We start from the raw sequence: 72,089 nt of genomic DNA, 5'->3' as shown, positions 1-72,089 counted from the left end.
GTGTTATCTCAATTACATTGAGAAAGTACTTAAAAAAATATAATAAGCATGAAGATAGTCGAGAAAAAAGACACCAAAGAATTTAAATATGCACTTAGGTCATTTTTTTTTAACTTACTTCTAATAAAACTTAATTGTGCTTGGTAATATTAAGAATTAAGTTATTTATTTATTTAATATTTTATTCTATTAAGTATTAAAAAGCAAAGAAAAATTAACATGTTTCTTTTAACATTTAGAAAAAGCTAAATATTTTGATTTTTTCTATTCAATAAAAAAAAAGTAATAAGTCAACAAAAAGTAAAAAAAAAAAAAACAAACAAATAATCTAAAATTTAAAAGTAAGTTGTTTTTAGCAAAAAGCTAAAAATAAAAAATAATAAAATAAAATAAAATAAAATAAAAACACCACCTCGAGAAAAGATTATTGAAAGACATAAATATTGAGTTCTTATATACCTAAGATACACTCTAAATTATTGACTGCATTATAGAAAATATCCAACTACACTTGAAAGACTTTTAGTGATGCAAATTGGAAATTTGATACAAAGGACCACAAATCCACCAATGGATATGTAAGGAGGTGTTGCATTACAAAATCCTTAAAATAAATATGTATTGCCAAACTCACAATGGAATATGAATCTAGAGGTATAGACAAAGCAAAAGAAGAAACATGATGGTTTCACGATTATTTATAAGACAAATTACATACCGACTAGAACCAAGTCTTTGTAATTGAAATTAATTTGAAACATCAAACATGTGGTAACAAGGAATGACAATGGGACAAGTTTGGGATGGAGCACCCCTATCCCAATCTTATCCCAATTATATAATTATTTCTCATCTCTATCCCAAACCTAAGGTGAGTAAATGAACCGTCATTCCCATTTATAAAAAAAGATAGTAATTGTGTCACCACCTTGTCCCTTCTAATTATACCTTTAACTCTCATGGGTCAAGTTCCTTATGCAACATTAATTCCTAAAGCCCTTATGCTAGTCTCGTCATTGCCATTATTCCTCTCATTAACATCGTTTGCATTGGTGTCACTTCCAAAGTAGTTGTTTCCCGCTTCATCAAACTCACCAGCTTTGTTATCAAATTTGTCACATTCAAAAACTAAGGCTCCAGCATTGGTGAAGGCACTTGAGATATTTTCTACACTTATGCATTCATCTAAATAGCCTCGGATGCCTTCAAAGTTGTTGTTGCCAACTCCAATATTGTCAAAATCTCTAGTGCCATGAAATTCACCATTTTTTGTTGTCTCCAATACCATAGAAAGGTGCTAATTGCAGAAAGCATAAGAGTTAATCCTAACAAGGACTAGGGCAAGTGTTTGAAGGTGAAAGAATTTTTGGGGATTTTCTAATATATTCGAGGGGTAGGGACAAGGTAGCGCAAGGCGAAGTCCATAACCACCTCGAACTCAACTCCAAGTTTTGAAATTCTCCTCAAACTCATTCACTTTCCCATACTCATCACAATAGGGTTGAGGCCATATGCCACCATTAATTTTATCGATGATGAATCTCCAATAATGGTTAAATTGATCATTAGAACTAGGATTTTACTCAGATTAAGCAAGAAACGTCTAAGGAAATGGTGATTGGTAAGTAATAATCAATAAGTGAGTGTTTGATAAATCAATTTAATGACTTAATATGATTTAATAATCTAATTTAAGTTATTAAGTAGAATAAGTATTATCAATAACATAACTTAATAGACTTTTTTGGCAAAATAGTCATTTTATAAAAACAAATGTAAGGTTTAACCATTTTACAAAACTTCTGTTCAAACTAGGCCCTTTATTACCATGTAAGAGCAATGTCATATATATTCAAAAATTTAAGTTGAAGCCTCAATTGCTAACTCAGACTTCATTTTTAAACTAAATCCGTAATTAGTAATTGAAACTTCATTTTTGAACTAAAGTCTCAATTGTCAACTAAGACTTCATTTTTAAAATAAATTTGTAATTAACAATTGATGCTTCATTTTTAAATTGAAACCTCAATTGTCAATTAAGACTTTATTTTAACAATATTAAATTACAAATTATTATTGAAATTTAAAATATAGACTTTAATATTAAAAATTTTATATATTTAAACTTAAACTTAAATATCTAGCATTACTTCAATAAAGATAAATTGATAAATATAATAATAAAATGAATATTTTATTTATCAGTAAATTAATAATCTTAAAATAATAAAGTTATATGACATATAAATAAGATATAAAATTATATAATTTATTAATTTAAAATATTTAATTTGTTGTATTTTTAAGATTTTTTTTTTTTGTATTTTGACAAATTTATCTTTATTAAAATAATAGTATACTCTTAAATTTTCATATACAGATTTTTTTTATTATTTTAAATCATATTGTGGACCCCACATTTTCGGCTCATGCATTTCCCACTTGATGGCGAGCTCGATTTTTATTTCGAAAAATTGATTTTTATTTGATTAAGAAAATGACTTGGAGTCGCCACTTATTTTTGTTTTATTTTTAAAGGGTAAACAAAATAAGAAAGAAAAACCCTAAGTGTGACTCCTTGTTTTGAAAAATATGGTCTGTGAAAAACCGGATCGGGTTCGGGGGTTAGGTTACTTATCGGGAAGGTACGGTACAAACCGTAGCACCCCTTTAAGTCCCTAAAGTCGGGTCTCTACTAATAAAATGAAACAATCATGGCAATTGACGAGGTAATCAATGAATACTCAGAGTGATCATGTACACATGAGAATCTAAACATGCATACCGAAAATGACCAGAGCGGAATAGATACGTACCTGGGTGACGAGCCACAATGTGTTTATCAAAAAGTGAGGTTAGTGCACAATTAAAGAATAATTTCAAGCATGTCATAGGGCAGAATAGAAACAATCATGCATGGCAACTAAATCAATCAATTATAAAGTCACATATGTCAGGTTCCCACCAAAAACCCATTTATTTTGCATGAATTAATATCACAGATTCCATTATTCCGGAATTATGAAAAAAACATTCATGCCTATTAAAATCAAGAGGAGCGAAAGATTGCGGGTGGAAATGGATCTGGCGAATCGCGAGTGTCTAACGAGCCAAGCTATCCGGGGAATCTGAATTGTCGACTGGATGCTCTCCGGGTAAATGCTATCAGAGGATCCGGACATGTCTGAACGGGGAAGTTGAATCGCCTTCCTCTCCCATCCAGCGTCAGACGTCGGATGTGAGATATCCAGAGAAGGTGGAACGTCGGCGGACAGAATTCCGGATGTGAGACATCCGGAGAAGGTGGGATGTCGGCCGACAGAATTTCGGATGTGAGACATCCGGAGAAGGGGGGACATCGGCAGGACAGAATTCCGGATGTGAGACATCCGGAGAAGGTGGGACGTCGACCGGACAGAATTCCGGATGTGAGACATCCGGAGAAGGTAGGACATCGGCCAGACATAATTCACATCCGGAGAAGGTGGGATGTCGGCCGGACAGAATTCCGGATGTGAGACATCCGGAGAAGGTGGGACATCGGCCGAACATAATTCCAGATGTGAGGTATCCGGAGAAGGTTGAACGTCGGTCGGACAGAATTCCTCCCTGGGTGGAATGATAAATAAATAAAAAAGAAATGCAGGCACGGCCCCACAAATCAAAAACATGTTATGAATCTTCTCTCAAAATTTCCCAGAACAGATAGAATGAGTAAGTATACTCCAAGCATCGAGGATAACCCGCAAACAATCAAGAAACAGAGAAGAGCAGTTTAAAATAGTCGGTGTAAACAAGTTGAAAGCCGAGTTAGAAATCAAGCACAACATGGAGGCAAACGAACCTAGATTCCATAAGAACATAATAAAATCCCCAATGCTCGCATCCAAACACCAAAAATAGAATCTTATCGATATCCAAAAATAAAATAGAGAAGATAATGAACAGGGTCTATACCTGAAAAGCTTCCTCGCAGATGGAAGCTCACCTGACTTCGAGCCCTGTTTTATGATCCCTCCTTGAAGATGCCCAGATCAAGACCTTTTTTCCAAAGGCTACTCTTCGAACTCTCATCTCCTCTCCTCGTAAACCCTTCCTCTCCTTTTGGTCCAAACTCCTCCCCTTCTCTTTTTTCCTCTTTGCAAGTCACTCTTCTGCCCTCCTATTCACCGGTCAGCCAACATGGCTTTTCCAACCACCCCCTTCAGCTGCACGCCTCAATGCAGCTGGCCCCCTGCTCTCAGTTGGGGGTCCCCTACCTCTACAGTCTGCAGCTTTCCAAATCCCCTTTACAGGTGTCGAATTCTGATAGCTCCTCAAAGCACTAACCTGATTCTCTGTTAGCCTCTCCAAAGACGCCACATGGTCTCCCGGGATCGTGCCACCTGGCCAAATAACCTGCATGAAAGGTGAGAAAGAAAGTGCCCCAAAATGGGGGTCTACACATATATTTATAATTTTGCGTAAAAGAATTATTATTTGTATACACACAACATATATGTCTTGAAGATATATTTCAAAATTAGTTAATGAAATTAATTAAAAAAAATGTACGACAAAATGTTATTTTTAGTAGTTTCATCAAAGTCACAAAAAATATCCATTAAACATTTATATAGTAGAAAAAAAAAGTATATAATCCAACATGCCTCCACAAGAGAGAACTTGTGTATAATTGATACTCTCCTTTTTGGTCCCCTCTCTATTTAATTTTATATCTTATTTCTATGTCATATAACTTTATTATTTTAAATTTATTAATTTATTGATAAATAAAATATTAATTTATTATTATATTTATCAATTTATCTTTATTGAAGTAATATTAGATCTTTAAGTTTAAATATATAATTTTATTATTATTAAAACATATATTTTTAATTTCAACAATAATTTGTAATTAATTTTAAAGTAAAAAAATAGTAATAATAACCGAAACCTCAATTGTCAATTGAGATTTCAATTAAAAAAATGAAACCTTAGTTGACAATTGAGATTTCTATTGAAAAATAAAACCTCACTTATCAATTAAGGCTTCATTTAACAAATGAAGCCATAATTGACAATTGTGACTTCAACTTAAATTTAGAAAGAAAAAAAAAACTATGTTTTATGATATTACTCTTGCATGACAATAAAGGGATTAGTTTAAATATAAGTTTTATAAAAGTGTTAAATCTTATATTTTTTTTCTATAAAAGGGCTATTTTGAAAACCCCAACTTAATATCCTAACTTAAAGTAAAAAGTAGCTTTAAATATTAAATCAAAATAATTTATTTATTCTTTTCCCCAAATATCTTTTACTTCATAGCTTTAAATATTAAATCAAAATAATTTATTTATTCCTTTTCCCAAATATCTTTTACGTCATATGTCCATACTTAAACAAACATCACTTTACATCTAAACTCATTTTCTATTCTATATATATTTTTATCTTATACATCTATAATATATATTTCACAAATAAATTTATTACTTAAAATTAGTCAAAGTAAATATGAATTAAAATTAATGAAGGTAAATATATTACTTTAATGATTTATAATAAATTTTAAATAAATTTTATCTAACAACTTTAATACTTAAAGTAAACTTTAGGAAAAAAGTTCAATAAAAATTAAGAAATTAAGTTTAAATTAATAACTCAAAAATACTTTAATTTAAATCATTAAGTAAAAAGTATTAACCTACATCTCACACTCAAAGCTTGGCATAGGCAGAAATGATTTGAGTCCATTGCTAATTTCTAAATGGCACTGTTTTCTACTCTCTTTTAAGTCTTACCCCCTTCTTTTTGCTTATTTCGCGCCAGAATGTTAATAAAATCCGTAAAATAAAATGAAGAAACCGCCAAATTGAATGAGATTAAAGCTTTCGCGCCAAACACCCAAATCCCTCAACATATATTGATCTATCTGACACAAAGACCTCAAATCTTTTCTGTTTTTTCTCTCCAATTTCTCACTTTCTTAATCAATCTTTTGGTTTCAATCGTACTCCAGTGTTTGGTTTTTTCCTTGATTACAAGATGGATTGCAATGCATCCGAAGACGATGGCAACATCCGAAAGATTAGATCTGTTTCAGGGTCCGATTCGCTCGAATCCGATAGCCTTCAAGCGTTTCGGCAATGCAACAACGACCCAGATGCCGCCCTAAATTTCGACCGTGATGCCCCTCCGGTAACGGTTAAACGGACCATTACAAGTACTGGAGCCAGGATTCTTACTCAGATTAAGCAAGAGAAGTCTGACGAAGTGGAAGGAGCGGAGTTCCTTCATGGGTTGAAAACGAAGATCAAAGTAAAAGAAGAACCCGATTTGAATGTTGACGGGATTTTTGAAAAGGAGGTGGGTTCAAACCCGCCCCAGGTGGATCGGCCTTGGGCGTTGGTGCCTCATAAGGAAATCATGAAAATGTCCTTCGATGAGTTCCTTCGAGCTACGGGTGCCCACGTTGAACGAAAGGACCTTGAACGATCAGAAGAGGCTCAAGGGCATCATGGGTTGAAGGACAAGATCAAAGTAAAGGAAGAACTTGATGTGGGGTTACTCGGTTCAGATAGCATTCGATCATTGGTCAAAAGACCGCCTGATGGATTTCTCGAATCCTATGATGATTTTGTCAAGCCAAAACGTACCAAAGATGAACATCGCAAAGAAAACTCACAATGGCATCCTGGGTTAAAGGAGAAGATCCAAATAAAGGAAGAACTTGATGCGACGTTACTGGGTTCGGATTCTGCCAGAAATGTGAACTCAGGAATGCGGGGTGATAGCTTTGTCCAATCAAGGAACGGAAAAGTTATATCTGATGGCAACGGCCGCAATACTCAAAGTGTTCCTTATCACAATCCTCAGAAACCCTTTAATGTGAAGAAAGAGACAGCTCAATTTCTTCCTTATGGCAATCCTCAGAAAAACTTCAATGTGAAGCAAGGGAAAATTGAGGATAGACCAGTTACTTCTGTTTTGGTGGAGGATGGGGATTTTCCAGAAGAACCAGATTGGTTTTTGGTGGGGAGGACCCCCATTATAGGTCTTTCCACCACCAAAGGGAGGAAATTGGTAGACAATGAGATAGTCCATTTTTCTTTTCCTTCTGCTGATTTGAGAAATAAATGTAACTCAAAATGGGTTGCGAAGGCTGCTTCTGCAGCGTCTGCTATAGTTCGCTTCTCAACCAAACGTTCTGGAGAGGTTTTCTCTTATTCCATTTTCTGTGCCACTTCATTTTTTCTTGTTCATTCTTGAATACATTTTATATCCTCTTGGAGATTGCAGTTTACTTATGTTTTTGCTTTGCCGTGCTTTCAGTGTTCAGTCAAATATATCCTGGGTTTTTACTACATCCATTTGTTTGAAATTCTAGTGTAATGCTCCTAATGCTTAATTTCATTTCCAGGTTGGTAGGCTGCCAATGGAGTGGACAAAGTGCATTATTCCACTGGTAAATTCTTCAAAGGTTAAGGTACTTGGTCGATGTGTAGCTGCACCAATAATTCTTCGATTGATGCAAGAAATAGTGTTGTATGTTAGGTAAATTTTAAATTTGGCTATCTGAATATTTTGTTTTTGAAATTTACATACATTTTTTTTTTCTCTAAGTGGATTTGATTGTTTGATTCAACTAGCTTTTGCTAAAATTTTGTGGGTGTCTTCTTCTGTTTGGCAGCTTTTATATTCACCAGTCAGTCTTCACTGAGGGGAATAAGTCTTCATGGAGGCTAGATGCGGCCCCAAACATTGACTCCACAGTTTACCCTCTCCCAACTCTGTTCAAACTGCTGAAAATTAAACCATTTCAGGAGGTACACTCATGATCTGTCTTTCTATTGGTCCTGCGGAAGTTTAAAATAAGTCTTATTGTTGTTGGTTTCTAATGTTAAATGTATATTGTCTATGTTCTGCTTTAAACAGGCTGAATTCACCCCAGAGGAACTTGATTCAAGGAAACGTAAACTAAATCTAGAGGTACACATGGTTGTTTTCATGTTCATTTTCTGTTGTGTGATCCCAGCTCCCAAAGTCGTAGGTCATGAGCTGCTGCTACCTTATAGTTTCTGTTAGTGATCTTTGAGTGATGGTGTATTCATGCGTGTTTTACAAGAAAATTTTCTTCTGATGAGCAAAACAGGGTGATACAGATGAAGCTCCATCAATGTTGCCTATAGTGAAACAAAAAAAGGGGTGCCAACAGTATCCTGAACAAAACCATGATGAACAGGCTATCTCAGAATCATCTCTAAATAAGCTTGTTGGGGCTGCAGATCAATATAACTTGGAGGTATAACTGAGTAAATGCTTATAATTTGATTTTAGGAATTTGAATGAGTTTGGTCCTTAATATCCATATCTAATTCTCTCATCTCTCTCTCAATTACATAGGAGATGGAGTCCCCAAGTACACTCATGTGTGATTTAAGGCCCTATCAGAAACAAGCTCTCTACTGGATGTCTGAGTTGGAGAAGGGAAGTGATGCTGAGCAAGAACCAAAAACTCTTCATCCATGCTGGGCTGCCTATCAAATATGTGATGAGTATGCTTTCATTTCCTTTTTTTTTTTGTCTTTATTATTTTGGCAATTTAGAGTATGGCACATTGGTTTTGGTGAAATAGCCTTAACCATGCTACATGGCAGGAGGGCTTCTGCAATCTATGTGAACATCTTCTCAGGAGAAGCAACTACACAACTACCCACAGCAATACATATGGCAAGAGGAGGAGTATGTCTGTCCTGTGCCCCTTTATTTTCATTTCAGTTTGACTTGCATTCTGAGATGATTTGATTGTAATTGCTTCACCATCTTTTTGGAATAACAGTACCATGTGGTCATTCTATGACACCTCTTTGGTACCATACTGCAATTAAATATAAGACCATTAAGTTTGAAGAAGGTACTTGACAGTTTCAATGGAATTAGTATCAGCAAATGATATATATATATATATATATATATATATATATATATATATATATATATATATATATATATATATTGTTTTTTTGTTACTTTATTGCTTACTATTTGGTAACTTTGGACATGGACTTCTATGATTGGTTGCATTTGAGAGCTATGGTACCCATCTGGTACCAGTGTGTTTTCCTATAGCATATGCTCTCCTAACTTGGTAATTGTATATGTAGATTTTAGCAGATGCAATGGGGCTAGGGAAGACTGTGATGACAATTGCCCTAATACTGGCAAGGCCAGGCAGGAGAAGCTCTGGTGTCCATAAACTCCTCACTGAAGCTGCAGATGATACTGAAGAAGCAGAGAAAAATACTGACTCTCACACAAAGGCCCCATTAAAAGTAAAAGGTGGAACTCTTATTGTTTGTCCCATGGCCTTGTTAAGTCAGTGGAAGGTGAGATCCTGTTTTTGTGAAGGGAAGAAAAATAGTGAAATTCTGACACTCTTAGATTCAAAATTATGAAATGCTACTATGCTTCTTTTCTTGAAAAAATATTTTATTAAGTTCAATAATACCTCAGGATGAGCTGGAAACACATTCAAAGCCAGAAAGTATTTCTATTTTTATCCATTATGGTGGAGACAGAACCAATGACCCCAAGGTGATATCAGAACATGATGTGGTCTTGACAACATATGGTGTCTTAACTTCAGCTTATAAGAATGTAAGAATTACTGTTTTTCATGATGACCATTTACTCCCATTCTTGCATCAACAAAATCCATTTATACCAATTCTTGTTTGCCTTTTTTTGCACCTAGATTGTTTGTTTATGTTCTCTATTTAATTTTTACTTTCCTTTTTACTCTTTCTAATTCAACCATGCAAAGTTTGGTACAGGATGAAAATAGCAGCATTTTCCACAGAGTTGAGTGGTATAGGGTGGTGTTAGATGAAGCCCACACTATTAAATCCTCAAAGACCCTCAGTGCTCAGGCTGCTTTTGCATTACCTTCGCATTGCAGGTGGTGCCTGACGGGTACTCCCCTTCAGGTTTGTCTTGTTCTTTCTCTTGTGTGTGGGTACTGGGTCACCATCACAGTTATGAGGACACATGGGATTGTTGAATCAAATAGTGTCTTCCATACTATATTATGCTTTTCACAGTTACTTATTAACTATTGCATTAGGATTCACTAAGCAATGCCCTTAGTTAGTCCAAAGTTGAGGAAAGAGTAGGTCTTATTGGTTGATTGTTTCATATTTATTTAGGAAAAAATTGTTTGTTCTCTATTGCTGCAGAATAATTTGGAAGATCTCTACAGCCTCCTATGCTTCTTGCATGTTGAGCCATGGTGTAACTGGGCTTGGTAAGACATTTTTTAGTGTGCAAAACAGTAGTGATTTTGAGTTGAACTTCTGGGTGTTTTGCTCATATCCTGATTTGTTATTTTATCTTGCAGGATTGAAGTATTAATATAATTTTACCTTTGTTCAGGTGGTACAAATTGATCCAAAAGCCTTATGAGTGTGGTGATCAGAGAGGGTTGAGGTTAATTAAAGCTATTCTGAGACCGCTAATGCTGAGGAGAACAAAGGACACAAAGGATAAAGAAGGAAGGTGATAATTTGCAGTTCCTTCATATCCTTTTCTTTATTTGTGCAATTATTCATTTAGTTTTCGTTGAGCAAGATCCTTTTTTTAAAAAAAAAAAATTGTATTTTGATTTTTTTTTTGCTCTTGATGTAATTTTAGGCCCATACTCGTTCTTCCTCCAACTGACATTCAAGTCATCGAGTGTGAACAATCAGAAGCTGAACATGATTTTTATGATGCCCTTTTCAAGAGATCTAAAGTGAGTTAAAGAGGATCGATTTATTATCACCTTCTCCCTAGGGCTGAGAATGAACCTGCATTTTGATGACAGTTTTGTTCTCAAAAATCTAAACATTCCCAGTTCTTTTAAAATCCATACAAAGTATAGGTCTTTTTCTTCATAGTGAAATTTATATATTGGCATGCAATTCAAACAGGTTCGGTTTGATCAATTTGTTGAACAAGGCAGAGTTCTTCACAACTATGCATCTATCCTTGAGCTACTACTTCGACTGAGGCAGTGCTGCAACCACCCATTTCTTGTTATGAGGTGGGGATGGAGTCCCTAGCTAATTATAGACATAATACTCCTTTTATTTTCCTTTGTTTTTTTAATGTGTTCAGCTTTGAGAATGTGCAGCCGAGGTGATACACAACAGTATGCAGACTTGAGTAAGCTTGCAAGAAAGTTCCTTGAAAACAATCCTTGTTCTGAAACTTCAAATCACTCCATTCCTACCCGTGCATTTGTTGAAGAGGTCGTTGGGGGAATTAGACGGGGTGAAAATACAGAGTGCCCTATATGCCTAGAGTCTGCAGATGACCCAGTGCTCACACCATGTGCACATCTGATGTGCAGGGAATGCCTACTTTCAAGCTGGAGGACCCCCTTGAGTGGGCTATGCCCAATATGTCGGAAACTGCTAAAAAAAACAGATCTCATAACATGCCCATCAGAAAACCGATTTAGAATTGATGTTGAGAAGAACTGGAAGGAGTCTTCAAAGATCTCTGAACTTTTGCATTGCTTGGAGCGTATTTCCCAGTCAAGAATTGGTGAGAAGAGCATTGTGTTTAGCCAATGGACTTCATTTTTAGATCTCTTGGAGATCCCATTGAGAAGGAGAGGAATTGGATTCTTAAGGTATGATGGAAAAGTGGTTCAGAAACAGAGGGAGAGGATTTTGAAGGAGTTCAGTGAGACTGAAGAGAAAATGGTAGGGCTTCAGACAATAGCAAAACTCAAAATTCTCTACTTAAAACAATTTTGGAGGTTTCGCTGCTTTGTTAAATAGTTAACTAAATCTTTTTCCCATTTCAGGTATTGCTAATGTCACTGAAAGCAGGTGGTGTCGGCTTGAATCTAACAGCAGCCTCCAATGTATTCCTAATGGTACATTCTTCCATCTTTTCTTCTGTTGGTTTTTTCCTTTTTTGTAATCAACATCCTTTCCCCTCCTTGATATCAATTTTGCTCCATTGAAAATGTAGGATCCCTGGTGGAACCCTGCAGTAGAGGAGCAAGCAATAATGCGAATTCACCGCATTGGACAAGAGCGAACAGTTCGTGTCAGAAGATTTATTGTGAAGGTCAGAGCTGTCAACTTCTTATTCTTGTTATCAGTCTTAATTTTAATGAAATTGAACTTTGATAATGGATATGGTAACATTGATGTTGAGAATTGGAGCAGGACACGGTGGAGGAACGAATGCAGCAAGTGCAAGCAAGGAAACAGCGCATGATCACCGGAGCCCTCACCGATGAGGAAGTCCGAACTGCCAGGATTGAGGAGCTCAAAATGCTGTTCAGATGATCCATCCATTCTTATATTTATGTAAACATATGGAGTAGAAGATTAGATAATATTATAGCAATTTATATTTCTATATATGTATGCATTAAAGGGGCTTCTCTATGTATAGACCCAAGAGCCCAAATTTTGTAAAAATGTTCTGCCTTGGCGCTGAAATTCCAACCTTTCAAAACAATTGAATCTGGTAAGGCTGAAAGGGTAAAAGCGTCTGCTGCGGGGTTGATTGTTTGAATTAAGAAAGATGACAAGTATTCCAAAATAATATTTTGACTACGTGGGATTGGTTGAGAAAATGTTGAATGTAGTTTGATATTTTATTCAATGAGGAGCCAAATAAGAGAAGGGTGAGATCCGAATATTCCAAGATAAGCCGCAGGACTCTTCCACAAGTTTGACCGCCGCATCTTTGTGATTGGTCGGTGGAGATTAGAGGAAAGATTATAAGGTTCACCACAAGTTTTCATTATTAAACGTGGGTTTGAGAGAAATTAAAGTAAAGGTGAGGGAATGGTCAAAATCCAGTGGAAGTGAAGTGAACAGAAAATGGGTTTGGGTGTGGGCGAAGCGTCAAAGACGCCATCTTTCTCAACTCTCAGCTCGTCTATTTGAGTTTCCCTGAATTGGTCTCCGGCTGAATACCCCTGGGTCGGCTCTGCTTCAGGTTGCATTTACTGTATTGTCCCTCTTTCCTCATTATACCCTCATTCACCAAAGCCTCCAGCTCCATGGTTTGGCTTCCTTGTTCGTTTGCCTCCTTTCATTATGGCAAAAATTTAAATCACTTCTGGAATTTGTTCTATCAGATTCATATACTCCAGTCAGCATTGTATTAAAGAAACTAATGAATTACTATTTTTGTTGCCCTATTTAAATAATGGAATTCGTAATATTGATATTTTAGAATGTAAAATAAGAAAATATGAAATAATGTTTCCTTAAACTTATTTTAAAAATTATTTCTAAATTAAAGAAAAAAAACAATTTTCTTTTTTGTTATTTTCTCAATTAGGTAAGTTGTAATTTTTAAATAATAAAAAATATTTAAATAAAACCTATTAAGGTTTTAAGAATTCTGTCTAAAAGTGATTCTATAAAATATTTTTAATATTTCTAATATTTGAAAATTTTTATTATTCAAGTATTATAAATACTAGAAATATTTTCTAAAATTACCTCAAATGGACTTTAAAATTAATTTTTAAATATTTTTAATTGAATATAAGATGAAATTTATGATTTTATTATAATATTAACATTTATATTCTACCAAAAACTATTTATTTTTAATTTTAAAATTATTTTTTTAATAAGGCTATAATTAAATTTAGTTGTATTAATATAAACTAAATTTATAAATTAAATAATAATATTTTGAAACTAATAATAATTAATAGTAATTTATTTAAAATGAATTTTAAAGAAAGGAAGTTCGATTTTTTTTTAAATGTAAATAAACCAAATTTTAGATCAATTTTGATTCAAGAATTTATTTTATTAATTAGATCAGTTTTTAAATTCTAAATTACTCTTACAATTGGTAAACTTGTTAATTTGTTATTTCTTGATATTAATTGGTTGAGTTTTTTAGTTTTAAATATTTTAAAATTTATTATACTCATTGATAAATTCAATGCATTAAATGTCATTTGATTTGATTTCAATTTATTTCTATTAAACTCATTAATAAATTGAACATGTTTTTTTTTATTTAATTAGGAATTTATTTGCTTAAAAATTTTCTTAAAATATAATTATGAGCATAAAAGAAGCCAATAAAGTTATTTGAGATATAAGTTTTGGTCAATAATTAATAATTAGATAGATTTTTTAATTCCAAATTATTTTTAAAAGTTAACAAATATTAGCATTAAATTTCATTTCATTTGGAATTTGTTTATGCAATAAAAAAAATTAAAGAACTCAGAAGAAAAGAAATTATATTTGAGGATTTTAGGTATCCAATTGTGGAAAAAGAGTGAAAGAGAAAGGAAATCACTTCATTATTTGTTTTTCTTGATGTTTTCCTTTTAAAATTTCTTTTGCAATTCTCTCTTCTTTTTTTTCTTCTCAAAAATAATTAAAAATAACTTCTAATTATTCTTTGAAAATTGTTCTTTTTCACTTTATTTTTGAAAACTATTTCCAAAAAATAATAGCTAAACAATATAATAATTTTAAAATGATTTATTATTTTTAAATCACATAATGAAATAAGTTCAAAGTTTTTTCCTTTTGTCTCGTATAATTATTTGCATACAAAGAATATGACCGAGACATAATTTTTGAAAAATTATTGAATCTTTATATAAAATATTTAAAATAAATAAAATGAGTTTAAAGTAATATATATAAATAATTTATTAATTTTAAATTTATTTTTTATTTTCTCATAATTTTTACTCTTATTTTCCTTTTCCCACATTTTCCCCAAAATTTCCGAGAATCAAATATAATCTTACATCTTTAGTCTTAAAAAATAATGATTTCAAAAAATTGAGGCATCAAACAAATTTTATTAACTCAAATTTAAAATTTTAAAAATATAAATTTAAAGATATAAAGTAAATTTATCTTCTCTATCTCTTTTGCCTATGGGAAAGGAATAATCAGAGGAAACCTACCTGAAATTAATGATTTGTATGTTATTTTGTTTGGAATCGACCGTGTTAGAACTTAGAAGAATATAGGGACAATTTGGTGAACTAACAAAAAATAATTGAAAAGGTTGAGCAATCTTTCTCAAGAAGCTGGAGATGGGGTTGTCTAAAAGGCCAGCCCTTTGACTACTATGCCCCCTTTGACCATTATTGGACCAGCTAAACGTGTAAACCACACGAACCTTTAACCTATCCTCTCTATATATACCCACCACATTTCTGTTCGCCCTAAGCCAACCTACTCTGCGGACTTCTCTCTCCTGTCCTCTTCTACGCCTCTAAAATCTTATCTCCTTCTATTCTAAGTCCATGGCCGAGACATCTCAAACCAGACCCAGCGCTGGAATCAACCGCCGTCCTCCCAGCAGGCTCCAACGCAGAGCTCCCTCCTCTTTGCAGATCAGTCCGGCAGCCGATTGGAAAGTTGCGATACCGCTATTGTCGCCGCTGGCCACATCGCCGTCCTCGCCGAAACTGATTGATCGGACGGCGGAGGTGAAGCCTAAAGAGGAGCCACGGCAGATGAAGGAGGGGGAGAAGCCAGTGTTCAAGAAGTGGCAGCATCCAGCGGCTCCGTTCTGCTATGAGCCGGCGTCGTTTGTACGGTCGTTCGTGCCGGTGTAGATCAATTGGCGCTGGTTATTATCAGATCTTATCGGTGTGGTGGTTAACAACTCTGATCAGCGGCACTCAGTTTTTACATTTTCCTACAATTGATCTTATCCTTGTGCATATAAACCTAATTTGGCACATACCTTTTTTATTCTTCCTTTCCAATTTTCATGTATGACATATTACTAACAAATTTGACAAATTCTTCATTTATTCTTCGGAATTTCATTAAACTTACCCTTCACAGCTACAAGGTGGGAGAAGCAAAATGAAATTCCAGAAAATGACAAGTTCCATTCCATCTGTGTTTCTGAATTTTAAGTGGCTGGGAAATCATTGAGATTGGAAAGGTGATTTCTCTGGTAATTGGAATAATCTGAATGTTGAGTAGGGTGAATTTTCACACAAACGTATCAATCTAATTAAGGCAATTGAGTTGTTGTGTTTACTGTCCATTTGACTATCTCGGACTCAAATTTTGTTAGCACAAATAAGAACTTTTGTTTTACAAATATTGAAGAGAAAAAGTAGAAGTCACTTGAGAATATATCTACATCTTATTCACGAAAAATAAATAAATAAATAAATGTACAAGAAAATTTTAGGTGAATTTAGGTTTATCCAATATATGAAAAAACTTTTTATACGGGTAAAAATAGGATTTGTAATATTTTCCTAATTTTTTTATTAAGTTTTTTTTTTTAAAAAAATTGATAATAAACTTTTCTAATAAAATTAGACTCAAACATCAAGATGCCAATAAAATTAATCAAATAAATATAGAAATTTTTATTAAACTTAAGATAAGATCTTTTATTTTTTAAAAGTTTAGAAGAGTAAAGTATAAATCGATAAGATCTAAATACTTGATTAAATTTTTTGATGGGTATGTTTTCGTTATTATAACATAAACAATATATTAAAGAAAAATTCTAAACCATCGAATGAGAGATTTAGGCTGTTGAAATAAATGAAATTAAGATACGATAAAAAAAAAAAGTCAAAATATACATGAGATAAAAAATTGGATACATGACATCATCTGATTGATGATTCATAGTGAGTAAGAACCAAAATATACATAATGAGAAAAAAAATTGAATTCATAACATCACCGTATGATGATTCATTTTCAGTAAGAACCTAAAAAGTAGCATTTTATACTGTAGTAAATCCCTATATTGAAAGAAGAGGCATGACCAAGTCTAATATGAAAACTCGGGCCGTAATTTCAAAATATGGAAAGGAGCATGCTAAGTCTAATCTGAAAACTTGATAAGTTGTTTTATTATAAGAAATGATTGATCGAGGAGGAATATGACGAAAGAAGGGGTATGCTAAGTCTAATCTGAAAACTTGGTAAATTGTTTTATTATGATAAATGATTGATCACGGAGGATCCATTTTCTTTCTCCTCCCCAATTATTAAAAATAAATAATACAACAGGGACTATAATCGCAGACTATACGTTCCCTGTCACTTTCAGCACCGCCCAGATGGCTATTATCTAGCAATTAGTTGATGTGATCCAATTGAATGGTCAGACCCCGACAAAGCACAAAAGGGCTCGCAACAAGAAGGGATTCAAAGTAAAAAGTACTACAAAAATAACAAGAAAATATTATGTTTATGGAAGGCATATAAGAGCTGCGATGCTTCCATTGGAAAAAAGACATAGCACACGGATTTGAATGATGAGTGGCCCTCAGTCAATCATTTGTTATTCCTTCATTTCTTTTTCCCATTGTAAGAAAGGTATTTACATAAAGCAGGCAATTGAAAATTACTCTCCTAACCTCTCGCCAGGGGAAGCCAGATGGCTCCACCTCCTATGGTTCCCACTGAAAACCAAATCCAAAGTAGTCCGAAAGAAAAGATTTTGTGATGGGTAATTCTTTAGGACCATATTGGGAACGAGAGGTGTAAGGTCGCCCAAGGAAAGCATAGGATTCGGGGACAAGGTTTGACCAGATTCCCATCCCCTCATTGTCAGCGTGTGGTGGCAGGTATTAATCAATAACGTCACTCCGTGAAAACATGGTGGGAATTCGTGGGTAGATTCTAGAGTAATTACTCTAATTTTATATGCTTCCCAGATTTTCTTCAAACTTTTCTCACATTTATTTGGATCTAGTGGAAGCTGGCAAAAAACAAAGTCTCTCCATCCACATGTATGACCCCTTCAGTGTGGCACCCAGCTGGTCCCATAACTGGCATTGTCAATCTGGCAAATTCTAGAACCATCGCTTTAGACCAAACATCTAGCACAAGCAACCAGAGTCTGAAAAGTATCTTCCTCACCCTTCTCTCTTCTGGATCCGGGAACGAAAACCTAGAATTCAAGGTCTGGTCAACTATTTACCCTCCTCATATGCCAGCTCAGTGTTGAGTACCAAATGAAGGAGGGCGTATGGAAGGGTTTAATGCGATTCGGTAGAAAAAGTATTGGTATAACAACTCCACCTACTCTGAGAGAAAGGCATCAATATTTTGCAGAAGACTGAGGATGAGTATATGTACAAAACCTGAGGATGCTCTCCAACTCAGGGTCTCTGCATCATCCAAAGGATCAACAACAGATTCTCTAATAGTTGCAAAGGGGGATCATCCTGTCCACTTTTAACACCATTGTAAATACATTAAAGCACCAGTTCAAATTTCATTCGACAACACCCATAAGATATATCATGTCTATAAAATTTATTATTTAGGGACTTACAATTTTTGTTTTTATTTTTACCTAAAATCTTTCTAAAAATAAATTTTATAAAAAAATCATATCAATAAAAACACTAATAGATAAAATTTAAAATGAGTGGTGATTAAGTATGTTTACACCAAAGGGAATAAAATTAAACCTATAAATATATAACATCATAAACTGATGAGTTGGGCATTTTTTTCCTTCATTCTCTAGAACTTTCTTGACATTAGAGACACTGGGATTTTCTAAAGATATTTTCTTTGCACCTTAGTGCAAAGATGACTTATAATTCTACTGTATCATAAACTCATGAGTTGGGCATTTTTTTCCTTCATTCTCTAGAACTTTCACTAGGATTTTCTAAAGATATAAGGTTCAAAGATGACTTATTATTCTACTGCATCTGTAGCGTCATTGACCTTAATTAGCTGCTCTATTATCCACTCAAACTTCAATTCATAATTCTCTTCGATCGACCTTTATAAGTAACAAACATATATACCTATAAAATTAGACCAGATGAATTATATTATTTCTCATTCATAGATTGGAAAATGTGATTTACGCTAATGGATGTGAAGAATTTGTAGAAGGGTTGAAGCCCTTCTAAGATAGATGGATTTGGTGTGATTAATATGAAATTCATAATTCGGAGGAGATTTGATCGTATGATCCTTAGTTGCATCCATTTATCACTCACTCATGGGATTATAGCATAGAACATGGGACACAACCTAACATTTTGCTTGGAGTGCAATGGAGATTTTCTTTTTAGCCTCCTTTAACTATGATTGCAATTTTGAACATTGAAGAAAACATCTTTGTCTATGGTAGAGAACATTTCGAAAATAAAGAGTATTACTGATAATCTTACAACTATTTCCAAACCTGTAATGAAGTGTAACCATGTACTACAACTTTTGGAGGATTAGGTCTTGACTATAATTCTTTGGTTGTTTTTATCACAATAGAGTTGATGAAGTTAGTATTAATTGAATTCACAACATGCTTTTGACACATGAACAATGCCTAAAGCAATAGAATTCAGTTGAGGAAAATGTTGTTGTCTCAACTAATCTAGCATCTACTCAAGGCAAATGCTTCAACAAAAGAGTTCAGAAGAGTGGACATATCTTTAATAAATCCTAAGGTCCAAGTCAAATCCAGATCACACAATCCATATTTGCTACCATAATTTTGATATTAAGTACCAAGGGAAAAATCATCATCCTTGTTGATACCCTTAAAGTTATCTAATTAGATAATTGTAACCACCAAATAACAATATAGTATTTGTTTTCTTAAACAACCAAAAGGATGCCATGTGTGGAAAGCCTAAAATATCATGTTCATCTAGTTGAAGTAGTGACATAGAAGTAAGTTAAGGTCATGTTTGGTTTGTTAGGTATAACATGGGTTATCCCATTATCAACCAAACATGGAACAAGATATATTATATTTCTCTTATCTTATTTCATATTATCCCTATCACTTATCTAATATTTGCACTTAACAAGAGAGTTGATAGCCTTAACGAGAGAGATAAAATATACATATCTCATAAATCATAAATCCCTTTTTTTCATCTAGTTTTTCCATCTTTTTTTTTTCTTGCTAATTACTCTTTGGAACAAAATAATAATAATAATAATTGAAAATTAATGTTCGTGCAAATATACTTCCTATTTTCTATTTTTAAAATCATAAGTAGTAATAACTTTTAAAGAAGACATAAGAACTTTTAAAGACTTATATTGAAAAATTAATGGTTTTAAAAACAATTTTAAAAAATTGAGGTATAAAAAATTTTTTACTTCCACAAATTTTAGAATTTCTAAAAATGATTTTTTAAGACATAAGCTAAAGTTATACTTTTTCTACAAGATGTTTTACTTGTATATAGAAGTTTTTAATTTTAAAAACAAAAATAGGGAATGTATCCACATGGACACAACTTTAGGTTTGAAAAAGAAAAGGAATAAAAAAATTTATATGTTGGTGATGATAAGGTTTAGTTAGTAATTTTGTTCCATTTTTTACATATTACATGTGACTTACTTCAATGGAGTCTTATCGGTCTTAAGATGACTTCAGATTTTATCAAACTTAAGTTAAATTCGAGGTAAGTAAACATTTATGAATTAGTTAAGCTTTTGGAATGACCATCGCATGGATTAAGAATGAAATAACGTAAATAGAGAGAGAAAAAGGGATTGGTATTCAAAATTATGATTAGCTCGGCCATTAGTCTTATGATATCTTGCTCTATCTATTGGAGTTTAGGAGTGTTAGGATCAAAATTATGATTAGGCTCAATTGGTACACCTTCTAGTTTGCTTCCAAGCATGTTTGTTTCTTTCAATAAATTTATAGCATACTTTCGTTGAGAGATAAAATCCCACATTTCGATTTTGTCACTTCAATTTCCAAAAAACACCTCAAGTTGTCAATATTTTTAATTTCAAATTTAGCAACCAACTTGGAAAATATCATTCTAAGGTAGAATTGTACCATCTACATACACAATGAGAATAGTAACCCTCCCATCTCTTTTTGTGTTTGTAGAACATTGTATGATCCTTGGGATTTGTTCATAGTGCAACCATGAAAGTTATGAATTTGTCACTAGGCTCTTGCAGACTACTTGAGGTTGTAGAGTCACTTCTTTAATCTACAAACATTTCCTTCTCCCATAGATGCTTCAAACCTCAATGGGCACTACATAAAAACCTTTTCTTTAAGATCTCCATGAAAAAGACATTCTTTACATCAAGTTGTTGCATCAACCATTCATAATTTGTTGCGATTGAGCACAAATATTTCCTGATAATCAATCTCATATATTTGAATGAATCCCTTTGCTACAAGCTTGACCTTGTATCCCTTTACAAGCTTGTATCTCTCTACAAGCAAAACCCTCATAAGTCACTATGCATAAGAGCAAAAGGACTGGATTTTTCATAAACTTGTAATGGAAAAAAGACATAATGATGTTTAGAAATCTCATAGGTTTCACACTGAAAATTAACGATCTTTTTATTCTTGAATAGAGTTGGAAACATTAACTTTAGGTAGGCAAAACTAGGGTGACCTAACCCACAATTTCACATTTGAATATCTTCTTCATTGGACACATAAACTTGTGGTTGCCTCCCTTAAGCCTTCTCATTTTCTTTCTTAAATTCCTCTCCTAGGATATAATAGGCATTCACCTCTATAGCATTGTCGATCCTCTTTCCCATACATTGGTCTTGGAACTCATAATATATAGGAAAAAAATTCACCACACAATTTAGATCATGGCTTAATTTACCCATAGATAGAAAGTTATATGATAGATTAGAGACATGTAATATAGAATTTAGAACCAATTTATTTGAGATTTTAACAAACCTTTCACCAGTAATGGAAGACAATGTTTCATCTATTATCATAACTTTTTGATACTGAAACATGGCATATAAGAAAGATATAAAGAGATAGGATAGACCTCTCATATGATTCATAGCCCATAAATTAATGATCTAAGGGTTGAATTTTGAGGTATGGAGAGTAAACTGAGCAATAATGAGAAAATTAGTAGTTTGGGCTAGATGTGATGAAGAGGAAGGTTGTTTTTGAGGTTGACTCATGAACCTGTAAAGTTGCTCTAGTTGTTCCTTTTAGTTCATACAATTGTGCTTCATTCCCCTTATCTAAGTATGTAAGCATCATGACCTCCCAAATTTATTATGGTGTGGTGTAGAACATGTACCCTTGACTAATGATTAGCTCCATGGAGTTAACCAACTAAGACATCATCATAAAATTCTTGGCATCCCATACTCTAAAATTGAGGTTTCAATACTTAGGCATCAATTTGGATCCATCAGGGAGTCCCATATTTCCCTTACCTTGAACAAAAGTTTCACTAATTGGGACCATTGCAAAAAATTAGCGTCGTTCAATTTTTGAGTGGTGATTTGTAGAGAATGGTTGTCATTTAAAACCATCTCCTTCTTAGTTTATTTTCCATTGTTTCCTAACGTAAGCTCAGATGTGGTTTTTTATGGGAGAACTAGTAGCAAGCTGGTTAACAAAAGTTGACTATGGTAGTTAAGAGGAAAAGAAGGCATAGAACCTTAAAAGGGCTATGATTTACATGAGAAAATTCTAAATTATTTCCATTGATTTTTTAATGGTGATGATTACATGTTTATGTAATTACAGAGTCTAATCTAAACTAAGAAAGAAAACCAAGTGCGTTTGTATAATTGGGTTCTTCCTAAGAAAGGGAAGTCAACAATCTAATTATATACATAATTCTATGGGGAAAAAAAGAAAGAGAAGTATCTAGAAAATAATATTTTGTAATTAAAAAACTCATTCATGTAATTTTGGTCCTCGACTTTTTTCAACAATTAGGTTGAAAAAGAGAAGAGAGTATCTTCGATGTAATTTGGATCATACCTTGCTATTGTTTGTATTTACTCTCTTCTCATTTTGGATTGTGTGTGTGTGTGTGTGTTTTTTTTTGTAGCTCCTATTTATGTGTTTACAATGTAGATCTTTGATATTTAATTATTCTTCTATGCATATGTATGTCTTATGTTTATTATTTATCATTTTTGTGACAAAAAGGAGTAAAAGGCATTGTTTAAATTTCTTTTACTATTTTTGTTACACTTCACATTTCATGGGCTTGTTGTTTAAGTGTGTGTCAATTACAAGGAGATGAGTTGAGTGTGTGAGGAATGGTTAAGACTAGGTTTAGTTTTAAGTTCAATGAGGTTTTTGTGAGAGTTATGGGGCCTCGTTGTAACTACATATTTTGTCACAAAATTGTTAAAAGAGGAAATTATTAATGTATTAGGTTTAGTTGGCTTACTATTAGATGTGAATTACTTCCTTAGATATTATCAACCCCTACATGACTTCAAATTTTATCAAACTTGAGCTCAAATCACTTCAAAGTCATCAAATTCAAGGTAAATATGCATTTATGATTTCGTAAAGCTTTTAGAATGACTATCACAAGGATTGAGAATGAAATAGTGTAAAAAGATAGGTTGAAAATTACATAAATGGAGAGAGAAAATTGGATTGGTGATCAAATGTCCCCTCAAGCATTCAAATATTCATTGATTTTTTTGTCTTTTCTAATATGTTTTTCACCACATTTTTAATTCCAAAAATTGTTTGGTAAGTTTTAAAACATGTTTATCTCTAAAATTCACATTTGATTCAAAATAGGATATTTGGAATATTTTAAAATTAGGAAACTCTCCATACATAAATGTTAGGGTTTTCAACTACAAATAACGTGTTTTATTGAAAAGTTGTGAACTTTTATAAGCCATAAGAGAGCATAGTTAACCATCAAAAGTTTGAACCTTTCATTTATAAAAACTTTTGAGAATATCTTCAAAGTATCCTTAGCTTTGAAAAGGTCTGGACTCAAACTTCAAATCAGATAGTATTCCTAAAGCGCACATTACAAAAGGGAATCCAAATGAGTCAAACTGAGGTTATGCCTGAAACTCTAGGGGCATTGCTCTCTAAGCTGTCATATGATTTTGTTTTATTTGATAGAAAAAGTAAAAACTGTACTAAATAACACCATTTGAGGCCATAGAAACTCGAGTGAACAATCCTTTCTACTACCCGAAACTCCTTAAGGCTTCACTTTCTCATGAGCTTGTACATTATTGAAGCCATAAAAACTCAAGTGAATAATCCTTTTAAATCAAATCAAAACGCACTGACCTAATACAAATGTTGCCAAAAAATCTAACAAGTGAGAAGCATCTTGAAGCTAACAAACATAAATGTCAAGTTGCCACTTATAGAATTAGGACCTCATTCAATACTTTTTTCCATTTACTCTCTTTTACAGTCACTGAACTCGTATATTTTGAAAAAAACTTCCAAAATCACTCAGAAGTCGAGTGTAATTTCAATTTGTATAAATTGAATGCATTTGATCAGGATTCTAAGAACTTTTTCCCTAGATCTCAGACAATTTGACCAGTAAATTTGTTCAGGCAGAAAGTCATAGCAGATTATGAGAGAAATTAAGACACACCTTCATGAACAATATGTCCTTATCATTCAAGGGCACTATGCCATCCTAGGGAAAACACTTCCATCTGTTATAGTTACCTGCACAAATGCCAAATTTGTTACCAACAAATCGTACCACATATAAAAGAGACGCACAATGCCAATTGTTAAACAGTGATATTGTCTGATTTTACAATCAACTAATCAGTAGTATGCACCAGAAGGCATTCTCAACGATTTGACAAGAAAATATATTGTAAAACAAACACCTGCATGATCAAAACCAAAAAGAATTAAGGATTTTCTTTACTAGCACCTAGCAAAATCACACTAAGCATTTTCTGGTTTAATTGTAAATCTATCCAAATCAGCCTGGTGGCCTTGCATACCTTTTCAAATAGGGACAATACCAGAACATGCATACTGGGTTCTCGATCTCCCTTCCTCAGATCATCCCTTCCTCAGATCATCCAAATCATCATCATCATCATTCTACTCATTCAGAGGTGTTTGATAATCTTATATGGCTTAGCTTTAGGTGGCTTAAGAGTTTCCACATCATTTCCAGTGTGTGTATATCTGTAAGAAGGTAAAATATTCTATGTAAGCATCATCTTCGAGTATGCTATTTCAAAAAGCATTCAGAAGGGAGAAAACATAAAGCAAGAACCAAGAAGAAACCAACTACTACAATTTTTTTTCCCATTGCAAGAAGGTTGTTGTGGTCTTCAGCTCAGGTAATCTTTCCTCCAGATTAAACAGAAATGAGAACCATGTCAGAAAAAGTAAACTCAAATCAGCTAGAACATTTTGTCACCATTAGTTTTCTACTTACATCTTCATAAAAATCAGCAAATCCATCAGATTGTAGAATTGGTAGAAAACCCTTCTTTGTTTTAATTGTTGAAGGAATTGAAGCATCAACTTTGTCTCTTTGTTGAACTTTTAATTTGTGGAGAGACTTAGATGAGCACCAATTAACAAGTTCTTTGTCATAGGAACCAGTGAGTCAGAAGCATTTTAAATTACAAATTTAGCACCATCATCACATTTAGCATGAGCATCAATTAAAAAGTTCTTTGTTGTAGGAGTCTGCAAATCAGAAGCATTTAAAAGTACAAATTTAGCAGTACCATCACATTCCATTGCAATCAAAGCACATTAGTTGCAAAGCATTAAAAGCAGATAAAAAATAAAAAAAATAAAAAAGTTCTTACATGGTAAATACAATCCATTTATTTTCAGGCTTTCTAAATTTAAAAGGAGAGCCTATTTACCAGATTTTTTTTGAAGAAATTGTGGATGTTTGTATATTGGAAAAATGATGAGCGGTAGAGATAGAGATAGAGATCAAATTAAAAGAAAATTATGAATTTATATTATAACCTTCTAAAAACTTGAAATCATCAGACATTAAAAACCGGAAAATCCATGAAATCAGATGATCCAAGATTTTATATTTGAGGAAAGAAATGCAAGTTACTGCCTAAAAGATTGGTCAAGTATGTGAGAATGCATCAAAAGCTTGTCATGTAGAGAGAAGAGAAGGTTAATTCATTTAGTATGAAAACAAAACTATTAACTGATAATTAACTGCAGTTTCACACTTCCTGAATAATACATATTATATGAAGTTATGTTATTGCCCTCTAAAGCATAAAATAATCACACAGTCTTACACTTGCAAAGAACATGAAATCAGATGATTCAAGATTTTATAGTTGGGGAAAAAAAAGCAAGTCACTGCTCAAAAGACTGTTCAACTACATGAGAATGTGTAAAAATCATAGCACATAAGGAAAATATGGTAACAAGATTAATACTTTGTATGTCAAGCAGTTGCATACGAAGATAAAATACAGGCTAGTACAAATTTTATAATTTCAATATAATGCTTCATTACCTGGCAAAATGCAGATCATGGATTCTCAGCTCATTTTTATAAAGCAATATTGAGATACACCAATATTCATATAGCAATAACTTACTGTTAAAAATAAAGAGATTGAAGGACTACTGTGACCTTCTGAAGAAGAGGGCAGTCTGGAGAAACATTGCCTGATCCATCTTATTGAGTATATATCCCTTTGGAAGAAAAGCTGAAGGATGATCTTCCCATTTCTTTTTCCTCGGAGGAATGGTGAAAATCCTACAGAAGAAAAGCAAACTTTGAGGGATATCACATCTAATGGGAGGAAATAATGATGATAAGTTAGGATAATTAGCTAGAATTATAAGAATATTCTTTGGCCTTACTTTACAAGAAGAAAAGAAACATCTACACTTCTTATACAGAAGAAAAATAGAATTCCCCATCCATTGTCAATTCAATACTATAGGCTTTCAAGTGAAACACTTAAGTTTTTTTAGAAGCAATATGCATTTCAATTTGGTAATATCAGAAGATTTGAAATTAGAGCAATGAAGAGAATCACCTTCATAGGAGGTTGTGGTTCAGATATTCATCCTTCCTTCTCCCTTCCTTCATCATAAGCTGAGAAGAAAATAAATTCATCAAAAAAATTAAGTATTGTCAAGATTTCCATCCAAATTGAGTATACTAGGGTCAGTCTACTTGTAAAACATTTACATCAATGCCAAGAGGTTTTTGATTCATCCAAGGAGATGGCTGCAACTGCAAGGAAAATAGCATATTCCTCTAAGAAAATGCAATAAAACGAAATAGTAAGCAAGTAATGCCTCTCTGGTAATGCACAGAATGCCAGCATATCTCACAAGCATTAATTACAAAACACAAACATAAACTTATTAAGTTATTCCAACATTAATATATGTCAAGATGTCAAGGTGTCACCACTATTCTAATAATAAATGCTACAACTCAAAGACATCAGTATTTTAAAATCACAATGAGCGACTAGGCAGGAGCCAGCAGTCCATGTTTAATATCCACAACTCTATCAGTTGCTGTTGCATTTTTGCCTGGACACAGAAGTTTTGATATTGTCCTGATTTTACAGGCAAGGGAGTTTGTATAGGCGTCTCCAAAGTTGTCTGTAAATTAAATGAGTTAACAAAAAGAAGGTACAAAGTGTAAATAAAATCAATAAAAAATTATAAGGCAGAAAAATAAAATCAAAATAAGAAACTGTCAATCTTTTTTGACATATTGAAGCTCGACCCAAAAGAAACAAATAATCAAAATGTTGAAGAAAAATGACAAAGACAGATGCAAATGCACCTGTACATGAGAGAGGGTGAAGGGCTTCTGAAACATTTGAGAAAGCTTCTATGGCATAATAAAAGCTCACTTGGGATTTTTGGGTTTGACAGATCTCAATGAGGCCTTATTTGACAAATGTTTGTACAGATTCACAGATGAGCAAGAAAGTTTATAGAGGGCAGCTATAGTGGGAATATTCAGGGAGGAGGGGGGTTGGGTGCTGTAAGAGGGGTAAGGAGCATTTTAGGTAGGCCTTTGGAAAGCAATAAAAAATGGTAGCCTGCTTTTTGATCTAGAGTGATGGATGTAGGAACAAATTCTGGATGAATGCGTGGTGTGAACGGTTTCATCAACTTTATTTCCTAGTCTTGTTTTTCCTAGCTTCACAAAGAATGCCAGGATAGCAAAGTTGTAGGAGGAGGTGGAGGGTACAGGTCATTGAAATACAAGACTCCAAAGAAGTTTCAAAGATTGAGAGGTTGAGTTTGTAGTTATGCAGGTTATCCAAAATGTTGTTGCTCCTCAGGTTGGTTATGCTGACTGGATGTTATGGCAGCCTTGCAAGACTACTACCTGTTTCTATGAAGTCCTATAACAGAGCTTTAGATTCAGGAGTCTTCTCTCAGTTTTCAATTAAGGGGTTGTGAGAAATTCAGGGCCCTTCCAAAGTTGGTTTCTCTGCTGGGGAAGCAGTTTGGGGCCAGATGCCCACAAACAACCAGTTTCAAAGTTGAGTGGACTCTAGTAAGTTGGCATTGCTTATATAAGCAAGGGGAGGAATCAACAGACCATACACTCTTACATTGTGGGTGGATTTTGGGACTTTTGCTCTTTCCTCTGGGGTTTTGTAGGTCCTTTCATGGTCTATAAAGGAAAGTTTGCTCACATAGTGCAACAAATTGTGGAGATTGGTTCATCTTTGCCTGCTTGGTTACACTAAAAAAGAACGCAATGGGAGGACTTTAATGGCTCTGAATGTTCAGAATTAGGAATGAAAGACCCGTTCATCAAATTATTATTTGCTTGGTCCAGGGTTTCATGGGATCATGCCAAAGTTTCAAATTTAGATTTCATGGACAAATTAGGGAGAGTTTAGGCTGTGAGATATCCTTTTGCTTCTTTTATTTTCTTTTTGACTTCTTCAGAGTGTGAGATATCTACTTCCCATGCACTTGGGTCAACCCCTTTTGATTACAGAACCAAATAGAGAAAAAAAAAAAAAAAAAAGAAAAGAAAGATTCAGAGCTAATTTTTTTTAGGAAAGTTTAAATCTTAGTTTTTTTCAATAATGTATATAATTTTTTATATGAATAATGTACATAATTTTCAAACAACAAACCACAATATCCACAATATTAAAGTTTTAACCATATAATGACTCCAAAATCTTCCTTCTAATGAAAATATAAGCTCCTAAATTGTTGTTTTAGTGTTCTCCAGCTGATGAAATTGATTTCAAGCTGTAATTTGTGGTCATCCTAATTTCAAACTGCACTCTATACCAGTCCTAGAGTTTGAGACAATATGACATGAATATCTTCTTGAAATCCAAGACCAGCAGCTCTTCATCCCTTTCTCCATCCAGCATTATTAATCAAAATGAGACTTTCACTTGTCTTGACAGTGAGTCACTGACAAAGCCTTGCGTTTTGATGTTGAGAACACCTTTTCTCCTCACCTTTTCTGGAAGGTTCGCATTGAAACTTATCTGGATTAATCCTTTTTTCATTAAATCCCAAAATATACTTCACTTCCTCTTATCTCACTTGATTCTATCAACTCCCACCCTGCATCCTCTATCCCTGGTTTAGATAACAGTGCTGATAGTCCTGACTATCTTGCAACAGCAGTGAATGTGTTTGTACCTCAATAACTAGTCATGATAAGAAAAAGGGTTCTTCATCCATATCCAACAACATACTATACTCATCAAAATCCATCATGAAGTATTAAACCAAAACGAAGCAACAATCTTCCCTTCGAAAACCTCTGTATTAATGATACCACTAATAAAAGAAATTGGTGCAACATTAAACATGATTTTTGATCCATTCATCTAACCTGTATCAAACAAAGATCCAGATATTGCAATCACTGATTCTAGCACGAAGAAAAACATTGTCAAATTATGACAATACAGAAAAAAAAAAAAAAGAAGGTACAGACGCCTAGGCACATGAGGTTGCTATGCTTGCTTTCTCTTATTCCCTGTATATCTATTTTGTTCATAAGAGGTTTCACAAAACAAAGAAACATAACAACATCTGACATTTCTTTTAACCAAAGGCTGTATTAAAACTCTCGGATCAAATATCACTAGTTTCTAATCTCGGTCACACATCTTGAACACTCAACAACTAGCAGACAAATGGACCTACAAGCATGTGCAGAAATCTAGAGAGAAACAAGAAGCCTAACTCCAATAAAGGGTAAAATAAAAATAGAAATGAAACAACTAGGCCAATCTTGGTCATTTAACAACATTCTTAACACACTTCTTTTCTTCTCATTTTCTTTCCAATTAAGGTTTCTCCCCAAAATCTATGAAAGAAAAATATCATCTCCCGCACAAGTTGGTTTCCAAGAATTGCAAACATGATGGATCCCAGTTTCATGAACCCAAGACAATTTAGATAAAAAAAAAAAAAAAGGGCGCTTTTAAGAATGTGTTGCATAGTGATGGAGGCATCCTACGTGAAAATAGCTTCTCTAAATAAGCCAGGCAAGACATATTTTTCTGTCCTTTGATATGACAAGTTCAGTTCACTTACAGGGGTTTTTGCACAGCTATAAAGGCGTCATGAAAAATCAGGCACAACAAAACGGAAAAATTATTATCAAAAGCTATAAAAATGCATGAGGTGGTTTGTTACCCCAAGAAACCTAATCTCCATCAGAATACTCAATACTTTTCACGTCTCCAATAAACAACAACACTAATTTTCAGTACGGACAAAACGGTGATGAACTCGAAGTAGAACAAATACAAAAGAGAGTACCGCTCGAGGTTCGCAGAGGATGGACTGGTCGCGGGCCTAGGACTTGCAATTTCTGCCAACATCTTGGACGACGTGGTGATACACAGCTGCCACACTTTTCGACATTAAACGTGATCAAGATTCTAGAATTTGATTAGGGGGTGGGGGACATTAGTTTAGGGGGCGATGAGACTGAGAACGACAGGAAACAAGAGCTTCGCTCTGAAATTAGGGGGATATAAATATGTTTGCGTTGGGCTTTTCCAGATACGCTCGTTGCCTCAAAAGCTAATGATGATGATGGGCCAAGGCCCACACTAATCCTTCATAATTTTTTGGTCATATTTTGATTAAAATGTCTTTATTTTTTATTTATAAAAATAATGTTTTCTTTTAAAACTTATATGTAAATATTTGAAAAATGACATTTATATATATATATATATATATATATATATATATATATATATATATATATATATATATATATATATATATATAAAAGGTTATTCTTGAAGAAAAAACATGGAAGAAGTTGGGGCTTGTTTGGTTAGTATTTTTAAAAACTGTTTAGGAAAACAGTTTTTAAGAACAATTTCAAAGAACAGTTTTTGATGTTTTTAGAAATAAAATGGTGTTTGGTAACTAAATTCTCAAAAACAATTTTTATTCTCAAAAACAAAAAAAAAAAACTTGTTTGATTGAGTTAATAAAAAAGATATAATTGAAACTCGAGACTTAATCAGAATAATTGAAAAGAAAATACAAACTTGAGACCACTACAACACAAAAATGCCAAGACCCTCATCAAATAAGAAAGTAACAACCAAAATTCACCCAAACAAATTGATAATATGTTTTCCCTTCCATGTGTATATTTAAATTATTTGGCATATAAGACCTTAATCTAAACCGTGCATACTTTCACAAACTAAATTGGGGCTTATTACATGTTAGATTAGGACATATTATATTGATAGACTCCATGAATTTAATTTTTAAAACCAAACTATTAATTAATTCCAACAAATTAAATTGAGACTCAAAAATAAAAAGAAAAACCATAAAATGGAGGTGTCTTGGTAGGGGTTGTTGGTGTTGTGCCAACTATATATAGGTCCGTCCAACTTCATTAGAGTTAGACGAACTTCTTTCCTGCACAAAAGGATGTCTGAACAGGTGGTCTGGACACGCCCCTCCAAAGCTTAAGTCAGAATCTAATAAGAGTGAATTCAACTTTTTTGAATGGCTATGTGCGTGAATACCTTTTTCATGCCTCTAAAAGGGTTTTTTATAGAATTTATAGCACCATCGTCACAACGTTGATTGTGCATTCATGCCTTTCCTACTCTGATAAATGTCGTTGTGGCGGATACTATGCCTTAATAAGATAGTCAACGTCATTTTCTTAGCGCGAATTGAACAATCATACCAAATAAGAGTTATTGATTGGTGTCATTTGTTGTTTATCGTATAAGAATTTTAGACTATGTCGTTGACTGTGCATTTACGTTAGCTAATGCCACTGATTGCATGTAACGATTGGGTGATATTGATTTTTGGGTGTAAATGTCGTCTTGATTGTCGTTCAGGCATTAGTGGTGATTAATCATCTGTCCAATGCCTAGAATTTCCGATTGGCTTGGTTTGTTCGTCTGGAAGTCCCCAATCGGCTTGGTATATCCATTCCGTTTGGCATTAGAAAAAAAAGGAAATCTATCTTTCCTTTTGTGCCAGACAAAGCTTGTCTTAGTCTACACGGATTATATGTTTATCTTGGATGGTCAAAAGGTTTTGAGCCTATGAAAGACAACGTGGAGGAAAGCTTCCCATAGGGGTTAAACCAAATATGGCGTCTCCTTCAATTCTTTTTCATAACACTATTTTTTAATTTCACAATTTTTTTCTCATTCATTAAAACCTTAAATTCACCATTTTCAATTTCACAAACTTATTACTCCATCCATCAAATCCTACCGATTTGCATTCCCAAATTCATTGTTTGATCCAACCCCAAAAAAACCCTAATCACTAGCTCTGAAGTTGTAGATATGGATGGGAAACAACAACAATAGTGATTAGGAGACAGGGTTCACCAAACTCTACGAAGATGAGAGGATTTTGAGCACATTACGCAAACATATTCCATCATCCTTGGTCGTAGTAGTAAGAAATCAATTGTAGATGTCGACCTCTCCAGCCTCGGCAGTGGCATGAACATCTCCCATAGCAACAACATGCATGTTCTCCAGACAAATTCTCATGATTTGCATCAAAATTGGATACAAGAAAATCTATTCTCTATTGACGATGAGAAGCATTGTCAGTGGTACAAGCGGTAGCGTGTGCCACTACCACGCAATGAGCTCTCCATTTGTCATCTCCACTTCTTGCTCATATTCCAAGTCAGATTTCAATGGCAAGTGGAATTAGGGGAAAGAAAAGGAATGCGGGAACAAAATGAGGGGGTAGGGTTTTAAGTGAGTATTTTGATGATGACTATGACAAAGAGGAAGACAACGACAGTGGGAAGAAGATGAAGATAGGAAATTTGAGAACATGGAGAAGAACTTTGAGAAAACACAAAGAATAGAGATGTTTTTTTTGTTCTTTAAGCAGTAACGAAAATAAGCAAAACAAGTTTTTTTGTTCTCTAAAAATAAGCATTTTGAGAACATTGGGAACATGAAAAACAAAAATCATTTCCTTTGCCAAATAAGTTTTTAGTGTTTCTATTTTCAAGAATAGAAAACAAATCTTGAAAACACCAACCAAACTGGCACTTAAAATTATAAATGTTGATATTATTTCATCCCTTTGAATCAATTAATTCTTTTTTAAATTCTAAAAAAAATTAAATATTAAAAGCCTATTTGGTTGTGATTAAAATGCTAGAAAATTATGATCAATTACAATAAAAATGGACTTCTTGTTCATCATTGCTATAAGAAACATCTCCAACACTCATTCATATGTATCAATACATTCATCCATCAATAGCATACAACTATAGACCATGGTTTTGTGATGATGATTAACATCAACCAACAAAACTAGTGGCTTTTTATAGGTATTGGTTTGATATATTGTATCAAATGCCAACACGTTTTTGAAACACACATAAATCCAATTGAGATGTAGAATCAGTCCAAAACAAGTTTATTAGTCAACTTTCTTCATTGACATTGAATTTATAATAAAAGGAAGAATTTGTTTTTGCTTTCCTACACAAGTAAGCCAAACCCGCTTCTGCATCACCATTGTTAATTTAAATTCTACGCATTGCATTAACACGACTGTATATATTTTTTGGTGTGAAACCAACATGTTGATGTCCTTCTAATTGTTGGACCATATAGTCCATAATTTGGGTAGTTTTAATACCAACTTTACACATAACATTAATTTGAGTCTTGTTTAGATTACTTATTGCCTGAGAAGATCGAAGGAATTATGTGTCGATCACATCAATCAAAGGATGATTATGGTCTCCTCTAAACTCTTTAACAATCTACTTTTCCAGTTTTCTATTAAAACCAATATGAAAAACAACTTGACATCCAACTCTAATTATTGATCGTGGCTCACATTATTAATTCTCATTTTCAAAACACTTTGTTAATCGATGTCCTTCTCTAAAACACACCCACTTTTGAGATACTATATCTTCATTTTTGTATCGTTTCAAATCGTCTTTCTGAATACTAAATCCAGTCATTTTAGCGAACATGTTGTAAAATGTTTATGTTTCATCTATACAATTGAATTCCAATTTGCACACTTTTTCAACTGAAATACCATTCAACACATTCTCAATTAAAGTCTGTGAATTGTGGTTATAACTCCCATTAGTATATGAATTCTCATGAATTTCATCTTCAAGCTTCACTATGAATTCCTTTCTCTCTTTTTTCTCCATGTCTGATAGTTCTACCTATAAATTTCAAAATCGAAGCATATTACAATTCTCAATTTTAAATTGATGAGCTTAGAATATATTGCACCATATATTTTTATTTTATCTTTTTTTTCAATGATAAAAAATAATTGTCATACAAGGAATACAAAATACTTGTTCTCTACATCCTATGAATAGTGGTCTAGAAATGGAGTAACCAATCCTAAAATGGCGATTGACCGGTTCACTCCCATATGCTTATCATCTGCATCCAGTGAGTAGTGGTCGAGAAATAGAGTAACTGATCCCAAAATGGAGGTCGACCAGTTATGGCTAGGTGGGTCGCAATTGTGGCAATGTGTACTGGCTAAGGTACAAAAGTTGACTGGCACCATTGTAATTGATTAGTATGTTTAGTATTGTTGTTGATTTGGGATCTATTAGTGGCTACCGATTGAGGAATGATTTGATCGGTTGAGAAAATTTTCCTCAACTAGTACCCACTAGTGCTTTTGGCATTATGTAAATAAAAAAATTTAAAAAAAAAGTTGAAATTGAGGGGGAAAAAAAAACATGATTATGTCAAATTTAGTCATGCTACTTTTTTTGAGCTACTGTAAAGTTTGAAAATAAAATTTATTTGTTACAATTAGTTATTTTCCCATAATGAAGGTTGGAGGTAGTAATATAGCAAATAAATAAATATGACAAATAAATAATATGCTTTTGATTAATAGGGTGACACATTCAGTTTACCTTAAGAATCAAAATTTGAACTTTGGGGTATCTTCACTGGCACAATTTGCTATGATTTTTTGCTTTCATGACGTCCACTCCAATACTTCTTCTTTCACACTCTCTATTTCCCTTAAAAAAATTGTTTTATTGAAACTCTTACCCTATGGGGTGTTGGTTGGTGGGTGAATTAATACTAGTTTTAATTTTTTGCCATATTTAGGATATAATTTGTACACGGGTACACTTGGCTGTTGATATTTTCCACTTTTAGTATATTTGGGTAGATGACATTAAATAGGACATTAATAAAATGAGGAAATTTTTATTATTTTCATTTGTAATGGTAAATTGAAAATTTCATTAAATTAAAATTATTAGCATTTGAATTTTTAGGGAAAACTTACACAATTAATAATGAATTCAACATTAAAATAAGTTCAATTGGAACCATGGGAAATTTTAAAAAAAAATTGTAATTTGTCAATTTACACCAATACCTAATTAATTAAATTAGAAGAGAAACTATATGTAAATTAATATAAATTAATCATTTGAAGATAACAATAAGTTCAATTGGAAGTATGGGGAACATTTGATAAACTGTAATTTGTCAATTTACGCCTATGCGTAATTAATTTAATTAAAAAAGAGAAACTACATGGAAATAAATATAAATTAATCATTTGAACGTATCAATAAGCTCAATTGGAACTATATGTAATTAATTAAATTTAAAATTGAAAGTATGGATAACATGTAGATACATTAAAAATTTTCAATTAACACTTATGCCTAAATAATTTAATTATAAACTAAAACTACATCCAATTTAATCGAAATTTAACAATTTACCATTTCAATTATTTAAATTGAAAGTAATACATTAAAATTTCCAATTAATCCTTATGCCTAAATAATTTAATTATAAACTAAAACTATATCCAATTTAATAAAATTTTAGCAATTTATTTGTTAGTTATTTAAATTCAAAGTATGGGCAACATGTGGATACATTAAAATTTTTCAATTAACACTTATGTCTAATTAATATAATTATAAGCTAAAACTATATCCAATTTAATTGAAACTAAACAATTTACCATTTCAATTATTTAAATTGAAAGCATAGACAAAAGGTAGATACATTAAAATTTTCCAATTAACATTTATGGCTAATTAAGTTAATTATAAACTGAAACTATATCCAATTCAATCAAAATTAAACAATTTACCATTTCAATTATTTAAATTGAAAGCATAGGCAAAGGTAAATACATTAAAATTTCTCAATTAACACCTATGCCTAATTAATTTAATTATCAACTGAAACTATATCCAATTTAATTGAAATTAAACAATCTACCATTTCAATTATTTAAATTGAAAGCATAGGCAAAAGGTAAATACATTAAATTTTCCCATTTAACACCTATGACTAATTAATTTAATTATAAACTAAGGCATCTTTAGAAGAGGAGGATGACAATCACAATATAAAGGGAGGAGGTGCCCAAAACAAAATTGCCATTGAATTACAAAAGGGCAATATGATAGGAGCAAAGGTCGTTGTGGATGATTCCTCTCATACAGTTATGAAAGAGGTTGAGCTTTCAAATAACTTGAATGCTCAAATCAACTCCATTGGTACCTGTGATTAGAGAATATGGTGTTAATGAATGATAAATGATTGACATCTCTAGAGTGGCGAATTGATAGGTTCGATGAGGATTTCAAAGCGAGTATGCAGATTCTATGAGACCGACATGAAGAAATGAGGACATTTCTCAAAGTCCAATTCCCACCTCATGACGCAACCTAACATTGACCTTTTTCTACAACTTGGAGTGAACATATACTTATCAAATTTTGGTTTTTTCTGGACAATTTGGGAATGTAATGAATATTATGTGTTTATCACTTAGTCTTCTTACTTATTTGATCACTGATAGGCCATTGACATATATGAATGACAAATTTACCTTTACATTGGGCATAACCCCCCTTTTTTTTACTATACTTGTTAGTTTTGGATGTATGCATTTCATCAAGTCTTATTTCCATTTTTGTTTGAAAAAACCTTATTACTATGACAAAGGTCTCAATCAAGTGCTTTTTTAATTTGATTGGTCTTTACCATGAATGAAGGTCATCCTTGTTGGCCTCTATTTGTTGTTACTTGGTTATATTGTAGGACTTGTGATTTTTGTTGTTATTTGTATTAACAAAAAAGGTTTTAAATAGTGAAATTGTTCAATTGGTGTGCAGAAGATTGGTGGACTCCAGTTTACTTGGGTGTGACATAAAATATATATGATGAAAACAAATCATTTTTTTTTGTCAATGTTATCCAACTTGATATTGGCTCCTTCGAACCTTTAATGTTCCCATAGGCCATTTATGCTACTCCTTTAAAGGGGTTGTAAAGGTCCAACAATACAATACTTTGATGACCATAAAAGTTCTGGATTTGCTTAAATCAAAATCTATTCCATGCTACATACCCAAAGCTAATTGTCAATTTCTGTATATTTTAATTGCCTTAAGTGTGAATAGAGCTTTATGAAGTCTACTAATTAACTGGCAGGATTCTTCTGCAATTATAATGTAATCATTTGATAATTTAGTGCTTTTAAGAGAGGAATGCTCTTGTTCGAAACAATATTATGTTTAACAATGAGAAAGCATCCATTTCATTTTGCTTTTGTAGGTACATCTATAGTTGCCCCACACTACCAATTGTGAGCAATAGGTCCCCCGATCTTAACCCCGTTCCGTTTATTCAAAATAATTATCATCCTTATCTTATTTAAAAAATTAAATAGGGTAAGGTGGATATGATAAATTATCGCATCCGTTCTCCCCGCTTAACTTTTTTTTGAATTTTTTTTAAATTACTTTTAAAATTTTAATTATATTAAAATAAATATATTTTATAAATAATTAAATTATTATATTTTTTATAACTTATTTTTGTTAAAAATATTTTATTATTATTTATAAATTAAAAATAATAAAATAAAATTTAAATTAAATTAATTTTATATATAATCGGGGGAGAGTGGGGTAATACCTGAACCCGTCTTGGATTTTTTTTTTTAAAATCAAACCTGTCCCAAATCCGTTTATTAAAATTGAATCCCGTCCCATTAGGGACGAGTATCCGAAAAAAACCCACCCTTTTGTCGTCCTTAATAAATAACTCCATTATGGCGGTGAACAACAGGTGTGGAATTGATGTTTTATCCTTACAATGGCGCAATGGCAGCGACATGAGGTTGGGGAAAATCATCGATTTCCAAATATAGTGGCAGAGGCTTTTGATTTGTGGACTCATGATTCCCTCAAGTACATTTGTGGACTCATGATTCCCTCAAGGACAAGACCGTATTAGTCTATCCTCTTGATGAGTGAGTTGCTTTTGATCATCTTCCAAAAGAGAAGATGTCTTAATGGAAAAATCTATACCCGTGAATCCAGGCTCGGTCTGGAAAGCCCAGCCCAAACCGCCCGTTCTGCTGACATTTGACATTTTCTTCTACTTAACCCTACAGGGCTGTCTTACTTTCAGGCCCATGCTACCAAAACCCATGTATACCATAATTACACCAACTTGTATGCTTATAAGTTAAAAAAATATAGGTGGGTTTGCTATAAAGTGGTTGGGAAATTGCTGACTTTAGGATCAATGTCCGAGAATATGTGGGGAAGTTGTCTCAATTCTAAAACGCCAAAGCCTAAAACAAGGTAAACACAAGGCCACCACGAAAGGGACACCCCCCACAATTTGATTATGGGCCTTTTTAAAAAGCGAGCCTAGGATGTGATTTGTTGTGGGGCCGATTTCTCCCTACATATATATCTCCACAAAAAGAAGTCACTCCAAACGCAAACGTACATGCAAATGGGCGCCAAATTTGGTAGAGTATCCAACTGATCCTCCTTGCTTTTCCTACTTTTTGACTAGTATCTCCCTCCACTCACAATTAATTACACGTTGCTCTTTTCTTCCTTCCATTGAAAACCATGCCCATTTGGCCCATTGGATGCCAAGTCTCTTCATTAAGCTACACGTGGATATTCCATCCATATTCAATACCTCAATTATTTAAAATAAAGTAAAATAAAATAAAACTCTCATGTTAGGATGTGTTCAACCGCCTATTTTTCTAATATCTAAAACCTTTTTTTTTTTTTTTTTTATAAAAAAAATGGTAATTTAATATGGTATTTGATTTGATTGAAGCTTTTAAAAAAATTAGTAATTTAACATAATATCACACCTTGATTTGACGAGACATTTTGAGTTGCCCTTTTTTTATATTTAAATTTTTCATATTTATTTGGTGAATATAAATCCAAAAGGGATATTTTGCTTATTTATGGAAAAGATATTGAGCCCAAATTTAGTTAAGATATTTTTGTCATGTTGAAAGTTATTCTTAAATTAATAATTTATTTCTCATGTTATTTTTTAAAAATAAATGTTAGATATTTTTAATGGACTTTTATATGGTATTTTAATTAATAATTAAAAATATAAAAGAATATTTAAAATTTTATATCATGTATAAAACTTTTATGAAGAATAAATCAAGTAAAAAAATTATTTTTCACATTTGAATTTCTAATTAGAATTTTATTTTTAAAAATTATTTTTGAAAATATTTTCAAATAAGCTATTCATTTTCCTTCCTTTCAAAATTATCATTAATTTGTTTAAAAAATAAGCATTAGTTTATTTTTATGCGAAAATCACATTTACTAAATTATTTAGATCTTTTTTTTCTTTGTATCTTATTCTTATGCTTGATTTAAATAAGTCTCATTTTCCCATCTCCATTGGATACTTCAAATTTAATTGGAATTTGGGTACCTTATAATTTTCCTATTTTATAATTTATGAATAAATTTGTTTTGGAAGACAAGTGAGAAGAAACAAGAAGATATAAATATGGATCCACTAATTTGAGTAATTTCAGTGCAGCAGTGCCTCTCAGCGTCATAATAGTGACAATAAGTAGAGGATGAAGGCAAATAAATGATGGGGCCAAGGCCGAGGCCAATAGCCACATAAATGCTAGGCATAGGGAACGTGGTCCTGCACTCCTTCACCTAGAGGTCCAGGCGGTCCATTTGAACCGCACACTATTATTAGTTGAGAAATGCTTCCAAAAATAAAAAATAAAAACATTGAAAACACTTTATTAAATTGGGTTTCTTAATGGAAATTCCAAATATCTGAGAAGGGCGGCACAGTTGGAACAAATTCAAGAAGGGTACTGAGCTCATTTCAGTGGACCAAAGCCATAGCCATAAAGAATGCAAAAGGCGAAAGTGGAGTGCCTTCCATTCTATCTTTTTGTCATTCTGTGCTTTGTTTTTGGATCTCTTTTTGTTTGGGGGGACTTTTCCATGTGGGTGGTCTTAGCTCTCAAGTAACCCTCTGTCTGAATAAAAACAAACTACCAACTCCCACTACCTCCAACTTTTGACAAAATCTCCCTTCATTTGGTCAGATTTCATCTATCATGATGTTTCTTATATTCAATAACAAATCCAATACGACACCCATCTTCCAAGCTTAATAAGTTTGAAAGGGCCATTAGGGATAGGCATCATCGTCTATTATCTTCCTCCTTTCACATCTCCTCAATTATTCCAAGCCATTCGCCCTATTCTTCCTTTTTTCTATGGGTTGGTTTGTGTTGAGAATCTGAGTGTGGATGGAAGGAGAAGTTACAACTCAACCATTACAACAAACCAATTCCACATCCATCTAAACCAAAACCAAAAAGATTTGCTATATGTAATAATAACAACAAAAAAAAGACCATTCCACTACCTGCAACATTCTTCTTTCTTTAGTCTATGTTCAGATTCACATACTTGACTTGGGAATCAGAGAATAGAGGGTAGGTCGCCCACTGTTTGGTTTTGAAAATGCTTGTTTTAAACGATGAAATCTTGAAACTCAGTACACACCTCCATGAATGATGCCATCTACACTCGACCAATTGAACGGGTTGGTTGGACCGGAGTTCAAGTTTATTGACACCTTGTGAAAAAAAAAAATGGAAGCCAAGCCAGCTGATGTAAGTAAATGCTTTTATGATCTAATAATTTTGTTTCTTCTAAACATAAATTTAAGAAAAGGCCATACATTCATTGGCCACCAGCGAAAAGCAATTGAATTTAAAACCTTATGATAAAAGATTATGTCACATCCTGAGTTTAATATAGAGGACCACTTAAATAGGGGGAGAATGCATCAACCACATTAAATCTCCAAGCCACTTCATTTTAGGTCATGCATTATTATGAGTTTTGAATTCTACATCCAATGAAGAATAAATGATTCACACTTCAATGAAAATATCTGCCAATTCAAAAATTTATTTTTCCTTCTTTAATGCCACATTTCAAAATAAAGTCGAAAAGAGAAAAAAGAAGCTTCGTCGTGTTTCATTTTTTCAAAACATGGAATTTCAGTCCAAGGATTGTACATATGTACGGCCAAGCTCCACCTACAACCCCCAAAAAATGAATAATTCCGTTGAAATTTATTTGAATTCAACTTCTTCGTCACTCCAACGTTTTAATGCGATCATTTTTTCAAAATCCTTTTTTTTTAGATTTTGAGGTAGATTTCAAATATGTTTGGAAAAAAGAAAATGTGAAGTTTAAGGTCAAATAGTTTTCTAACATTGGTTTTAGAAATTATTTATTATATTATTAATTTGTAATTTAATTTTAAATATGTTTGATAATAATTTTAGATAATGTTTCTATTTGTTTTAATATTTTAAATTTTTTAATTAATTCATAATCTAATTTTAAATATATTTGATAATAATTTTAAAAAAATTTTCTAATCATTTTAATATTTTAAATTTTTATCATTTAAATATTAAAAAAATTAAAAATATTTTCTATAATCATTATAAAACATATTTTTTATCATGTTATTTAGTTTCGTATGACATTTAAAAATAGTGTTTTTTCATATGATATCAAAGATAAATAAGAACATAAAATTTTAAATTAATAATTATTTTAAAAAAAATAAAAAAAGAGGAGAAAAAAAGGAAAAAAGAAAAGAAAAAATGGACTGGGAAGAAATAGTAGAGCCTTGCCCTCTATCTGGTCCCATTGCGTAGGGGCGAAATCAAGTTAAAGAACGGGGGACCAAAATGGAGTGACAATGTCCATGGATGTAGTACTTTAAGTTGCATAAGGGACCCTCTTTTGACTTTCCAGATTAATCATTGAAATCCTCTTCCACAATTTCAACTCTCAAATATTTTGCTAAATAAATAAATCTACCTAGTATATAACCATAATTTATGAATCATAAATTTATAATATACAACTAAATGGGTAGTGGGTAATTAATTTTGTAATCATATTTTTTTATCCCATAATTAATTTTTTGAGTTTGTAAAAAAAATTATTAAATTATTTTTTTAAAAAAATATTCATCAAATTAGTACATGATTTTGAAAAATAATTTAGACTAAATTATATGATATTGGACTAAATTTTGAATTACAGAAAATATGAAATAATTCGAAATGTCATAATAATAAAAAATATTTTGGTACGTCATTGATATAAGAATCGTTGAATTGCATGTCCATGTCCCCTTCTTAGTCAAATATATTTAAGGATTTTAAAATTGATGATTATTTGAATATCCCTTATTTATCTGAAATCATTAGAATAATTACAAAAGTGGTTTGGCCTGATAATGACATGTCTATATTGTCCCATGGTTTTCCAAATTAAATTAAGAATGCGTAGCCTTAGTGCATAGAGGGGCGGTAAAAAACAAATTTTAAAGTAAAAATTGTAAAAAAAAGCGCCGAAACCAAAAGCGGAAAGTCAAGGGATAATTTTGGTAAAGCTCTGAGAAATGAGTGGTAAAGACGTCATATCTGAGACACTTGAAAGCAAGTTCAAAAAGAGCCGGACTTTCGAAAATCTCTACAAAGAACGAGAGAGCTTCACAGTGAAGCTGCTCCTCCTTCACATCCTCCTCCTCCTCCTCCTCTTACTTTTCCATTGATTTCCTCCTTTTTTTTTTTTTTTTTTTTCTTTTTCCTTATACTGTCGCATCTCCTTCATCTCCCAAATCACTCGATTGCAGGCTCCACAACTCTGCAACACATGGCCACCCATCTCAGCCTTCACGCCTCCACGCCCACGCTACCTTTCTCCAGACACCATCAGTAGGCCAAGCACTATGGCGTAGGCGCTGTGTGCTGCTACCCAGACAATCTTAGTGAGTTGAGGTCCACTGGCAGCGCCGTTTGGAATCCAAGGCACTCTGCGGTTTCAGATCCCTAAAGTGTTCTTCAGCCGAAATGGTTGCGGAGCCTTGGATTGTGAAGATGGGCAACCAGGTGAGTAGCAATCTCAAGAACGCTCTTCTTCTAGAACCTTCCAAGAGGAAAACCCCCAAAAGCTCCGACAACCGAGAGGTTATTGGGATTCTCTCTTTTGAGGTTGCCAACACTATGTCTAAAACGGTTCACCTTTACAAATCTCTTACTGATCATGAGATCTCCAAGCTCAAGACTCAGATCTTGAGCTCCGAGGGCGTCAAGAAATTGGTGTCCGAGGACGAGTCCTGTCTTCTGGAGCTGGCACTGGCGGAGAGGCTCGAGGAGCTGAACCGCGTCGCTGCTGTGGTGTCTAGGATGGGGAAGAAGTGTTGCGAGCCGGCTTTGCAAGGGTTTGAGCATGTGTATGGGGATATTGTGAGTGGAATGATTGACGTGAGAGAATTAGGGTTTTTGGTCAAGGATATGGAGGGAATGGTGAGGAAGATGGAGAGGTATGTCAACGCAACGGCCAATCTTTATGGTGAGATGGAGGTTCTGAATGAGTTGGAGCAAGCCACCAAGAAGTTTCAGCAGAATCAGCACGAGGAGAGTCGTCGTGCTTATGAGCAAAAATTGATGTGGCAGAAGCAGGACGTTAGGCATCTCAAGGAGATTTCGCTCTGGAATCAGACTTATGATAAGGTTGTGGAGCTGCTGGCGAGGACGGTGTGTACCATTTACGCAAGGCTCTGCGTGGTCTTTGGGGATTCTGGTTTGAGGCGGGAAGGTGTTGGCCTGTTTGGAGGAGGTTCTGGGATTTTGAATGATGGATGCAGGCGGATTTTGGGACAGATCGATAATTTTCAGGTGGTTTCTGAACCTTCGAAACGGATTCTGGGCAAGAGTAATGGTTATCATTCGGGGGCAATTGAGCGAGCCGCAGTAGAGAAGAAGGGGACAGTGATTAGGCCTCAGATGGGATTACAACGGAGTGAATTTGGGGCAGTTAGACCCGATGATTTTAGTTTTCCATGTGGAGCTAGCCCAGGGAGGCTTTTCATGGAATGCCTTAGTTTGAGCAGTTCAGCTTCAAAAATGGATGATGATGATGTTATTGATCATACTGACAGAGGCAGCCAAGTTTCTGATTGTTGCAGTAGTGTGAATGGTGTGAGGAGAGAGCAACCAAACAATTCGGGTTGCTTCACTCGGACCCAAATTGGCATCCCATTCAGTGGAGATCAAAGCCAATCCAGATGTAGTTTGACGAATAGCTCCCGTTTCAGCCCCAAAAGCAGGTTAGCAGTAAAGGCTCCTCCTTGTACCATTGGAGGCTCTGCTCTAGCATTGCATTATGCAAATGTTATCATTGTCATCCAGAAGCTGCTTCGGTACCCGCATTTAGTTGGTGAAGAAGCTCGTGATGATTTATACCAAATGCTACCGACAAGCTTGAGAATGGCACTGAGGACTAATCTAAAGTCTTATGTAAAAAATCTTGCAATCTATGATGCTCCCCTTGCCCATGATTGGAAGGAGAGGCTGGATGGGATACTTAGATGGCTCGCCCCACTGGCGCACAATATGATCAGATGGCAGAGTGAGCGGAATTTTGAGCAACAGCAGATTGTCACACGGACGAATGTTCTTCTGCTGCAGACCTTGTATTTCGCTGACAGGCAAAAAACAGAGTCAGCTATATGTGAGCTTCTTGTGGGGTTGAATTATATATGTCGTTATGAGCATCAACAAAATGCACTATTGGACTGTGCAAGCAGTTTCGATTTTGAAGACTGCATGGAGTGGCAAATGCAATATTCAAATTCTTATCATCAGTGAAACACCGTTGGAATTGATTATCTGATGATGGTAGTCAGGCTTTTTCCTCAACTCTTGATACTTGTATGATGATACAGATTATAGTTCAATGTGAATATCAGAGGTTTGCATAATGAAGACGTCTATCAATGTTGACTAGAGTTGATTAATCTATCTATTGCGAGGTATGGTTAGTTTTGACTCCCTAATTACATGACTCTGATTATATATGAAAAACCAAAGAGCATCTTTCTTTGTAGGATGTGTATCAGTGTATATATGTTTGTGTATAGCTACAGATTTTTACTTGTGAAAATTTCTCTACATTCTCTTACAAGTCCAGTTCTTAGCCAGTTCATTGATTGTACATGGTTATGTTAAAGATCCTTCTGGTCAGTTGATTGATTTTTGGGTCAAGTTGGCCTTCAAAATTCAGTTTCAGTACAAAGCACAAATTTAGAAACCACAATTTCAAAATGTGGTTTCAGTATCTGTTCCTTTCAGTTACTGATAAGTGTAGGTGTTAGAATGCTGTCAAGTCCACCTAATAGTAAGAACGTAAGAAAAAGGTAACTGCTGATCCTCAAACTGAAGTTTCTAATTCCTTGATGCAATGCTGGTAGTGGCTATTGTATGATTATCATTTTCTGCAAATAGAAGTTGTTGCCAATCTATAACTATGTACACTAGGTGCTTTTTATGTCAGATTATTAGACATACACCAAATTGTGAAGAAAGAGGGAAGATTTATATACACTTAGGCTAAGTTTGGTTCCCGGAAAATGCTAAGGAAAGGAAAAAAAATCATGTGGAGAATTATTTTCTTTAGTTTGGGTGACATGGAAAATACGATGGAAAAAAAATATAAATCATAATATTTTCTCTCCTATTTTCCTTAAAAAATAATGAGGAAAATAAGAGAAAAAGAGAAGGAAATTTTAACGGGGGCTCGTGGACGATCTTAAAACCCTCAACACCCGTCTCTGCATCATTGGCAGCGGTCCTGCAGCCCACACCGCCGCCATCTACGCCTCCCGAGCCCAGCTCTGTCCCATCCTCTTTGAAGGCTGGATGGCCAACGACATTGCTCCAGGCGGCCAGCTCACCACCAGCTCCGACGTTGAGAACTTCCCCGGTTTTCCTGATGGTATTAACGGTAATGAAATCATGGATCGCTGCCACGCCTAGTCCCTCTGCTTCGGCACCGAGATCTTCACTGAAATTGTCACCAGGGTCGATTTTTCCTCCACTCCCTTCAAAGTCTTCACCAATTCCAAGACCATCTTGGCCGATGCTGTCATCGTCGCCACTGGCGCTGTTGCCAAGCGCTTGCCCTTCCCCGGCTCCGGCAGCAGTTTTAGTGAAAAAATTCTTCTTTTTTTTTCCCTTGAATTTTCCATGGATAACTAAACAAGAGAAAAAAATTTATATTTCTTTCCTTACCTTTTTCTTTCCTTTCATTTTTCCTCCCAATTTTTTTCTCTTACATTTTCGGGGAACCAAACATAGCCTTAAAGAAGTGCCAAGTGAGTAGAATTTATATCTGTGGACTCATGCATCCTGCTTGCATAAGGAACTTGTGGTGCTTCTGAAGTGTGGTATACCTAGCAGCCATAAAATATGCAATTTAGGGTGCCTAGTAACTCCAGTGTATTCCTTGTAAAAGGTGTTTTCTAAGAAACACAGCATCGGGTTTACTGGGACCTCCCAGGTTATGTATTTCTTGAGTGTCTGTGTTTGATCATCCTTGTCTCATGAACGTAATGTAATGTATTGAGTCAATAAAATGGTAGGAATTATTTGAAATTTTCTTTCATAGAGGATACTGAATTACCAATTGATATGTGGATATGCCCTAGAACAATGTTTCGTTTGTAAATCTCCTTGGATGTGGATAGCTCATGAGCATTATCATCATAGGAAGGTTTTCACATATTGAACTGAAAACTACACTTCAACTGCTCCTCAACATTGACAATTCACAGGCATCTTGCCCTTGCTCTTGTCTGTTGGCACATCCATCTCAGATGCAGTCGCTGGATGGTGGATCTCTTTAGCATGCTTATTATTTTTGTAGCTAGTTTCTAATTCGATTGTGGTTGATTGTACATGTAGGGCAGTAAACAATCAATTAGGGTTTCAGCTAGAAGGGAAATTCTTTTGAACAACCTTGATCTCTAACTTGTTTAAATTAAGAGGAAAATATTCTGATCCCCAGCTCAATTGATTATGCTCAATACTTATTATTAGTATTAGGATATCCAGGTGAACACACAGAACAAGTAATCCAGCATGAGAACTTATCTTTTATCGATATTTCTTGTTGAATGGGTGTGAAGAAATGAACAGTGCTACGCTTCCTCTTCAGAACTCAAAGGGACTGTCCGACATATCTGCAGTTAGCTACAATTGACACACCAATGCCCTCTAACCCTGATCTACCATTTTAATTTAAAATAATTTCTGTATGCACATCATGAGGAGTGGAATCAGAATTGCAAACTTGAGACATTGAATGATGAAAACAGGAACGCATGGAAATTTTTTTTGTTGTTTCCCTTCTTTTGATCTACGAGCACATGGTCTGCAACAGACAATGATGGGAATGGGGTAGGCTCTTACGGAGGTTTAATGAAACATTGTACCACATGACGATGAACCAAGTCAGAGCACATGCATTTGAGATTGAATAATACAGACAAGATAAGATGCCTTTCAAATTTATTGCTCATGCTAAGTGCTCTAAATTGAATCTTCAAATTACTAGTTCCTAGTCCTTTTTATTCTTTGCATGTTATTTGACATATTTGTTGTATATTGTAAGATTTGACTGCTTCATTGGGATCACTAAGTTAGAGGCTCAGGGCATACAGCGACACGACTAATAATGTTCACTGGTTTCCGATCTGTGAGTGCACATCTTTTATTTGCAGCTTTGGATAGGAATAAACCTGCTGAAACAGCACTTTGGAAACCCGCCATTATCGCTCTTGATATGAGAGTACAAGTAGATGCCATGTAAAATATTATGGCTATATTTGGGAAATGTTTTTAAAAATTATTTTTTGTTTTTAAGAAGAAAAAACACAAAAGTATGTTTGATTTTAAGTTGCCCTCAAAGTATATTTTAAGAATATATCTTAAAAAATAAGTTATTTTTAAGGAATATTTGAAAAATTTAGAAAATAAGTTAAAAATATTTAATAGATTTATGTTTAAAAACACTAGGGAGAATTGCTTTGCAAATTGTTTTTGGAAAATTATTTTAGAAAACATTCTTTAACAGATCTTATGTTTTTATTTTTGTTTTTACGCAAATGGTGTGAAAACCTTCCAGTTTAATAACCTGGATCATTAGAGCACCCTCAAGAATCATAACCCCAAGCGCTAAAGCTTCTACGACTTCCCACTAAAATCTCTGAACAAATTTTATTAATGGCTCTTGGTTTGATGAAGCCCGGCCCCATATAGTCTTTCTGGGCTTTCCCCTAAAAGCTTGTATTTTCTTGCTTGAAGGAAAAGGTTCATAACAAATGGCTTCTAGAAGTATCCACGTTTTTTGGGTGTAAATTCTTTGTATTGACATTGCATATTATATGTTTGTCAATTTACCGAATTTTGAAGCATGGTTTCATTGGCCAATAAAAAGGCAGACCACATGAGACCCTTCTGCAATTTTCAATGATGATGAAATGGGCATGGGCGCCTTTTTCAGCTTGAGGGCAGCCGAACAGCGCAATTCGACTTTCTAGCAAAAACTCTTTATCACCCATTTTTTTATTAGCATTCTAGAGGCTTCTGGGCTAAAACTTGTTGAGCAATTAATTGACCTAGACGGCTACACCTTCACCCAGCATAGAAGGGAGGTGCTGCGTGATATAATAAAGAGCCAACTCTGGTACATGTGGGCGATTAGGATTGATTAGAAAGCAGCAGAAGGGACACCGACGCAACCTCTGATTTGACCAATCACGAATGAAATGGAGCCACGCTATGAAAATCCAACTCTCTTTCCCCAGGATTGAAGTTTTCTGGGGTTGGTTGAGTGAATCTCTCCACCATGCCAGTCGGCGGTAGCCAATAATCCTGCGAGTCCACCGCACATGGACATATCCATGATAAAGGTCTTTGAAGAATGGGTGCTCCTGAAAATTGGTAAATTTGTTCGTGAATGGGAAAGCATCAAGTGCAGGGGGCCTAATTTATTTATTCAGTTCACGCCAAGAGCTTTGACTAAACTCCATGTTAGATGATGAGTTTAGATCTCCACAAGAAACTTGAGAAATTTTGGTGGTCATTCACCTCAGTCAAGGTGGGCAGCCCATTGTTTCTCACATTTTATCAACAAATCTCACCATGCAAGTGCCTGGCTCTTGGCCATTTGCTTTTTGACCATGAGTATAAACTGAAAGTCGTATTGATCCATTTCTTGGAAACTTGCATCTACTTGGCTTTGGGGTCACCATCGACTTCCTTGTCCATCTCAACAACCTGATATTATTGAAAAATTATTTGTCATTGATCTTGATTGCTGCAAGACTTTATGGAAAAGAAACAAGTATTGTGCAATAGATTGTTATACTAATAAAAGTTTTGTTATAAACATGTTAACTTTAAAGTACAAAGATAAAATCATCTACGTAAAAGCAAACGGTCTGAGAGAAATTTATTTTATTTTATTATATTATAAAAAAAATTTAAAAACCAAAATAAAATATAATTATTCAGTTTTTAAAATATATTATATTTCTTTACTTTTTGTATTTGCATTTCATTACTAGCGTCTTTATTTCATGGACTTTTTCAAATTCTTTCTTATATCTCTCTTCGTTACAAAGATTTCATAAGTTCATCTTATCTTGTAACTTTTTTCCTTCTTGACCTAGGATATTAATGTAATTATTTTTAATAATTTGTCTTGTTTTATATAAAAAAAAATTTAACGTTATAATGATATATCAATATAATAAATATTCTATATAATACTATTTATAAAAAGAAATTCGTATCAATTAGGAATTTGAGACACTTTTCAATATTGGATCAATTTCGCTTCATTTATAATAAAATACTTCATGTTTATAGGAAAAGATTTTAATACATTGGTATATGTCAACGATTTTGCTTTAAAAATACATTGATCCAAAACTACCTAATGGAATTTTTCAGTTTCAAGAACAAGCTGAAGACTTTCGGATTTGAATCGAAGTAATGATGTTTAAATTTTGATTTTAAGTCAAATAAGAGCAAGTATACTAAGAATGCTTTCAAACATGGAAAAGTGGAAATCTAGCTAGGATGTTCCAACATCCAATTGGGATGTTCAAGTGCCTTCAAGAAATGCTCCATTTTTTTTTCTTTTTTGTATAAAAAAAGAAAAATTCTATTTTCCAATTAAAATTGTTTTTATGTTTAACAATAAAAATAGTTTTTAAAAATTTTATAAAAATAAGAGTGTTTGATAAATTATTATTATTTTTTTAAAAAAATTTGGATAAGTTGTTTATAATAATATATATATATATATATATATATATATATATATATATATATATATATATATATATATATATATATATATATATATATTGATCTTATAAAAGCAATGTAAATTTAATTTATATAATATTAATCTAATTCTTATTAAAAATAAATTAGTTTTTAATTACAAATAAATTTTAAAAAAATGAATAGTTTTTAGTAAAACTTGAATAATAATATTATAATAAAATTATAATTTATAATATTTTAATACATGTTAAAAAATATAGGTTGACATTTTTGTAAAAATATAGTTGATTTCTTTTTTGTTAATAATAATAATTTAAAAAATAATAAATTTTAGTAATATTTGATTTAAAATGAACAACAAATAAAATTTAACCTTTTTAATATGTAAATGAGTCAAAAAATTTATTATATGTACATATTAATTTAATACTCAATTAGGAACACTGGAATGTTTTGATTTAATATGTAATTAATTAGCTCAATTTTTTGAATTTTAAATTATTCTTAAAAGTTAGAAGAATTTAAATTATTAGTTATGTCTTAGTTAATTTAGAATCAATTTAACTAGTGAGAAAATTCAAACAATATAGTTGCGTATAAAAGAGAAAGAATAAAGTTGTAGCTCATAATATATGAGTTTTCATTTATTATTAATTTTTTATAACTAGATTTATTTTTTGAGTTCCAACTTATTTTAGAAAAATTTAAACCTATTAATAGATTCAATACAAAGAGTCGTTTGATTTAAAGTTCATTTATTTAATAAGAAAATTTATAAAAATATAATTATGTATAGAAAAAAATAGTCATTATGAACCATTTTTGATCCATAGATTTATAGTATTAATAAGTTTATTATTTGAGTTTCAAATTATATTTAAAAATTACTAAACTCTCTAATGAATCTAATGTATTAAATCTTATTTAATTTATATTTTATTTGCTTAGAAAAAAAGAAAATATATGATTCCATGTAAAAAGGAAATAATAGAATTGTTCTAAACTAATTTTTGTTCATAAATTTATGATATTAATTGGATTACTACTTGAGTTTTAAGTTACTTTTAAAAACTATTAAACTCATTAATAAATCCAATGCATTAAATCTTGTTTTATTTTAGGTTTATATATATATGATTTTATATATAAGAGAAACAATATAGTCATTTTAAATCAATTTTCGTTCATAAATTTGTAGTATTAATTGAATCATTATTTAACTTTCAAGTTATTTTTATAAAATTATTGGACTTGTTAGTGAATCTAACATATTTAGTCTTACTTGATTTAAAGTTTATTTGTTTAGCAAAAAAAAAAGAAAGTTACTAAAATATAATTATATGCATAAGAGAAACGAGCCAATACATTCAAAATGAATTTGGGTCTATGATTTTCCAATGTTATCGAGTTCTATAACTTTCTAGTATTAATAGAATCAATTTTTGAATTTTAAAATATTTTTAAAATTAATATATTTTATGTATAAAATATAGTTTGATTTGGAATTTTACTGATTAATGAATTTTTTTATTAAGTTAAAAAGGGAATTCATAAAAAACATGTAATTTAAATGAATATTATATTTAAAGTATCAGTATTAGATGATAAAAAAAGAAAAGGAAAATAAGAATGATGTCATCTTTAATTATTTTTACTTTTTATGATTTTTTTTTAATTCCTTTATATTTTTCTTTTGTTTTTAAAAACGGGTGAGAATAATTTTTATTTATTCTCTAAAAAATATTCTCTATTTCACCTAGTTTTTTAAATTGGTGAAAACAATTTCTACTCATTTTTTAAAAACCGTTCTTTATTCTACTTTGTTTTTAAAATTAGAAATAGAGAACAATGGTTAATCAGTCTTATAAATTTTTTAAAATAGTTTTTTTTTTAATTGCAAGACCAAATAGGCTCCAAAATTTTGTTATTTATGAAAGAATTCAATAGCGAAATCACTAAAGATTGAAGATGACACAATGGACTATTAAATTTGTGGTTATCAATAAAAATTAAAAATATAACATAGTGTCTTATGTTAATTCTATGGTTATAAGAAATTAGAAAAATTGAATTGTCTTAAGTTTATGAAAGAATTCAAATTTCATGTCTTTTGAATCACTAGATGAGTAGTTCATTGTATCATACAATATAATTTTACCATACATTTTTCTTTTCGTTCATTGCCAAAAAAGGCATGTTATCATATAATGTCTTATTTTTAAAGGATGTATTTCTCATGTTATTTGAAATCCTATCACCAATAATTCAATTAGACATGTATTCAATCGAGTAGATATTGTTTGTTCTAGGCTTAGAGGATTTTCATAACTTTAAAATGCAATTATAAGGTTAAAAAGAACTTATAATTATATAGTATGATAAACTTTCTCTTATATCCGATATAGATACACAATCACCCTTCATGCATAAACCATGTTTTCATTGTATTATAAGGGATTCTAAGATCAAACAAATAAACACATCTCACACTAATATTAGAGAAATTGGTTTTGATACTATTTTTAATGATCTGCACCCGAATATTGTCTCTCTTACATGTTGTACATATACAGGGAGTTGCTCTCTTCAATAGCTTTAATGGCATCAAGAAAGCTGGTCTCAGGGCCTCCTCCTATTCCACAAAATTGGTAAGCATTGTGATGTAAAATTATGGACAGTTTGCAAGATAAAAGTCTCATCCACCCAAAGAGGGTACCTGTACTATATTTCCTGTACTAGATTAGTTTAACTTCATTTTCATACAGATATTGGGAATGTGCTAAACCGAGGGAATCTTTGTGATTTTCTTAATCATACACCGCCTTCTTTATCTATTGGTCTGTGTTGAATAAAATGCAATTGCTGAAAATACTTCAACGGTAAAGACTCTTGGCACCAAAACTATATTGTAGGCTATGACATTTGCACAACTCCTAAATCAACTGAGAATATTCAACGTACTGATTCCAAGGATTTCTGTCTTCAATCATTGATTTTAGGTTTTGTTAGGTTTTGTTGGATTAATGGTATGGAAACAAAAAAAAATAGTCCAAAATACACAACAAAGAACAAAATGAATAAGAAAGAAAAATTTATCGGCTGACCCGTGATAAAATTGTTTTTGAAATAGATCCACCCTTATCGAAGACGAATTTGTGTACAACTCGATTCTAAAAAAATTCCTCCAGAAAGATGTATAAAAGATTCTTTGGAAAACTCTCTAAAAAATTGGTATTCGTATTTAGAGAGTAAGGGGTGACCTGATTTTATAGGCTACTAATACAACCCTAACAGGAGTCTACATGTAAGCGGAATAGGACTGAAAGTGGAACAAAATTCTACTTACAAGTGAAACGAGACTCCACTAACACAATCCTAATAAGACTCTTCCTAAAAATATAAGATGGTGATGTTTGTTTTTTTACTTAATTCTAAATAGAACCTTAATGCTTAATAGTGCTAAATATTAAGTTGTTTATTTTTGTAGTATTTTATTTCTATTAAGTATTAAAAAGTAAAAAAAATCAATATGTTATTTTTTCTATTTAGAAAAAGTTACATATTTTGGTGATGTTTGTTTTTTTTGGCTTTTTGCTGAAAACCATTTAGTTTTAGAATTTAGGTTGTTTGTTTTTTTACTTTTTTATGACTTATTATAAACTTTTTACTAAATAGAAAAAGTCAAAATATGTGGCTTTTTCTAAATAGAAAAAATAACACAATGGTTTTTTTTTTTACTTTTTAATACTTAATAGAAATAAAATACTATAAAAACAAACAACCTAATATTTAATATTATTAAGTATTAAGTTTCTATTTAGAATTAAGTAAAAAAATAAACACCACCTTTGACTTTTTCTATTTAATAAAAAGTTTATAATAAGTTATGAAAAAGTAAAAAATAAACAACCTAAATTCTAAAACTAAATTGTTTTAAGCAAAAAACCAAAAAAACAAACACCACTCAAACGGAATAAAAATTAAAATTAAAAAAATTAAAAAAATATTATTTTGAATTTTGTAAAAATGAGCCGAATTCGCTAAAACACTTTTCCATATATGGTTAAGGAAGAAAGGTGAAGCCTGCCTAGCCAAATCTCCAGTTAAGTAACCTTTGCTGATCTAAGGTGAAGCCTCCATCCTTTCCTTTTGGTGGAAACCTGACCCAGGAGGACTCATAGTTGAAGGCAGATCAGTTTTGTAGTGCCAAACCGATTGGCCAGTGCGTGCCGGTGGCAGATCATATGGTTATGGAAAGGGCTACAATGATTTGTCTGTAATACCACTTTTTTCAGGTTGCTGTAAAGGTATGTTAGGCTATGATGAAACGTCACATTTAATTGTACAGGTGTAGACAATGGACATGCTTAAGTTTGACTATGTTTTGGATGCAGAAAATTTCTTTTTCCAGGTCCCCAAACATCGTTGCTCCAATTTGGCAGAATCATTAAGTTATAACGCGGGCACGTAAGTCTCTGTTTTTCTCTGGGTAGGAAGACATTTTTGAATATTTTCCAATCCTTTAGGCTTCCCTTGCTCTTTTTCAGAACCAAATGGAAGGTTTATGGAGTTCAGACTTCATAATCAACCAATTAGAAGGTTAAACAACAAAAATTTAGTGGCAAAGCCCAAGGTAAAAACCAAAGGTCCAAAACGGGGTTCCTGCCAGGCCTAATTACACACGAGTGTTTTTCTTGTCGTGGTGTTTGAAGAGATGTAGTTTGGTGGCATCAATTGGTTGAGCAATTAATTTTATGTGCAAGATAATTCGCCCATGCGGCCAGTACTACTCCCCATCGTTGAAGTCCCGTCATTTTACCCTCATCATCATTGTCATTGCATTAAATGGAAAAGGACATGACCTTTGAAAAAACATTAAAACTTTTAATGGTAAATATTTCCATATGCTGAGATGTGCGTTTGATGGATAGATGCACCTAACGCAGCACCACTAGTTCTGGGCATGGTTTGCAACCAGTTGACCAAAATCACTGTTGTGTTGGTTAGTTGCTAAATTTGGATCTAACTGATCAGACCCCCAAAATGTATATATTAGGATTAAATCCATATGGATAAGATCAGGATGTGGACAACTTTGAATACAAGTTGGGAAGTTTGACACAAAACTGGGTCCATTATTGGTGTCATGTGATGGGAAGTTTTGACATAAAAACATATGGGCAAGTGGGTTGATTTTGGCACCAATGCGTGATTTGTCAACAGAAATGGCAGCAGGGTTTCCTTTTCATTGAAGTTATTTGTCCTCAAGTTGGAGAAGCATAAGGCTAATAAGGACTTTATCTGATATTCAAATAAGGTGGCTAAGCCCATTTTTTGACAGTTTCAATTGCAGTAAAAATTTTATACAACTGGAACATCACATTCTATTGGCAGCCATCCGGTAAAGAGGTGGTGATTTGCATCAAAGAGTCAAGATCCGACTCGGAACGCAGTTAATTAAACAATGATTAGACTGGAAACACGATTCATTAACCAAAAAAAAATGGGCATAGAGAAAATTGCATGACTATTTCCAGAAGCTTGAATTTTCCTGAAGGAAACTTAAAATAGAGGACACAATTCCCCATTCCATATGAATCAACAAAGTCAAGGGGTTGTTGGGTGTAAACTTCTTCCAAAAGTCGTATATCCAATTTCGACTAGCCAATATGAAATGACGGTATGGGACTGTCCCTTAAAACCCAAACACACAACCGCCATCAAAATGAAGATGCAAACATTTAGGAGGTTAGACTTTAGGATTGACGGTTTGAGTTCTCCCACCATTTGTTAGATATATATCAATACCATGCTCTATTTATGGGTGATGGCTTTAGACTGAGTCCTCGCACCAAATGTGGGGCGGACAAGGGTAGTGTCCTGGTAACCATCAAAGACCTTATATAGAGCAGCCATGGAACTGATTGAGAAAGGTTTCGTCAATGTATAGGCTGCCAAAAAAAAAAAAAACTGTGGCAAGTCAACCAAAGTATTCCTTGAATTGTTATTACAACTCACGAGGACAATTTTCTCATCCTTAAGTGCCCACACAGTGTCTTATTAATGCTGATTCTCTCTTATGTCTTCTCCTGGCTTTCACGTGTTACGAACCCTACAAGATCTCCACCAAATCTTTTGGACATGTCTTATTTGACACTGAATTTTCGCGGTCTAGGATCTCCAATACTATCCAAGATTACGCTAATGCCCTTGACTTGTCCTTGTCTATTCAACTTTAAGCTGCATGCCTGACCTCCGAGTGTAGAGCTTTATCAGGTCCTGGAATTTTTTCACTCCATCTCCAGCCATTTTTGGCCAAGGGGGATATACTAAATGATAAATTATAAAATAATTTTTAAATAATACTAAATATGAAAGAGGTTTCATATTTTTTTTTTAATAACAAATATTAGGATATATTGTAATTTTTATTTTAAATAAATATCAAATATTGAAATACAGTATGTTTCCCTTCAATTTTTAATTTTCATGCCTATATTTGGTTCTAAGAAGGTGTAAGAAAAAAAAATATATATATTAAGAAAAATATTCTTTTTATATTTAATTTAGTAAAAATATCAAATATAATTATAATTAATTATAAATTTGTATATTTTAAAATTATTTATATGTCTTGGCATTTTCCGTTAAATTGACTAAGAACCAAATATAATCTAAACAAATAAATCATATTCTAGAAAAATGATTTCTTAAGACAAGTATATCCTATTCCAACCGAAAATGATATTCTAAAATATACATGTTTTACCATATCTATATTTTACTCCATTTTATCAACTAAACTTTAGTCTTTACTTACAAAATAATTTTTACCCCATTTTGTTACATTTTTCCTTCTATGTTTTCTTTTAATTCTTTAAAATAACCATCTTGCAATTTTCTTTCTTTATATAGTGGGAGAAGCTGATCATTAAGCTTTTTCATGACCTTTTCAGCAAGATTCAATACATCCGTACTCTATTAAATATGTGCTCATGTTTGGAAGGTCATGGATAGTCTATACAAGTTGCAACCCCACGTTCGGAATAGTTATTTATTTATTTATTATTATTATCATTATAAAAATTCTATTAAATATGTAATAGTTTCTTTCAATAAAAAAAATGACATTTTCTTGAGTTTTATATATATATTAAACTCTTTCCTAAGTGAATTTTATTTTTAGTAAGATTAATAAAAAAATTCTTATTGATTTCAAAAAAGAGTTTTTGTTTTTTTTTAAATTCCATCCAAACAAAGCCTTAAAAGATCAAGTGAAAGTTTAAGCTGTAATTTTCAAATAGCAAGTATTCTAAAAATTAAATTAAACATGAAAGTGTCAATTATTTTACTTTTGGTTTTAATCCGAAGTTGAAGTTAAAATTAGGATATTTAAAGGATAATTTTTGTATTTTAAAAATTCATTAAACATGAAAATACTCTCTCTACAATGCCATAGAATTCTTTCCAAAAAATTACTTAAATAGGTTTAGAGCTCTTATTCATCTTAAAATAGATTTTTTTAGCTTCTCAAAGACCAACTAAACTAAACTAGAGCTTTTAGGGAGAAAAAAATTCCCTACTTCTAAATGGGATATCTTTTAACCTTAAAAAGATAGAAGGTACATAAAATTTTGGATATGTAGGTTTTTAATGTACTAGTAAGGGGTAGTAAGGGATGAATAGATAATCTAATCAATTTTAGATAATTTTATAGTCTTAAATTCAAATTTTCAAAATCTTAATTTAGTTAATTCATCCAATTCAATGGTTTTTGTTTGAGGGTGACCTTAAAAGGGATTAAAAACACTTTATAATACTTGGAAGCATTTTTTCTACCAAAATCAAATCAATTGTTTTACACATTTAAAAATATAGAAAATTACTTGAAGTGATTCTTAAATAATTACTTGGTGGATGATTTTCAAAAAATCACCTTTTAATCATACAATATATTATCAAAAACGCTATCAATTTTTTTTTTTAGTTTATATACATAGAGTTATTTTCATTTACATTCCTTTTGACAATACTTAGCTACTATTAATTTAAAATTTCGTTAAATACATATTTTATTCTTATTTGTTATTTTTACTCATTTTCCTTTTGATTTAAAGTAACGGTGATTTTTGATAAAAAATTTCAAACTTATTGATAACTAAGTGTATAGCCAAAATCTCATAGGAAGTGAATGAAATTTACCTCTCTAAATGCGATCATTTTTTATGAAAACTTTAAACTTATAATAGCTAAATGTATAACCAAAATCTCAAAGGAAGTAGATAAAATTTATCTCTCCCTCTCTCTCTATATATATATAAATGCTAGGTTATTCTCTTTAAGAGTGTTTTAAATCAAGGTAATACTAACAAAAAAATGTTATGATTAAAAGAGCTTTAACTAGAATTACTCCTACATAAACTCTTAGATATACATGAAAAACCATTTCTAAATTAAACATAAAATCTAATAAAGTTTAAAATTGAAAACTAATAAGAAAATAATACTTCCAAAATCCCTCAATTTATAAGACCTTTTTTTAAAAAAATTCAATTATTAACCTTGTCTGATTAAACCAAATCCAATGTAAATACATTGATTTAAGAGTCATTGTATCCCTTCATTCTAAACATTCTTCCCACATCCCCTACCATGTCTCTAAAAGGATAAAAAAAAATCATGGTAGGATGAATTTAAGCATGTGCCTACATTAAAGAATTTCATCCAAACATTTTTAAATATTGCATTTGATCTTTAAAGTGTACTTCTCCAATGTAGAGGGCCTCCTAAAGAAAGGCTTCTCAATTATAGGTCTGCTTTGTATGAGTCTTCTAGTTGATAAAAATAATTGATCATCTGTAGACCCTAATGATCCAACAAACATTGTCAACCCAATCTAATACAATAAAACTTGTAATTTGAGACAAAGCCAAGAATGAATTGTTCCCCCACTACTCTCACTCCCCCACCCCCATCTAACCCAACCTGCTATATAAAGTTTACATATATATGACACCGCCACCGCAAATGCCAACTCATGACCGCATTGTCAATGCAAACCACCGCAATTTTCTGCCACCAATTTGAAAGCCGCCATGCTTATACTCATTACAATTGATGAAGTGCCCTTGGGACTAGTATATGTATGGTATAATTGCAGTGCTGGATCCGCACCAACATATATACGTGAACTAGAGCTGTGAAAACTCTCAAAATTGTGGGTAGTGAAGAACACAGAGTAGAGAATCCCCGTTACAGGTAGGAAAGTAGCGTATAGAGGGAAATAAGGAGTGGAGAGAAAAAGAATAGAGATAGAAAGACTGTGGGAGAGGAAGTAGTAAGAAGAATAGTAGGCGCTACAACGTAAATCTCTCTCCGCCATCCTTTGATAATATGTTGGGACCCGGGAAAGGGACGCGCATCCCACCTGCCCACGCGCACGCTACCCCACGAAACCCTAATTTCCAAGCCCCTCTCTAAAAAGGAGAGAGAAGAGACATAATCGAAAAAACAGAGGAAAGAGAAAATCCTCAGCTCCCCAAACCACAGCACAAGCGTATCACACCACAGCACACAAGAAAAGAAGGAAAGAAAGAAATAAAGCAAGAAAGAAACATGTTATATATTCCATTAAATGTTGTTGTGACGACTGCGGACCTGAGAGTAATGCTGTTGATTTTATTTGAGTCTCTCAGCTAGTGCTTTTGTGTTTATTCTCTTCTCTCTTCTTGATTCTGTCAGAGGGTTTTTGAGTTTTTCTTTTGCTTCTTTCCGGTGAGATCATTGATGGAAGTCAAGGCTCTTCTCTTTCCTTCTCTCTCTTCTTCGTCACTTGATTCCATCAGGAATTGCATCTAATTCTCTCTTCTTATACCACTTCTATCTCATCTCTCTCATTTTCATCTTTCATCCGAATCAATAGATGAAAGAGTGAGAACAACTGCTTCTACAAGGAGGAGCACTTGGTTTCTGGTTAAGCTGCTTCAATTTCTGCTGTCAGCCTCAGGAAGAAGGAGACGAGAGAAGTCATCTTCAACTGTTACAGGAAAAGCCGATCAAGTGTTGGCTCCTCTTCTTTCCCAGCCGTGTTCAGTGTTCACTGAATTTGAAACACTGGCTAATCGGTGGTGGGCCGGCCAGGTAGGGCTGCCGGGAATGGACCCGGCAGCTGTTTCACCGATGCTAAATAAACGCGATCGCGAGATATCAATCAACGATAACCCCGGCACAGGAGACGATGAAGAAGAGAAAGACAACGAAGGCGAGCCCACGGAGGGTGCAGTAGAAGTCGGCACTCGTAGACCAAGAGGTCGCCCGCCTGGATCCAAAAACAAGCCCAAACCCCCTATTTTCGTCACGCGCGACAGCCCGAACGCCCTTCGGAGCCACGTGATGGAGGTGGCCGGCGGCCACGACGTTGCCGAAAGCGTCGCCCAGTTCGCCCGTAGACGTCAACGAGGGGTCTGCGTCCTCAGCGGCAGCGGCTCCGTAGCCAACGTGACTCTGAGACAGCCCGCCGCGCCTGGCGCCGTGGTGGCACTCCATGGAAGATTCGAGATTCTGTCCCTAACAGGAGCATTCCTCCCCGGACCTGCCCCTCCCGGCTCCACTGGACTCACCGTGTACCTCGCCGGAGGTCAGGGCCAGGTTGTGGGAGGAAGTGTGGTTGGATCACTGGTAGCGGCAGGCCCGGTGATAGTGATAGCCGCCACTTTTGCGAACGCAACATACGAGAGACTGCCTCTGGAAGAAGAAGAAGAAGGTGGGCAGGCGCCGCCGCCGAGTGGTTCGCCGCCTGCAATTGGAAGCAGTGGTGGACAGCATCACTCTGGCCTGCCGGAGCTGCCCATATACAATCTGCCACCGAATCTACTCCCTAACGGCGGCCAATTGAGTCATGACCCCTACTCATGGGCTCATGCTCGGCCCCCTTACTGAGCACAAGAGCGCTGAAAGGCCATGAGAGGTTTTGCAAACCTTCCATCGATGGAAATTGGATGCGAACAAAAAAGAAACCGTGCTTCTCTATGTATATTAAACCCCTTTGTTTTTGCTTCCTTTCTGTTTGTAATAAAAAGATGGTTAGCTTCTTTTCGCTTGTTTTCTAACCTCTACTTTAATTTGATTTTTTTCCCTTTTCCTCCAATTTTGTTTTGTTTTTCTAACATTGATATTGCTCGAGAGGTTGTGGTTCAAATGATAGGATGGATGGATTAGACTTCATAGATATGGGGAAATCTGGTGGTGGGTATGGCTTCATCTTTGAGTTTTCCTCTTAAAAAATTCTGGGTTTTTTGCTGGCCACCAATTTTCATGGCTGTTTTGGGCATACGACTTTACCGCCACCAATTTTCATGGCTGTTTTGGGCATACGACTTTACCGCAACTAGAAATGAGTGTTTCCTCTTTAAAAAATTCTGGGTTTTTTGCTGGCCACCAATTTTCATGGCTGTTTTGGGCTTTTGATTTTACAGCAACTAGAAATGAGTGGACTAGATTCGAAGACATGGATTTTCCAATTTGACAATGGTTAGGGGCATGATCCTGGTTCCAAATTAGGGTTAGTGAAAAGATCCTTTCATATTTGTACAATCTTAACGAGTTTAGAAATTTAACGAGGAAGGGGCATTCCATTTGTAATTCCAGCTGACATTCAATGCCATGATATCAGTGCTTTGCATTGGCTATTCGTCTTCAAACATCCAACATGGGTGTGTGCCAAGAATAATGGGTTGCTCAATATTTTAATCAAAATTCTTTCTTTTATATTATGTGTTGTCATCCAAAAGGACTCGATGTAAAAATGTGGGCTCTATGTGTTACCAGATCAGTAAAACTAAATTTATTTAAGCACCATTCTACTTAAAGTTCCAAATTTGGAAAATTACCAGGATTACGTGGTAGCATTTGACATCATGCCTCTACATTGGAACTTCCTTTCCAATGCATCTTCTATTCTTGTTCTTATATTTTTTTTTATTAAAGCCATCCTCTTTTCTTTTTTTTTTGGTGGAGCAGATAGTTTAATTGCAACTCAAGATAAATTAAAAACCATTGCTTTTGGAGACACAAGCATATAATAAAATACTTTTCATTTTCCCACTTTCCCCCTAAGCTAGCTTATGAGTCAAATCTCAATTATTTTCCCATTGGCAGATGAAGAAAATGAAGTGTTGTAGACAGTAACTTGGCACAAAGGAGCTTAATGGATCTTGGATGGTGTATGTTTAGAGGAAAGAATGGCATCTGAAATTAAAATTTCTAATTCCTTCTTACTGTCCCATTGACCCCAGAATGGTGGAGAATGAGGAATTATATATTTTGGGGAATTTTACAGCTCCACTAGTATGTTTTAGGCAAAGCAGCATCCTCCACTAGTAGCATGGGCATTTGATCTCTTTCTCATCTTGATGATATGAACTCCAATTGCAAATTTCTTTTGTCTTCCCTCCGACATATTGTAGTTGATAGCCTCTCTCTGGATGAGATCTGTCCAATCAAGATTTTCTGAGAGGACAGCTGCGGGGGGGAAATGGAGGTCTCTCTGTCCTTCGCCCAATGAAGAGAATTAAATTTGAATCCCAGTCTACTCCTGCTTGAGTAAATATTTGGGACCGCAAGCTGAAATAAGTCACATGGAAGATCGAAGACAATTTGTTGTAGAAGTGAACTTAATACTTTCCTTCAAAAAGTTACAGATAGACCATGTATATGCCTCTTTAACTAGATATAAACTTGCATCGTCTTTAATTTGACTGGCCATATAATATTGCATTAATTTGTGACTTAGGTAACCAGTCATTAGCTCCCAACAAGGGATTAATAAACTTTAAATTTGAGTGGTTAGGGTTAGATGATATCTTTGACTTGATTGGGCATTGATAATCTAGATATGGTTAATTTTGGATCACATGTTTACCAAACTGGTCATAAGAAACTTTTCTAATTGCCAATACTTTTTATGTTTTTTTATGCCTTTTTTTTCCCACCCAAGATGGCCTACTAGAAATTACATCATGACAACTAGAACTCGGTTAATTAATCTTCCTTGTTCAATTAGCATTTGGACTAAGTCTGATGAATTGAATTAGTTTGAATATTCATTTTTCAATGATTTACCAAGTCCAACATAGGTTTGAACTAGAACATGGATAATTTACTAAATTATTAACCATGGTTTGAATAATATGCCAATGACAGTACATTTAGCAAATATAATTATGTTATTTGTATAGTTCATATATAAAGAAATATAAAAGATGAAACCAGTGAGATGATGAGTTGTGTGGAGTCAAATTATATTTGTACACTTTCCCATGATCTTAGATCGACCTTTGTGGTAAGGTTGTTCAACCCTACCTTGGGGTCACGCCCTTTTTTGCATTATATAAGGAATTATTAGGTCAGTGGATTTTGAGTATGAAAAATATAGAGGAAAGACTATTGTTATATGACGTGACAAAATGCATATAACTCAGATGTTGAAAGTGAGCCATTATAAATCTTATGTATTATTATTCTTATATCTTAAGATTTGGTCCTATTTTAATTTCACAGTTTTCTGCTTGAAAATGATCCAATTTTCAGGATGCAGGCAATGTTAGAGGAATGGTTTTTAGTGGAAGTGGACATTGATATGTAGAATCAGATTGGTAGTGGTTTTATGAGACAAAATGATGTTTCTCTTAACAGTAAATTTAGGTCCACGTCCATGAGATACCGAGACTGGAACACAAAAGACAAAACTAAAAACTTTGAATAATTGGCCTTACCCCATTCGCACTTATTTAGCCTTTCATCATTTTCGAGATAAGAAATTTCGGGAAGGATCTCAGCCTTCTTCATCCCACTAATCCTCCTACAAATTATCCATGTAAAAGAATATGGAAAGCATAAAAATCATTAAGACTTCAATATATCATGCCTAGTTACATATTCCCAGCTCACATGTGATTTTGTCGCTTCTATGAGATGCATGTTTGCCTCCTCAACTTTCCTTTCATCTTTACTACATTCAAATTTCAAATCCTCTATGCAGGGTGTTGATGAGCAGTGTAAATTAAATTCTGCAGGTAGTTCATCTCTTTAAATTAAAGCTCGACTCCCAAGAACCATCCAAGAAATCCCTCTTTGGCATGTGTAGAGTATGTGTTGATGAGTTTCTATTCAATGGGATGTTAGAGATATATTGATGTAATTAGTTTTGTTGGTCATTATACTGATGAGAGCAATCATATTGAATAAAAGGCCAATCATCAAACAAGCTTTTTTGTTGGAAATGATGGTCAGTTGCTACTTCTTGTGATTTTAAGAAAAAAAAAATACTCAGAATTTTCAGTTGTGGGGATCACAATGAAACATGCAGTAATCATATTTCATTAAAGATAGAGGTAGGCTGGGTGTTTATAAAAACTGATCAGTAAAGCTAATCAAGATAGGAGTAGGCTGGGTGTTTATTAAAACTGATCAGTAAAGCTAATCAAGAAGACTTGGGGTCCTCAAAAGGAAGGGAGTTGTATGAAGACTAAGTAGATGGATCCTAAGAAGGAATGGCAACATGGAGGACAATCTTCACATGGATTCACGTGCCGTGGTTAATAAACCTTAATATTTAATTATCAGCAACTTGGAAACAACATTCCAAAGCTAAAGTCGCAGAACCGATGGACCCGGCCCCTTAGGGCTCAATAATTACTAGCTCTGGTATTAAAATAATCCCTCATCAAAGACCCAATAAAAACAGGTTGATTCTTCCTTTTTTTCTTTGGGTCCATTTGCCTTTCCAAGTGTAGGTACACAATGGCCTGGAGTTGCTGCAACTGAGCTATCTTGGAGACACTGAGAAGCCATTTAACTACATTACCTTGAAAGGGAATCCACTAACCAAACATTAATGAAATGTAGACCACCAATTAAAGGCAATTTGTATTAAAGTGAGTGAGAAATTTAATAAGCCTTGTTGGTGGGGCAGCAGCATACATCACCCAAGAGAAATCCAGGAACATGCTAGCTTTTCTTTCAAGTCCATATGTTGATGCTGAAATTCAATGGTCCCTTAGTCCTTGTCGTGGAGTACACGTGATCTTCTTCAACATGAAACACAGTCATCTAACCTAATCTTCAAATCCCCCCAATATCATTAGCCTCTCCTGAGATTAATGAAAAAGCAGCTTTACATAAAAGAGTTGGATATATAATTAGTTTGAAACAAAGGGTGTCTGCTGGGGGTGTCCGCTGGGGCAAAAGAGTGTAAAAAAATAAAAAAATTAAACAAAACCCTAGAATGTGGATTCAAGTTTATCCATCTTTTCAATATGCTTGCAGGCTCCATAGCCACAGCCAATGAGGCATATACACCAATTTTGCCGAACTCAAGTGCATTAAACAGTCAATCTTAAGCTTCCTATATCTCATGATGAACCTGTTTTCAAAATTAAAAAACCTAAGCCAGATGTTTCGTTTGGTTTGAATGATTATATATATACAAAAACTTTGAACTTGTTTTCTTCCTGCTCAAGGCTTCATAGTATCATGGAATTATATGAGCAGAAAGCGAGGAAGAAAAATGACAAGTTTTGGAGTATCACCTCATGGGTCCCTCCACTATCTTACAAAGATAACACACCATGTCTAGTGTTTCAGTTCTGGTACGGTCCTCCTCAATTAGGTTAAAACAATAGGAGTAATAAATCAGCACTATAGTTTCATTGGAATGGGCAGCATTTCATGTAATCATGATGCAAGTGGGGGGATTGTTAACAAGAATTGCAATTTGCAAAGAACAAAGTTTACTACTAATTGCATGTTTATGATGTCATGGCTGATGCTTAATGTCTCTCTTGATCGGACTCATGATCCAAAAACCCATCTGCCAAACGGGTTGATGCCCGATCCTAGGATGTAGGATTCACAACTTTCTACCCAACTACTGAAACCAATCTCTACTCAACCTGAAAAAGATACAATTAATCTATGACAGGTTTTTAAGATGATGGTGATATTAGGTATATTAGGTAGGTAAAGGTTAATCTCAATTCCTTTGTTTGATGTTAATTATTTCAGTAATGCAAAAGAATTTTAGCACAAGCTGCAGCATTTGAGAACTAAACCTGCAGACCCCAACTAAGATTTTCACGTTATGATTCATTTAGCACATACTACATTGAGTATGTTGCAATTAACAAATACCTAATTGTATGACTTTTGTCTGGCAAGAAACTAGTCTACCTAAAAGCTTAATTGATTGTTTAGAAAGAGCCTCAGATGTGATTTCAGTGGATTTCTAATGTCGACATACTCTAGAATTGTTGGACATCAGTAATGAATTTTCTGTAAAAGAAAAGAAAGAAAAAAGAAAAAAAAAAATGAAATGAGTTTGTAAAGTTGGGTGTAGAATTTCAAACTCACTTGGTAAATGGTTGGATCCGGAATCATGAAGATATATAGTTGTGCATGTAATATCTCATACAAATTATAGTAATGGGACTCCCAAAGACATCACTACTCTTAACTCCAAATATCCTTTTGGTTTTAAGTGAAAGACTTTGATTCAGTTTTGTGTCTTGAAAAGAATTAAGGAAAGGAAAATTTGGAAATTGATGTTTTTTTTTATTTGATTTGTCATAAAAAAAAAAATGAAGTGGAATGAAATATAATAAATATTTTCTCTATGTAAAACTTTTTTCACCTTTTTATTTTTTCTTTTTCCTAATATGACTTCTTTGTTGATGCTTTTCTTCAAACTTTTTATAATTAAAAGTGCACTTTCTTGTTTAGATGCAACTCAAGTAGGATTCTTCAAACATTCCATAATTAAAAGTGCGCTTATTTGTTTAGATGCAACTCAAGTAGGGTTCTTCAAACTTTCCATAATTAAAAGTGAGTTTACTTGTTTAGGAGCAACTCAAGTAGAGTATCAATAGTGTTTAAGGACATGTATAAGATGGTTTTTCCATGTTATATTCAGTACTACGATACTAACATAGGTAATCACATTAGGAGGTCCTAATCATATTAAGAAGTAACTTAATCAAATTTGAAAAATAATTGATGTAAGTTACAAGGTAACTTGGTCGAGCCACTTCATTTTCTAGCTAATATATATATATATATATATATATATATATATATATATATATATATATATATATATATATATATTCAATCATTGAGATTTCATTTTTATTTTTATTTTAACATCCAAGATTGATGAAGAAATGCATCGTACGTCTATAATTTTATAACTTGACCCTATATGAGATTATTGTAATGACTAATTAGTAGAATATCAATGATTGTGACTCTCATTAGGATTAATTTGCTGTAATTTAAGGGTTAAAGGAATATATCATATCTCTATAATTTATAGCACGATCTGACATAAAATTATTGTAATGATTAATTATTAGAGTATCGATAACTATTAAGACTTTTGTTAGGATTAATTTGTCTCAAATTAAGGATGAGTATTGACTTTAACATAGAGTATTAAAACTCATTAGAATTGTTGTAAATGAATTTCGTGGGGCTCTCATGGCATACGTAGAAAAGAAATAAAATAGGATGGGAGGGGGAAAACCCCCATATACATGTACGAAAGGCCCAAGCTTGTGAAAACAAAAGGGTAGGGCGGGAAAACGAGGAACATATGAAAAGCAGGCGAAAACGACAGACGGCCAGGATCAGTTCCCAATGTATGGAACCCACTTTGGTTTGTTTGGCCCTGTGTCTATTCCTATCAATCAGATGCCTCCACGTGTCCCATGCGGTCCCTACAAATCCTCCTCTTGCAACTCGTTTGCGTCACCGTCAAACTGCGGGAAACATGTATCTTGTCCCCCTCCTCCCGATCTCGCCGACCACTTTCATTTCCTCCTCCTTAGTGGTTTATGCGCTTCGCGGTAAGAGATTACCGTGACTGCGGCGGGGAACTACTCCAACACTGTATTCAATCACCTCGTCTGATTCAACCTTGTGTCCTTTTTTTTTTTTTTGGTCGGAACTGATTAATGGGTGGCCAGGGCTCAACAGGGATGCTCACAATACTATATAATATAATTTATTTTATGGTGGGGAAGTAACGCTTTAGTGTGGGTTGAGGGTGGTGGGGCTCCCCACTTTTTAGGTGTTACAACTTTTTATGTCTTCAGAAAAATGATAACCATGGATCAACTGTGGGCTTGGGTGGGTGGAGGGTGGAGCAGAGATTAATAAATAAGACGAATCTTTATTTGCAGTTAAAACACTTAGAAGAAAAGTGATGGGTGGGTGAGCATATGAAGCACGCCGCGAGGTGCATGACCCTTGATACCAATAATTCAAATGACACCCCACTTTACTCTCCAATGAGTAAATGTCCTGCCTCTATTATTCTGCTACAAATTAAAGCTTTGACAACGAAGTTTTGTTTTATTATATGTTTGAGCTAACAATGGAGGTTGTTGGGCGGACTGAGGTGACAGCCCTGTGAAAACTATTTCTTTTTAGCCAAATCTAATCCTTTGGATTAACTTTTGAGAAGCCAATTTTTTTATTTGGGAAAGTTTAGTAAGAGTTTTTATACTTTTTGGATTAATTTTGTTTAAAAAATTTATAATTTAATAAGAAGATTAAGAAAATATTATTTATTTTAAAGACTCTATTTTAATTTGTGTAAGACGTTCTTTTTTAGCGATAGTGTAATACCAATATTATACTTTAAATATCGTAACTTTGGGTTAGTTTTAATTTTTAACTAAAATTAAAAATATAAATGATCTCGAAATAGACTTTATGATACTTAGGTCATGACTGAAGCCTTGAAATAGAATATAAAAATGAAAAAAAAATCATTAAATTTTATTGGCATTGAGTGTTTTGATTTTTATATTTTACATTAATAAATTATAATTTGTTTAATAATGATTTTAGGAAACTAAAAAGTGTATTTGAAAAAATATCGGTTTAGAAAACACTTTTAAAAATATGAAAAATGAGAGTTTGTTTGATAATGATTTTAAAAAGCCTTTTTAAGTTTTCTAACATTTAAAATTTGTTATAAAAAAAGTTATTTTTAAATACTAGAAAGACTAAAAATATTTCGTATAATAACTACCAAATGATAACTTAATCAAATTAGATCAAGTTTCACTTGAATTAACCCTCATTTGAATGAATTTAATTTGTTTAATATTTTTATTCTTTTTTAACTTGTTTTATTAAATAATTTATTAGAAATAATGATAAATAAAGATAAATTATTTCAAGAATCTTATTTATAAGTGAACATTTTAAATATATATATATATATATATATATATATATATATAATTAGATAAATTTAACCAACATATAAATATAAATATTTATATATTATCCTTATTTCAAATTACATCAACTCAACAAACAATGAAATAATCCGAAATGAATGGAATATGTTGAACTTAGACATAACCAATTAAAAGTCATTTTCACAAGTGAAGTTAAAATTTGATCATAAATTATGAGCAATTATGGATTGAAACTGACACCAAATTACCCATAATTCAAGACTGATTCCACATTATTCTTCGATGTTAAGTGGCACCTCTGCATTATTGATCTACAGATTAAGAATCTGACAATGAAACTACAGTTAGAAATGTGGCCTATCATACCAATAATTTTTTTGGTAATTAGTATATCACTGTAGTTGTAAAATTACCTTCTTCTTCTTTTTAAGTATTATTTTCAATATTTCTATTTTTTTCAGCAATTTTTTTTTAATCTTTTAAGATGAATATTAAGTTACTACTATGTTTGATTAAAGAAAATAATAGAAAAAATAAGTGTTTGTTTGGGACTGTTTTTTATAACAGTTTTCTATTTTTCTTAACAAAACAATATAGAAAACATATTTGGTGATTGAAAATCATTTTTAGTTCTCAATTCTTAAGAATATAAAATAAAGTATTTTCAAATAATGTCTTTTAGTTGTTTTCACTTATTTTCTTATAGTTATTTTAAAGAATAATTATACAAACAGGTAGAATGATTAAAATAAAATATTATATATATAAATGATTTTTAAAACATATTTAAAAATTAATTAAAAACATTTTAGGTTTTCAAATAGACTTTTGTTTTAAAAAATCTCTTAAAAACTATTTTTCAGAATTTAAAAAAAAATATATATATATATATATATATATCAAACAAGCCCTAATTTTCTTATATTTGATTTTATTGTGAAAACTATTATAGCAAATTAAGGCTATATTTGAGAAATATTTTTAAAAATAATTTCATAATATCTTTTAGAACAAAAATCTATTTTGAAATTTGAAATATTTTTAACATATTTTCTATATTTTTAAATATGTTTAAGAAATAACTTTGATTATATTTGTATAATTATTTTTTTCAAACAATCAATAAAAATAATAAAAAAATATTCTCTCAAAACACTTTGTGTCATGCTTTATTGCTTTTAAGAATAAAAAATTGTTTTTGTATTTTGATTGTCAATTATGATTTTATGTTTTTTTTTTTGTCTGAAAAATAAAAAATTGCTTTAAAAAACCATTACTAAACATGATCTAAAATTTTTTTTTTCTTTCACGTTTTTCTTTTCCTTTTTTGAGGACCAAACATGACGTTAGGCTAGTTAAATTGTGTATGAGAAAGTCTTGTGTGCAAAGATAAAAATATAGGTAATCATGGATATATCCGTACTTTGATTTTATGGATATATTGAATATAATATATCAATGGATATTTTAGAAAAAAATATTAGTAGAGAATATGATATATGTATAATATGATTTATTATATTTGACAATAATATCTTATGTATTAATAAAAAAAATGAATTTTATAAGTGTACATTTATTATTAAATTACATCAAATATTATTTTATGATATTTGATTATAATATATTTAATTTTAAAATATATTTAATATTAAATTATGATTCATTTAATTCAATTGTTTTAAATGATATAAAATAAATTGTGATATATGTATAATTTTTTAATATTTAATTAATCTATTAATAATATTAAAAACACTATTAAATAAAATTATCATGATAATTTTTATATTTTTTACAATCAATTAAATGAAAAAATAATTGTAATTAATTTGTTTCCTAAAATATTCTTTTAATATTTTATTTATTTGATAACTTTCAATATAAATATTTTCGATGCAATACATTTAATAAGGAGCAAAATTGCCGTAGTGGTAAGCCAAGTTATAAGTGAGTCTTTTGTTTGGGGTTTGGTCCTTAATAACAATAAAAGGCAATTTTTAAGCTCTTATTGTAGCGGCA

At 32.9% G+C, this 72,089-nt stretch overlaps 4 protein-coding genes and 1 long non-coding RNA gene across 7 annotated transcripts; 4 read left to right on the top strand and 1 right to left on the bottom strand.

The window, feature by feature from the left end:
* The first annotated feature begins 5,898 nt into the window (after positions 1-5,898).
* LOC117913827 (DNA repair protein RAD5B-like) lies at positions 5,899-13,134 on the top strand. The gene is made up of 18 exons (XM_034828879.1): positions 5,899-7,203; positions 7,409-7,542; positions 7,679-7,814; positions 7,924-7,977; positions 8,141-8,290; positions 8,392-8,543; positions 8,646-8,730; positions 9,153-9,374; positions 9,502-9,645; positions 9,822-9,974; positions 10,224-10,291; positions 10,420-10,542; positions 10,678-10,777; positions 10,956-11,068; positions 11,159-11,735; positions 11,840-11,911; positions 12,010-12,108; positions 12,210-13,134. The coding sequence occupies exons 1-18, from the start codon at positions 6,034-6,036 to the stop codon at positions 12,330-12,332; spliced, it is 3,675 nt and encodes a 1,224-aa protein (XP_034684770.1). The 5' UTR covers positions 5,899-6,033; the 3' UTR covers positions 12,333-13,134.
* A 2,082-nt stretch (positions 13,135-15,216) lies between these two features.
* Positions 15,217-15,897, top strand: LOC117914768 (uncharacterized protein At4g14450, chloroplastic-like). Its single transcript, XM_034830228.1, has one exon. It carries the CDS (start codon positions 15,299-15,301, stop codon positions 15,611-15,613), a length of 315 nt encoding a protein of 104 aa, XP_034686119.1. The 5' UTR covers positions 15,217-15,298; the 3' UTR covers positions 15,614-15,897.
* An 8,239-nt stretch (positions 15,898-24,136) lies between these two features.
* Positions 24,137-30,684, bottom strand: LOC117914236. Of its 3 annotated transcripts, XR_004651247.1 has the most exons (5): positions 30,532-30,684; positions 26,784-26,842; positions 26,372-26,497; positions 24,738-24,927; positions 24,137-24,617 (listed from the first exon to the last, which is right to left on the bottom strand). It is a non-coding gene; the product is annotated as an uncharacterized LOC117914236 (long non-coding RNA). The 3 variants fall into 3 exon arrangements; XR_004651246.1 differs by lacking the exons at positions 26,372-26,497; positions 26,784-26,842; positions 30,532-30,684 and having other exon boundaries at positions 24,137-24,447; positions 24,567-24,617; positions 24,738-25,749; XR_004651245.1 differs by lacking the exons at positions 26,372-26,497; positions 26,784-26,842; positions 30,532-30,684 and having other exon boundaries at positions 24,738-25,749.
* Positions 30,685-43,128: 12,444 nt separating this feature from the next.
* LOC117915392 (protein PSK SIMULATOR 3) lies at positions 43,129-45,641 on the top strand. Its single transcript, XM_034830967.1, has one exon. The coding sequence runs from the start codon at positions 43,510-43,512 to the stop codon at positions 45,307-45,309; it is 1,800 nt and encodes a 599-aa protein (XP_034686858.1). The 5' UTR covers positions 43,129-43,509; the 3' UTR covers positions 45,310-45,641.
* Positions 45,642-60,657: 15,016 nt separating this feature from the next.
* LOC117915019 (AT-hook motif nuclear-localized protein 20-like) lies at positions 60,658-61,945 on the top strand (the record flags this gene model as incomplete). Its single annotated transcript, XM_034830561.1, has 1 exon — positions 60,658-61,945. A coding segment is annotated over one exon (1,080 nt), but the record flags the coding sequence as incomplete, so codon positions are not given.
* Between the last annotated feature and the right edge of the window lie 10,144 nt (positions 61,946-72,089).

This window comes from Vitis riparia, chromosome 5 (assembly GCF_004353265.1).
Source record: "Vitis riparia cultivar Riparia Gloire de Montpellier isolate 1030 chromosome 5, EGFV_Vit.rip_1.0, whole genome shotgun sequence".
Taxonomy (NCBI): domain Eukaryota; kingdom Viridiplantae; phylum Streptophyta; class Magnoliopsida; order Vitales; family Vitaceae; genus Vitis; species Vitis riparia.
This window is presented reverse-complemented; position numbering and strand designations above follow the sequence as displayed.

Bases quoted from the DNA above. Each gene is read 5' to 3' on its own strand.
- LOC117913827 (XM_034828879.1), top strand. From the start codon at position 6,034: ATGGATTGCAATGCATCCGAAGACGATGGCAACATCCGAAAGATTAGA. The intron at 7,978-8,140 runs GTACACATGGTT...TGAGCAAAACAG, and splicing joins AACGTAAACTAAATCTAGAG to GGTGATACAGATGAAGCTCC. The intron at 11,069-11,158 runs GTGGGGATGGAG...GAGAATGTGCAG, and splicing joins CACCCATTTCTTGTTATGAG to CCGAGGTGATACACAACAGT.
- LOC117914768 (XM_034830228.1), top strand. From the start codon at position 15,299: ATGGCCGAGACATCTCAAACCAGACCCAGCGCTGGAATCAACCGCCGT.
- LOC117915392 (XM_034830967.1), top strand. From the start codon at position 43,510: ATGGTTGCGGAGCCTTGGATTGTGAAGATGGGCAACCAGGTGAGTAGC.